Source organism: Tasmannia lanceolata, unplaced genomic scaffold (assembly GCF_043159265.1).
Source record: "Tasmannia lanceolata isolate RefF3 unplaced genomic scaffold, GAP_Taslan_0.1 ptg000006l, whole genome shotgun sequence".
NCBI classification, from domain to species: domain Eukaryota; kingdom Viridiplantae; phylum Streptophyta; class Magnoliopsida; order Canellales; family Winteraceae; genus Tasmannia; species Tasmannia lanceolata.
In genome coordinates this window covers 31,683,255-31,755,343 of record NW_027518683.1, presented here as the reverse complement: position 1 = coordinate 31,755,343, position 72,089 = coordinate 31,683,255, and the positions used below count along the sequence as shown (strand labels likewise).

Below are 72,089 nucleotides of genomic sequence, written 5' to 3'. Positions count from 1 at the left end.
GTGTACTATGATTATGATGAACGCACACCCATCTACCAACTCAGAAAAACTGTAAGAGGACAAGCTCAGTCATATTGGAGATACTTGGAGGCGAAGCGCCGTCACTTAGGCGAACCTCCATTTTGTCGATGGGAGGAGGTTCATGAGGAGTTTCTCTACGCTTATGCGAAAGTAGCTCTTTATCAGTACGAGCAGATGGTAGTACGCAAAGAGGCAACTCGTCGTAAATAGGAAATCGCAGCCCTCCGTGAGAGAAAAGCTGCAGCCCATCGTGCACAAAAAGCCGAAATTGTAGCAACCACCAGATATCAAGAGCGTCGCATGCACGAGTCATATTTGCAGAGCCGCTTCACTACTTCATCCATCCCACCGAACGTTGCTGCTATTCTTCCAGAGCACGATGCTAGTATTGATGAGATCATCGACGTTGAGCCTTTGATTCCATCAGATTCAGATTCAGGCTCTGAGATGGACGATCCAGAGTTAGAGACTCAGTTGATTGCCGATATCGACATCGTTGCACATGATGCTAATGAGATTTCTGCCGCATCGATTGCCGAGCATCTAGAGAGAGATTCTGCCACTTCTACAGTCGAGACAGATATTTTGGCAGAGCCGCATGAGGTTGATCCATTGGCAGAGTCGACCGAGCACCACCATGAGTCAGAGGCGAGTGCCTTGCTTGACGAGCCATTACTTGAGACAGATGATCGAGAATATATTACGGATGATTGCACTATTTTTGAGCCAGTTGAGCAGATTGTCGAGATTTGTGCTGACACAGAGGTACTTGTTATGCAGATTGATCAAGAGTACTACCCATTTGATATCACTATACCAGATACGATTCTAGCAGATGATTTTGTTGTTGATTCCATTGCGCCCGATGTGATACCAGTAGATGATGACCTTGTTGAGGCTAGTTATGGATTGGTATTGCCCATTGCTGTTATGCCTATCCCACCGATCCAGGAGGAGTACGTTGCGATCTTCCCAGCTAGTTTACTTTTCCAGCGCAGATTCTGTTCGCATGAGTCTACATGGGCCCTTTCTTTCCTCTTCTTCCGCCGACTTTGCAGATGCTTCTCTCGATTGTCTCGAGCGTTATACATGATGATTTCTCCCGCCGGCTTACGTGTTCTATTACTTCAGCGGATTGTATACATCTTTGACCCAGGTGGACTAGAACTCGAGGGCGAGTTCTTTTTCAAGCAGGGGAGAATGATGCAGATATTAGGATTTATTTTTGTATTATTTAGTTTCTAGTATTTTATTTCCATGTTATTAGTTTCTAGGATTTTATTTTCCATGTTATTTAGAATTAGGAAGTTTAGTCTTTTAGGGAATTCTTATTTTAGAAGGTTTCTATTTCTTAGGTTGCTTATTTGCCTATATATAGGCATCTTTAGAGCTTTATTGAAAACTTTGATTGATTGATTAATAAAGATTGATTCTCCCCTCTGCTGTTTTCTTCTTCTTCTCCTCTTCTCATATTCTTCTCTTCTCCCTTAATTTCATCTCTTCTTCTCTTCTTATTCTTCTTCTATTCTTCTTCTTCTACCTCTATTCTTCTTCTATTCTTCTCCTTCTATTCTCTTGGTCTATTTTTCTCCCCTTTCTTCTATTTCCCTTCACGGTGCTGCATCAATTGGTCAATTAAAGATTTTAGGCTTAATTAAGAGAAGATTAAAAATTAATCCATTTAATTAAGAACTAATTAGTCTAACCCTTATTCAAATAGGTATATCAATAAAAGCTAGGATTTAGACTTTCTATCATGCACATTTAACTAACCCTTGTTCAAATAAATATTATAAATGCAATTAGGGTTTATACATTTAATTCAAGTACATTTACTAACCCTTGTTCCATTAAAACAATAAAAAAGTTAGGGTTAGAGATTACCAATCACCACGCGTGCAAGAGAAGGAAAGGAAGAGAGAGAGAGAGATAATGAACACAAGATTTATAGTGGTTCGGTCTATCACAAGACCTACTCCACTCTTCACGTCCACGCGTGAGTTCCACTATCTCGATCCTCCTTCAAGGCCGGATCAATGAGCCATTACATGACCAAGCTTTTCCATTCTCACGGGCCAAAGCAAAGCCTATCTGCATGAAGCCTTGTGAGGGACAATGTAAGCCCAAGGGCTCATCCTCTTACCTTGTTTTGATGATTCTCAAACTAAATTGATTATATTTTTGAATACTAATCAATTTTCCTTGAAGTGTTGTGTTAAGACAGGATAATCATGAACGAAACCAACACACTAAATTGGTCTTGCTTGAAGATGTACCACATAGGAGTCAAAGGACTAGAGATCATATGGGCCAACTTACCTTGGAAGAACATTCAATGTGAAGCTTACCTCAAACACACTCAAGCAAAGCAAGCATATAAATGGAAGATCTATGAAGACCAAGACCAAAGAGAAGTGTAGCTATACTTAGACTTGTTGTACATCCTTTCTCTTTAGATTTTTAAGTCAAGGCAAGCTTTTCAAAATATGTTTTCAAAAAAGACTAACACGTATTAAACTTAATTGGTTAAGTGAATGTTTGTGCGGTGGACCAACATGTTGGGACCCTCATAACATTCCAAATTATCACAAAAATAGCGTTTCAAAAGCCCAAAAGAAAATCAGCTCAAACAACTTGAAAAACTGCTGTTATGGGCTTCTCAGAACTCCGAGATTTTTCTCGGAGCTCCGAGCTCGGAACTTCGAGATTTGTCTCGGAACTCCGAGAAATGGTCCAGGGATTAAATCCATTCTCTGGTCATTTTCTCGGAACTCCGAGAATTTTCTCAGAGCTACGAGAATGATTCTCGAAACTTTGAGAACGTTGCGACAGCAAAAAAAAGCTGTTGTGTTTCAAACGGATAATTAATTTTTGGGGTGTTTTTGTTACCTCCACCCCCAAACCGTCATATATTGATGTGGGCTTATAAATACACATTCAAGAGGTTCATTCAACTCTCTTGAATGATTCACTAACTATCCTAGGCATTCAAAAACACTTGCAAACCCTTTTCGCTTAAGATTTTTCCTTCTCCACCAAACTTGCCTTACACTTGCAAATATTTTGAGTTTGGACTTAGGTTTTCAACTTGTTATCTTGGAGAGCATTCAATGGGACTTCATTGTGCATCAAGCCTTAGAGGAAGGCATAACAATCTTCTTTCTATTCATTGTAAAGGTGGCTAGGGCATCCTATTCTTAATTCCTTAAGGAGAAGCACTTAGAACTCGGCGAAGAAGGAGAGTCGGTGCAAAGGTTGCAAGGGGATCCTCATTTAATACCCTTGAGATTGTAATCGCCTCAGAGCCGGGCATCGTGGAGGTCTCAAATAGTGGAAATCCTTGAGGACGATCTCAAGAAGAGTGGAGTAGGGCTTTGCCCGAACCATTATACATCGGTGTGTTCTTTTCTCTTCTTTGCACTTTCTTTGTTCTGAGTTTTGGTTCTGCATTGTGTATTTTGATACTTCTTGAGCTAACCAATAACTAAGCAAGAAAAGATAATTTGAATTAGGTTTGATATTTGAATTTAAAATGGGATAAAATTTTGAGAAAACCAATTCACTCCCATCTTGGTTCCCTAGACCTTAATTTCAGACAATCCCTCTTACATGTCTTCACCTTTCTTAACGGGCCGAAGAGGAGACCCTCGTCTTCACCTTTCTTAACGGGCCAAAGAAAAGACCCTCTTCTTCACAATTCTTACAGGGCCGAAGAGAAGACCCTCAATGAAGAACAAATAAAAATAAAAACTCTCATGCCTCTTGAAGGCGGATTACAACTTTGAAAGCTCACAATCACTCCAAGAAAATACAAATGTAAAGCCCTATGGAGTGCCTCTTGATAAGATGTAGAAATGGAAGATCAAAGAGGTTTCTACTTTTGAAATAAAATGTTGAAGCTCAAACAGAAATGGAATTTGATCTTTCTCAAATGTTCAAAAGCTTGTAGAGATAGGTTTTAATCATGTATATATAGTGTATTTGAAAATATGACCGTTTGAGGTAAAACTGTAAATAACTGGCTTGAAAAAGTCAAGCAGAAAATGCCCCAACGGCTAGTTTGCTCGACAGCGGCGGTCGATCGGGCTACAGCGGTCACCCGCCCCTATCGGACGCCCTTTTATATTTTCAAATTCCTTACCGTCGCAGTTGACCGGCTCATGGCGGTCGTCCGGCGAGGGCTACCTATTCGCTCAAAAATTCGGCTCAAAAACCTATTTCAGTCGACCGACCCACAGCGTTCGCCCGCCCAAACCATACTGAAAATTTCTGTTTCAAACAGAACTATTTCCGCGGTCGAACGGCTTTCCCCGGTTGACCGGCCCGATAAATTTCGAGATTTCCTGGAATTCCAGGTATCATCCAGTGGTCGCCCGGAATATCCTGGTCGACCGGCCCTGTGTAAAATTCCATTTTTAACTTTAAAGTTCAGGGGCTTTTGGGCCATGGTCTTTGGGTTAAAGTCTTGGTTTTCAAACACATTTTTGGGTGTGTTAATGGTTTTCAAAGATGTCAAAATTTAAGTATGAAAACCTTTTAAAAATGCAGTTAAACATAAAATCAAAAGGACTCTAAATACATTCTAAAAATAAGAACCTTGAGTCTTCTTCGAATGTCTTGGCTCCTTTGCACTTTCTTGGACTTCTTCGGCTTGAGGTGAACATCTTCAACCTGTCTTGCTCTTGTGACATCCTCCAATCTTCACTGCATGTTGTGAGGTGCATGAGGTGTCACCATGGCATGTTCAACTCCAAGCTCCTTCTTGACACTTGCTTAGGGAACTTGTGGGATCTTCATGTTGAGCTTCTTGACTTGCATATCTTCAAATGAGGATGTCTCCAATGTAGGTGTAAGCTCTTGGTTCCTTTTCTCCTTGATCTACTAGCCATGTATTGTGAAGAGTTGTGTAATGGCGATTCTGGCATGAAATTCCTGTATACAACACAACACCTCAAAGCAACACATCAGTCCATAAATGCTAATCAATTTAGTTTGCTGGTATGAAAACAAGAAGGTAAGGTGAATGTTTAACCCATGGGAACCCTTGGGCTTACACTGCTCAAATGCTCAAACGTCCATATGAGGAAGAGCAGATCGACATGATGCAACAGAACCTGACCCTGTCTTTTCAGCATCCTATGGCTATCCATAGCTTCTCTAGCCTCAAGCATTTCATTAACACTGGGAAAAAGATTGAGGACTCCATTGTCCGTGGCTGGGTCACCCAGACTTCTACGGAATCAAAGACTTCTGTGCCCCGAAAGCCATCACCCTTCAAAGAGGTTAACACGATGAAAGCTATTGCAGAACCACCAGTGCTTTGGGAGCAAGGTAATGCACCCGTCGGACTCCCAGTCATAACCAAAACCCACAAAGACTTCACTCCTTTGCCGGCCAGTCTCTCCGACATTTTTAACTCCTTATAAAAAACAAAAAGCTTTTTCCACTGACACCGCGCCCACTGCCAAACCCACTACCATCCACCTGGGAAAACTGGGTGTACTGTTAATTCCATCAAGGAAATGGACACCTAACTGATAAGTATTTGTAGACACCCCCATTTTGCTACGCTTTAAAAAGCAAAAGATTCGGTAGTATCATCGAGTTTTGAATCCGCATTCAGCATTAGATTAGGCATCCATGCATTTTAGCGTAGATTTTATTTCATTATGGGAGTTTTGAAGTTGATTCGCGATCCTGAAGGTCTCTAGGGGGTTCCTTTGGCCTCTGGAAGATGAAAGTTCAAGTTTCCAAGCAAATGAAAAAACTAGCTATTTTTAGAATTTTCAGGGTTTCCCTCATTTTTGCCTATTTTGCACTGCAGGAGTATTTTGGTCATTCCCGATGTGTCTCGTTTGACCCCCGAGTTATATTTGAGAAATTTTGAGTGATTTTACAAATTTTGAAAAAGCTGTTATTTTTAGAAACTCATGGGGCTTCCACATTTTCATCATCTTATGGATATTTCAATCATTTCTCATATGTCCAAAACCATCTCGAGGGTACGGCTGATGGATTAGGAGTAATTTCATAAGATTTGGGAAACCTGCTAAATTTAGATCTCTCAAGATTTTCTCTTAGTCTTGCACTTCAGGGGTATTTTAGACATTTCCAAACATATCATATTTGGTCCCTAAGTTGTGTCTAAGAAATCTTGAGTCCGTTCATAAATTTTTGAAAATCTGCTATTTTTACAATTTCTCAGGGTTTTCCCTAGTCTCGCCAAATTCTAGCACCTAGGGGTAATTTGGTCTTTTCCTGTGTAATTTTTTTGATCCCCGAAATTTGTCTGAGAAATTATGAATGCTTTTCTGAATTTTGAAAAACTTGCTAAATTTAGAATTTCTCAGGAGTTTCGCTTAATTTGGAAATTCTAAGTGTTGTGGGCATTTTGGGTATTTTCAGGAGATACCAAATGATCCTATTTAATATTGCTCACCGAAAGGACCCAATTTTAAAAGTTTCTATTTTTGAAGTTTGACCACAAAGACTTTCCATTTTTAATTTTTCCCTTTAGGGGTGAATCAATCTGAGGGTATTTTGGTCGCATTTGGATATCTAACAGTCAAATATGGCCATTTTGGTCCGAAAAGTTATTTTCCAAAAAAGATGGTCAGATCATGTGTGAGGGATGCACCATAAATGTCAAATGGGTTGGGTCCATATATAGAATGTTGAATTTAGAAAGATTTTATTGATTTTTTTACGGAAAAACCCGAAACCCGTGTGAAATGGCCCATTGGGCTAAAGCCTGCAAAGATGGAGCTCATGTGGGTTCACCCATATGGGTCAACCACCATGGTGGGCGGCCCACATGGTTGACCCACATGAGTTGAGCACCCAACCTTGATGATGTCACAATAGTGACATCATATTTGTTAAAAGAAAAATAAAAAGAATAAAAAATGAAAAGAAGGAAAAGAAGGAAAAGAAGAATGATTGCTTAAAAAGGTTTTCTTCCAAAGAAACAATGTGGAATAAGAATAGCATGTCTTGATTGACAAGAAATTAAGATTGGAATCAAATCCAATTTGGAAACAAGAAAGAAAGAACGCAAGAGGGGAAATTTGGAAACAAGCCAAAAAGGGAGCTCTCACATTGGAAATTACTATTTCTCTCTTAACCCTAGCCTTTTTTGTATAAAAATCAAAGTAAACAATCCTAGAAAAGATTGAAAAAATCCAAATTCGTCATTTTTCTCTCTCCTCCCAAGAAAAAAAAAAACCTCTTCTCTCTTGAAGTGTGTTCATATCTCTCAAAGGTTCTTCATAAAAGGGATTCTTAAACAAATCACACATCAAGGATCTTCGGGGTGTCCTTTGGGTCTTCTTCATCATATAAAAGGGTGCGACAAAGCGTATACATCGGATCTACGCACCCTAGAGACAAGGAGTGCGATCAACGGTAGGATCTTTATCTTTGTAATATCAAAAGTAGAAAAGCATGTTAGGGTTTTACTTTTGATAGATCAAATCAATCAATTTTTCCTTGAAATTCCAATATGTTATAATATAGATTATAAGTTTTCAAAATTCAAAATTTCACCAAAAAATTAAATTTCCTCCATTTAATAATGATTTTCTTTCGTTTTTTATTCAATATGGATTTAAATCGGATTATCAAAGCAAGTGTTAGAAAACGTGGGTTTCTTTAAAAACTGAAATTTTTTGGGATTTGTATAAAATAAAATACTACTGGAAACTTAATTTCCAATCGCGGTTTGGCCGTTTTAATTTACATTCTATTTTTCAAACAATAACCCCGAAAGGGGTTATTTCTTGTTTCCAAATTTGTGAAATCTTGTTTCCAAACTAATGTTTTGATTTCTAGAACACCCAAAAATTTTTGGATTTTTTTGAATTTGTTTAATCTGGTTTTAAATTATTTTAAATTTCGTCCATTTTTAATAAATATCAGAATGTTTTACAAATTGATGAAACTCTCAAGAATTAATTTTCAATAATAAATTAAATTTCGCATGAAATTTTTTTTTCGAAAAAAGGTTTTTTATTTGTTTTCTTATCGCTTCTTCGTTTTACGTGCCGTAATTCGGTTTTGTATTAAATTAGTAAATTTTTGAAATTTTTCTTTACAAACCAGTAACTTTGGTTACTGGAATGTTAGATAAAAAATTTCAATTGGTTTTGCAAAGTTATAATATGGTTTTGTAATTTATTTTAATAAATGGGTTTCAATTCCTAGGAAACAAATTCCCCTTTTCTATTTAAAAATCGATTTTATGGAGGAGATTTAATTTTTAAGTTTTGAAATTTTGATAGAAAATTTTATAATCTATTATATATCTACTGGAATTTTTTATTTGATTTTAGGATACTATTAGGTTTACTTTTTAAGTAATTCTTTGGTTTCATCCGATTTTTGTGTGAATTTCAATTGACATCAAATCATAATAAAAGTCCATGAAACTCATACCGTAGTCTAATCTTATGATTATCTTTATTCTGTGAAAGTTTGGATTAATTTGAAATTGATATGCTATAAGTTACTGTATTAATCTATGAACTGATTTGAATTTTGAGAAATTGGAAATTGATATCAAACTTAACGAAAATTCATATAAGTTTTTCAATAAGCTATAATAATCTAGATCTCTATTCTGTAAAAGTTTGGATTAATTTGAAATTGATATACTATAAGTTACTGTGTTAATGTATAATCTGATTTAAATTTTGAAAAATTGGAAATTGATATCAAATCTTAATGATAATTCATGAAATATTTCCAGCAAGCCACAATCATCCATATCTTGTTACTGAAAACGTTTCAGCTGGTTTGGGGTTTGATTGCTTAGGGTTTCTGTGTAATCCTAGCAATCTAGTCTTAATGTTAATAAATCATAATTTAATGGCAAATCAACACAAAAGTCAGTAAAAACCTCAAACAAATCTTAACTTTACATCATGAATTTAATCCTAACTTGTTTAAAATAGAAACCTTAGGGTTCATAGATCTCCATTGTAAATTCGCTATACCGCGATAGTCTAACTGCCGAGATCGTAACCGTAATCGTATACTAATTGCGATTAATCCTGCATAATTGGAGTGCGTAAATTATAGTATGATATTGGCTCCGAGGTCCACTGTCCACGAAAATCCTGAGAAATATGCCAGGCAATAAGATACTATAATTTACGTGCTAGATTATACAAGTGTTGAGAGCACGATTCCCTTCCATGGTTGCGATTCGAGGCCGAAACTTGCGAACCATAGAGCCTTTGGTATTCCTTAGATGTTTAGGAATCGAAAATCCTCAAAAATAAAAAATCATTAAGTTTAACAAATCGAATTAACTCGATTCGCGTCTTAGGAGCCGTTGGATTACAGTCTCCTATCGTAGGAACCTTTAGGGCCCCTTAGGAACACTTACGTCTCGTTGTGTCCTAGGTTTTAGGGAGTCCTAGAGTTAGGAGTCCAGCCTCATCACGGTCGTTTGCTATGGATAGCAACCGTGCCAATAGATCTAGTTACACTAGTCACCCCTTTTTCCCATAGGACAAGCCTAGTTACCTAGGATGTAGGTTCACCTGCATTAGTCAAAGGGATGTCTTGCACTTAGATAGGACCACATAGCACCTTAGATGGAGTCCTAGGATAATAAAATCTACTCAACTTGAACTAAATAATTTCTCTTAAACTGTAAAACAGTCAATCCAGTCTAGATCGGTGTCTTAGATGAGTTAGGCATAAGTAGTTTAGTTCAGGTGCACCGAACTACGATCAACTCTGATTCCAGTGAGGCTGGGATACGTAGGCAACTTGGATACTTGAGTGGCATACCAAGCCCGAGTCGGCTGCACACGTAAGTGGTGGGGTTTTGTATAATAATCCTTAAATTAAAAGTAATTAAATCACTTAAAACTTTCCATGAAATTAGAATTTTAGGAGAACTTTCACTTAGATTGAATTCAAACAAATTAAGAAAATCAAGATACACATTTAGGAATTACACTGAAATTAGATCTTAGGATGCATGTCATGTAGTTCGCACATTAATATAGAGTTATATGAGCCATTTAAAAGAAATTCAAAAGAGTTAACTTTTGGAATTGAAGACCGATTATCGGGCAGGAATGGTGCATGTGGTGGTAACTCCCCATACCTTCCATTCTCGTAACCAGGTAACGAGTCTAGATTTCTGGTCAATTATGGGTCCTAGATCCCTCACCTAGGTGGCGACTCTGTCACTCTCTTTTGTGTGGAATTCAAATTGCCTTAGTGATCCCAAGTTCACGGAAAAGATGAATTAAATCACCTTGCTAGGCTCGGCGGCTTACCCCTGCCCTTATGGGTACTGGGTTGCACGTTTGTTTGTACCCTATGGCTTGGTTGCTGCCTGCTTGGTTGGGTAATTAAAATCAATAATAAAAAGCACACGCCATTTGCGTGGGTACGAGAGACCAAGAGAGAGCGGGCGCCTCGCGCGCTCGCGACCCTCTCGCGGGATCGGGTCCCATAGTATTTCACCTTGAAACATGCAATACATGACCTCCTTGAGAAGAAGCAGTTCATCCTTCCATCTGGTCCAAATATCACCACCAACCCTCTTCCCAATCACAACCCATCCTCATCCACTTCAAATGCCATTTTCACCAAGCCTCCAACAATAGACCTCGCATCCGTAATTTGCGTTATCGAACGCTATTCCTAGGAACCAATAACAATAATTACAAGCACGATGTCAATGAAGTAGGGGGCATTCCCTCTTCCCCTTATACGGACTCCGATGATGAGCTGTACATCCTTGACTTAACAGAAGTCAAAACAGAGGAAACTCCCTTCGTCCTATCACTGGACGACTTCAGAACCACTGGTGGGTCCTCTAAATCGGAAAGCTCAGAGGTAAGTCACCTTACCCGAGGCGGCAGAAACTACAAACCCGCTGAACTTCGTACATAAGAGCAAGCCGAATTTGGAAAGAGGAAAGCTGCTAGTACTGGGTTTGATCAAGAAGATCTGAACATCATCAAGCAGCTAAGCAAAACTCAAGCTGACATTTCACTGTGGGGATTATTGATGGTATCCCTCAAACACTGTGAAGTACTCCAAAGGAGTCTGTAAACTTCCCAAGTCTCAATGGATACCACTCTAGAGCAGCTTCCAGATCTAGTAGCAGCAGTCAAAGCCACCATGGCCTTCTCATTCTCAGATCAAGACTTAACCTATGAGCATAGAAACCACTCTAGGCATCTCCTAGTCAATGTGCTGTGTAACAAGGAGAAGGTACCAGCTGTTCTCATAGACAATGGTTCAGCACCAAACATCTGCCCTTTGAGCACTGCTACTGCCGTCGGGTTTGGTCCAGATGACTTCTCCTCATCCGATCAAGGCATCATGACCTATGACAACTCTCGTCGGGACATAGTTAGAACTCTGTATATGACTGTCCATCTTGGAGGGAGAGCTTCAAGGTCGCGTTCCAAGTACTTGACATCAAGTCATCCTTCAATCTACTGCTAGGACGACCTTGGCTCCACAAGTCCGGGGCCGTACCTTCTTCCCTTCATCAAAAGCTCAAGTTCATGAAAGGAAACAAAGTCGTCACTGTCAAAGGCGACATTGGTTTAGAGGTTGGTGCTATCCTGTCAGATCCAAATGGAAAATTAGTGGAAGGTGATGTCTATCTTAATGGCTTCCACCTCGACGTCACCATGATCAGCTGGGACAAAGCCAAGGGGGAGATAGTATAACTCCATTACGACATCAACTCTATTGCAGCTACAATGCTAAAAATAAATGACTACTTCCTTAGAATGGGTATGGGTCGATATCAGAAAGGGGTAACCCAGTTCGACGATCTACACTTTCCAGCTAACCTCGGTACCACTAGGTTAAGCTACCACAATAATTGGTATGAGATTGATGAGATGAATCGAACCATCAAGCGCAGAAGGCTGTTCACATGATCAGGAATGACCATACCCATGTCCAATATCAGGCCAACCGTCGACGGCTATTTGTCAAAGAAGGAGAAGACTCCCCCTACTTTGTCTTTTCAGAATGGTACGTACACCCGATCACCGGAAAGAGAGTTCCGGGCTTTCAGATCTTCTTTGCTATCGGCTGGCCAAGTGAAGAGGAAGATTTGTGGTGGAAGAAACAACATAGGAGCGGAGAACTCCTGAAGTTTGACTGGACCGACAAATTAGCCCCTAGGCTGCTAGAAACCTTGTTCCTGGAAGGTCTCTCAACCGTCGATATGATAGAGGATTCAGTTCCACCCTTTGCCCCGCAGAGTATGATTACCGATGCTGGCACTGCAGAATTGTCCAACTCGTCTGAAACCCACATTCCCATGCTAACTTCAACTATCCCTTCAGAAACGGACTTCTCGTCCTCTGAGTCTGAATACGAGTCCGATTCTGACTCCTCTGTCGAGACATTGTCCAATGTCAGTGAACCCGATGAGGGTGCGTCAGTCAGTTCTTCTTCTTATGATGTATCAATCGCTATCAAATCAATGTAAGATCTTTCTCTATACTCGCTTGAGTCTCTTAATTCTACTGAAACAAATGCACTAAATAACAACGAACAGCCCTCCTCGGATGAGGATACAGATGAAACTCCCCTCGACATTAAGAAATTAATCAAACAAGAGGAGGAGTGCCAAGCAAAACCTTTGGAAAATGAGGTTGAAACTATTAACATCGGCAATGAATCCCTGCTTCAGGAGATAGAGATTGGCAAAACCTTATCTCCCGAAGAGCGTGAGCAATTAATCAAATTGTTAAAAGAATTCAATGAGGTCTTTGCCTTGTCATACGAAGATATGCCAGGATTAAGCAAAGAAATTGTTCAACATCATATCCCTCTCTTCCTAGAAGTCAAGCCGAAAAAGAAGAAACTCAGGAGAATGAATCCTGAGTGCGTACTCAAAATCAAAGAAGAGGTAGCTAAGCAGCTAGACGATGGTTTCCTAGAGGTTTTCAGATACCTCGAATGGTTAGCAAACAGCGTTCTAGTCCCCAAGAAAGACAGAAAAGTTTGATGCTGTGTCGATTTCAGAGATATGAACAAAGCCAGTCCAAAGGAGGATTTCCCTTTGCCATAAATCAACATCTTGGTCGACAACACAACCGGTCATGCCTTGCTCTCCTTCATGGGTGGATTCTCTGGGTACAATCAGATAAAGATGGCCCCGGAAGACAAAATCAAAATATCTTTTACCACACAGTTAGGAACATACTACTACAGGGTGATGCCATTCGATCTCAAGAACGTCGGTGCCACTTATCAAAGGGCTGTGATTACCCTCTTACACGACTTGATCCACAAGGAGGTAGAGGTGTACGTAGATGACATGATTGTCAAAGCTAAAACTTGAGGAGAGCATGTCATAGCCTTAAGAAAGTTCTTTGAGAGAATCGTGAAGTATAAGCTTCGCTTAAACCCTAATAAATGTGTTTTTGGAGTAACCTCCGGAAAGCTATTGGGTTTCCTTGTCAGCCATAGAGGGAGAGAAGTAGATCCTAGCAAAATCAAAGCGATCTAAGAGATGTAGTCTCCAAAAACAGAAAAAGAGATAAGAGGCTTATTAGGAAGAGTTCAATACCTGAGCCATTTCATAACACAGCTTACCAATACCTGCAAAATCATTTTTAAACTTCTGAAGAAAAATGTGTCAAAACAGTGGAACACAGAATGTCAAAAACCCTTCGAAAAGATCAAGGATTGTTTGTCATCTCCACCAGTGCTAGCACCTGCAGTCGCCGGATGGCCATTTCTCCTTTACCTCTCGACAACCGAGATAACCCTCGGATGTATGTTGGCCCAAGAAAACCCTGAAACAAGGAATGAAGTGCCAGTATACTACCTCAGCAAGAAGATGTTGGATTATGAGATGAACTACACTCACTTGGAGAAAACATGTCTAGCATTAGTATGGGCCACTCAAAGACTCAGGCACTATTTGCTATCATAATAAATCCTTTTCATATTCTGAATGAACCCACTGAAGTATCTCTTAGAAAAACCGACTCTTGTCAGAATTTTGTCCTTTGACCTGAGGGGTCATATTGGTTTGTTGGCGAGTCTCTCATTTTTGGCCTATCTAACCAGTTCTTATTGGAGTCACCAGAGGGTAGTACTGGAGTCTTGGACAAATCTTTGAGGCCAATAGTGATACCCGACATGAAATTCTTTGCCTATTCAATAGGATAACATCTACGGTTTTGGTCAGAGCAGTAGGCCTAGAAAAATACCTGGCCAGGTGGATTTGATAAAATGTTTATCAAAAAGGTTTTCACAAAATAAGTTTTCTTTTAAAATGGTTTTAGCAAATGCATTTGCAGGCCGACATTGCTTGACTGAAAGGTATACCATGAGTGAGCACAGGGGGTAGTTAGTGTCCACCCCTCGTAGGACTCAACTCGGTAGATGTGGAGTTGGAGGAAGGACTTGCACATTTGATGTGATTAGGGGTATGATGATTTCACAGTTATCTTCCGAGTTACGTCTCGATGGAGACCACTGATTCAATGCGATTGTAGCGTTAGCAACGGAGCAATAATCGCAGTGGGGCCCACTTGTGGGTTCTGCAGGATCTACCGTTAAATCCTTGTTACGATCCCACTCACTACTCGATTGACCTATTATAATCTATTGGATAGAGGTCCCGTATTTATTTAGTTTCTGACACGAACTAGTTTCATGGCATTGGATGTATTGAAAGGATATACACAATGCATATAGTGTATATACAGTATGGGATACATTGTGAATACCAAAATGGTTAAGTATTAGCCATAAGGGTATTTTTGGAATGACATAAATTATGTTGGAGCTTTAATCCTCTTGGATAGGATTGGATTGCATTGATTTAATTGGGAACTAAATGAAAAATGCAAAGGAATTTAAATTGGATAAGTGGGACCCACATGGGACAAATTTGGGTGGGACCCATGCCCTCACGCCACATGTGGTGTGCCCCTATCAATTTTAAATTCAAATATTTATTTGAAATATTATTGCTTCATTTGTTTTCCCAAATTAAAGCAACACGTGTGATGAAAATGGAAGAGAGAAAGAAGGAAACATTGACTAAACAAAATTGGAAACAAGGAAACCACATAAGGCAACCCAAAGTTGCTTGGGTAGCAAGCCATGCCCCCTTTGGGCGCCACATGTGGGTTTCCAAAGTTGGTTGGGTTGTTTTCCAATTGAAGCTTTCAATTTTGACTATTTTCCTTAATTTTTGGCGATTTCTCTAGAAACTTTGGATTTTGCTAAAGCCAATTGAAAATTATATAATTATAAGAAAAGTGCTAAAGTTTTGTATAGCTCTCCCATAATTCCATGTGTTGGAAATTTGTAGAGACAGCCCAAATTGATTCTCTTGTTCTTCTCTCTCAATCCATCAACTAGTTTTGGCTTTTAGAGCTTGAAGACAATCATCCAACTTGTAAGCCCAAGGGTCTACTCTCCTATCTTGTTTTGATGATTCTTAACATAATTGATTGTGTTATTGAATACTAATCAATTTGCCTTGAAGTGTTGTGTTTAAGATAGGATTGATCATTGAATAAACCAACACACTACATGGTCATGCTTGGAGATGTCCCATACAAGAGTCAAAGGAGCTAAGTGAAGCTCACCTCATCTCTCAAGCAAGCATACACAAGGTGGAAGATCAATTGAAGACTAAGACTAAAGAGAAATTGAAACCTACATAGGTATCGTTGTACATCCCTTCTCTTTAGCTTTTCAAGTCAAGGCAAAGTGTTTTAAAAATAGTTTTCAAAAATACTTAAAGGACTTTAAAGGTTTAGTGAATGGTTATGTGGTGGACCAACATGTTGCGACCTTCATAAACATTTCAAAATTATCATAGGAGTTGAGTTCCAAAAGCCAAAAATCAAACAAGCAATAAAAACTCAAAATATGCTGATTTTTAGGCTTCTCGGAACTCCGAGATTTTTCTCGGAGCTCCGAGCTCGGAACTCCGAGAGTTCTCTCGGAACTCCGAGAAATGATCCAGTAGCTTCTGGCCATTTTCTCGGAACTCCGAGAAATGGTCCAGTAGAATATTTTCTTCTTCTGGCCATTCTCTCAGAACTCCGAGAATATTTCTCGGAACTCCGAGAATGGTTCTCGGAACTCCGAGAACCTCGCGACAGACCAAAATATAGCCGTTGGGATTTGAATTAATTCTTGGTTTTTGTTATCTACACCCCCAAACGGTCATATTTTGATGAGGGACTATATATATAACATCAAGAGGATTATTTCCTCTCTCTTGATCATTTGAAAAACTTCCTTAAGCATTCAAGCAAACTTGCAACCCTTTCAAGCTTAAGATTTTGATTTTTCCAAACTTGCCTTGCACTTGCAAATCTATTGAGTTTGGATTTAGAGCTATCATTTGCAACCATCATTGAAGAGCAATCAAGGAACTACAAAGAGCATCAAGCTTTCAAGAAGAAGCCAAGCTATCTCTCTTCTAATTCTTGTAAATGTGTAAGGGCATCCTATCTTAATTCCCTAGAGAGCAATCGCTTAGAACTCGGCGAAGAAGGAGAGTCATTGTAAAGGTGTAAGGGCATCCTCATTTAATATCCCTTGGAAGTGTAACCGCCTCGGAGCCGGGCATCGTGGAGGTCTCGCATAGTGGAAATCCTTAAGGACGATCTTAAGAAGAGTGGAGTAGGGCTTTGCCCGAACCACTATACATCGGTGTGTCTCTTCCATTATCTTGCACTTTCATTCTTTTTGGTTTAACATTTCACTTTGTCTTTCAATCTTATTTGCACTAACCAAAAATTCAATCAAGAGAAGAAAATTCAAATTAGGGTTTATAATTAATTTTCAAAAGGGCTAATTAAGTGTTAAAATCAATTCACCCCCCCTCTTGTTTATTTCACAACTACGCTCCATTGTTCTGAGAAAATATTCCCGTATTATAATCTGATTTAGATCAGATTAGAAAGTGAACAAATAGTTGTACACAAGCTCCTTTGTGCTACAAAAGGAATCCATCTATTCAACTTGTGGTTTCGCGTCGATTAGATCGTCGACGGATTTTCGAGGAATAGATTACGCGGACATTTTTTTCTCTACAACAACTAAGGTAATTGAGTTATATTTATGTTTATTAAATCACCATAAGATCAATTAGTCCCTAGGAATTCTGGGTTAGAGCAAAAAATTTGTTCTACACGGTTTATTCTTTTGCTACGCGTAGCGATTTTGCTCGGGGATTTTTCAACCTTTCTAACAATACTGCAAAGTCGGGTTGAAGAGCTTTGCAGTACCGGCTTTGTTGACTCCTAAGAAGGATGAGAGGTGGCGGATGTGCATCGACAATCTGGCCATTAATAAGATCACTTTGAAGTACAAGTTCCCTATACCACGGTTGGATGACATGCTAGATATGTTACAAGGGTTGATCGTGTTTTCCAAGTTGCATTTGAGAAGCGGGTATCACTAGATAGGGATCAGACCCGTGACGAGTGGAAGCCTGCTTTCAAAACGAAGGAGGGCTTGTACGAGTGGTTAGTGATGTTGTTCGACCTTTCTAATGCACCCATACTTTCATGAGGCTGATGAACTAGATTCTTAAAATGTTTATTGGCCAGTTCATGGTAGTATATTTGGATGATATTTGGATCTACAGTCACAATGAAGAAGACTATGTCGATCATCTCAGACAAGTACTTCTCACCCTCAATGCAAATCAACTTTACATAAATCTTAAGGTGAAGCTTTATGACAGAAAAGCTATTATTATTGGGTTATGTGTTGAGTTCTATGGGCATCCACATAGATGAGGATAAGGTAAGAGCCATCCGGTAGGCCCAGACCCAAGACTGTTAATGAAGTTTGGAGTTTTCATGGATTGGTGACTGTATATCGTTGGTTCGTGAGGAATTTTAGGGCCATCGTAGCACCTATCATTGATTGCATGAAGAAAGGAAAAATCCAATGGACCGAAAAAGTCGAACGAAGCTTTGCGTTGATCAAAGAAAAGTTATCTTCTGCCCTTGTCCTAGCTGAAAAGTTGATCGAGGTGGAGTGTGATGCATAATATGTTAGTATTATGGCTCAACTTTCTCAGGAATGAAGACCTGTATCTTTCTACAATGAGAAGTTAAGTGATGCGAGCAAAAAGTGGTCGACATATGAGTTAGAGCTTTATGCAATAATCTAAATTCTACGATATTGGAAGCACTTTCCCATGCAGCACGAGTTCACTCTTTATACGGATCATCAGGCTTTGAAGTTTATTAATAGCTAAAACAATATGAATTGTGTGCATCCCGATGTATATTGTATCTGTAGGAGTTCACCTTTGTATTGAAGCACAAATCCAGTCAATAGAATAAAGTAGTCGATGCGCTTAGTAGGGGAGCTTCCTTACTAGTCACCATGAGCAATGAAGTTGTGGGGTTTGAGTACCTCAAACAGCTATATGCTGAAGATGATGATTTTAAAGATACATGGGCTCGATGTTTGATTTCAACAACTGTAGATATCCACATGCATGATGGTTTTCTCTTCAAGGGACATCAATTATGTATTCCCGGTGTTCACTACGTGTTCGCATCATTCTGGAGTTGAATGGAGGCAGACTGGCTGGACACTTAGGACGTGACAAAAATATCTCTCTTATAGAAGAGAGATACTATTGGCATCAATTGAAAAGATATGTTGGGAGAGCAATACGGATATCATACTTACCAGACATCAAAGGGTCAATCTCAAAATACTAGTCCCATTACTAGTACCAGAGGCACCTTGGGAGGTCTTGTGCGACTCAGTTAGATATGGATTCAATGTTTGTAATTATATATTGACAGGTTCTCTAAGATGGCACACTTTGTTCCGTGCAAGAAGACGATGGATGCAACAAATGTAGCTAATCACTTATTCAAGGAGGTTGCACATTTGCATGGTGTATCCAAGACAATCACCTCAGATCATGATACGAAGTTCTTAAGCCATTTCTGGAGGAAATTTTGGAGACGATTTGACACTTCCTTGAAGTACAACAGTGTGTACCATCCCCAAACGGATGGTCAAATAGAGGTAGTGAATCGTACTTTGGGAAACATCATCTGATGCCTATCTGGAGATAAGCCCAAGTAGTGAGATTTTTCTCTTGCTCAAGCTGAGTTTGCTTTCAACAAGATGACAAACCGATCTACGGTTAAATCCCCTTTTGAGATCGTTTATCGGCATGTACCAAAAATATATTAGATCCTGTGTCGTTATCAATGCTTCTAGGAATGAGTATTGCTACTGACAAAATGGCGGAGAGGATCGTGACTGTGCATGCCGATGTCCAAAAGAAATTGCAAGAAGTTAATGCCAAATACAAGAAAGACGCTGATTAGCACAGGCATTTGAAAGTTTTCAAAGAAGGTGACAAAGTGATAGTTCATCTAAGGAAAGAACGTTTCCCGGTTGGAACATATTGTTAGAGTATATGCCCTGAAAAGCCAGTAGAATGACATTTATTAATTAATAAAAGTTTATTTCATGACATGAATGGGTGATTATATTAATGAATGTGTGTGATGTGCTTGATTATTGACACATGTTTGTCCTTACGTAGCATTGCAGAAATTCCAAGCGCAAAGGATTCATAGATCCAAGGGAGCAACGAGATATGGCATCTCGGTTCTGTGCAAACCGTAATAGTTCCTAGTTGGGAAAGAGACTAGACATCTCTTTTTGTATACAACTAGCACTGGTCTTGCCTACATGCACGTTTCGTGAGGTGACTTATCTCGATCATATGAGTAGTAGACCCTAAGGTAGAAGAGTGGGTGCTACGACTGGATTGCGCAACCGAACCGGATCAAATAAAGAACAACTTGTGGACAAGAAAGTATGAAATCCCAATAGGCAACCCAAGAGGGGGGTGAATTGGGTGTCTTCAAAAATTTATCCTCTCTAAAAACTTTTGTTAGATTAGTTTCAAAAGCTTAAATGAATAATCTCTCTTAGACCTATTAACAAGCACTTGTCAGGTGACTTTTGAAAACCCTAGTTGATTATTTCCTTTTTAGTCTATTTATCAAAATACTTGGTGGGTGATTAAAGATTACAAATATAATGTAAATCCCACAACAAGATGAAGGAATAAGATGAATGGTTTCTTTTAGGCCTTTTATCAAACACTTAGTGGAACCCTAGTTCATCTACTCTCTTTTTAGTTCCTTTGAGAAACACTTTGTGATGGTTCATACAAGTAAAACAAAATTAAGAATAATGTTCAACCACAAGAGTTAAGCACTTACCACAAGAGTAGAGAGGAAGAGACAAGAGGCTTTGACACAAGGGCTTTTATAGTGGTTCGGTCTTAAACCCAAGACCTACTCCACTCTTCTCAAGTTTGCTCTCCTTGAGGTATCCACTATCTTCCAAGAAACTTAAATACGGCGTTCCTTTTCGCCTTGTACAATCCGAGCTTCCAAGCTCCAAGGGTTTTAAATACGGCGCCCTTTGTTGCCAAATATAATGAAGAGAAGAAGGATGTTACTCACTTGCCTCTAGATAGGCTAATACAATGTAAAGCTCACAATACAATCTCAACGATGATTACAAGTAATGCCTAATCCAATCTCAAAAGAATTTTTCCTAATCAAAGCATAAGTGAGATGGAGAGAGATTTTACTCAAAAATAATGGCCAAATGATTTTCAAGGGTTTACTTGAGTTGGTGTGTATTCATTAAGTATTTTGGACCCTTTGAATGGGTATATATGAAGTCCCAACTCAATATAACCGTTTCAGGGGCAAAACAGTTATTTTCGGGTCAAACATTCAACTAGCTGTTGGGCCACAACGGCTATATTTTTTATTTTCCAGTTGTTTTCTCGGAGCTCCGAGAAATGTCTCGGAGTTCTGAGAATAATTCTCGGAATTCCGAGACTGGTTTTCCAGCAATCTGTGTCCGACTTGAAAAATTCATATCTCCTTCGTTTCTTGTTGGATTTTGACGTTCTTATACTCTACGGATATGAAATAAATGAGAGCTATTTGTTAAAAATATTTTAAACAAGTTTTGGTAGGATTTAGTTGCTGGTCCAGGTTGTTTCTTCGGAATTGTGTTTTGTTTAATGTTGTGTTGAATGCCATATGGGTCCCAACATGTTGGTATACCATCATGGCCATTCACTTATCCATTTAAGTCCTTAAAGGGTGTGTTAGTCTCTTTGAAAAATATATTTTTAAGGGGTTTTAAGATGTGCCTTGATCAAGAGAAAATGCAAGAGAGAAAGAAGATACGTACTACCATTCTAAGTACTCTCTTGAACTTCTCTTGAGCCAATCTTCATTTGATTTTCAATGTGGTGCTTGGCTTGCTTTGGGATCTTCAAAGTTGAGCTTCTTTCTTTGACAACTTCCAAGGATGATGCCACCATTTGGTTCAAGCTCCTTTGCAAGTTGTTGATCCATAGGCTTTGACCTTCATAATCTTCCTTTGGGTGTTCAATGCTTTGAGATGATTGTGATGAGCTTCTCCTTGGTTGATCCTCCAAGGTATGGTTTGTCCATGTATGCTCTAGCTCATTTGTCCTTTGTTGGGTTCAGCTTCAAGCATAGGCCATCTGTGTGTGTTGGTGCTATCATGGATTAACCTGTGAATTTCTTTTCCATAGCACAACACTCAAGGCAAACAATTAGTCCATAAAAGACTAATCAATTTGTGTTTGCTAATCATCAAAACAAGGTGATTGAATGAACCCATGGGGAACCATTGGGCTAACAATCTCCCCCTTTTTTATGATGACAAACCAAATTGATTAGAGAGGTGGGAGGATTCTCTTATGAGGATTAATAAATAATATAATCATAACAACTCCCCCTCAACATATGCATAAGATAAATTTAACAAGTTTTAGCGTACATGCATATGGATTGTGGACAATCTAATTAATCTCATACTTCTCCCCCTTTTGGCATAAGCAAAAAGGAAGGATACACAATTAAGCACAATATCAATGCATCAAAGATTTTTAATCAAACTAGATGCTCCCCTAGCTTCTTATCATGATTTAGCAATTAAAATTAAAGTATGTCTGGCATGATAAAAGACAAACAACATAGGAAATGAATACACACAAGACAAATCAAGCCTATGTTGAGAAAACAAAGAGACATTGCAATTTTAGCATAAATTTTTAGGGTATATCTTAGTATATGTATAAATCAAACATAAATCTACCCTATGACCGATAATACAATAATAGATTAGCAAGTTAAAGCTTCTATTCTACTTATCATGAAAGAAATTAAGCAAATTTTAGACTTAGCATGATAAGCCCCCAATTATTTGAATTCCTTTTAGAATCTTATCATGAGGTCATGTGTAGTTATAGACTCATTATGATAAGCAACAACAGATATAATGAAAGTTAAGAACTCCCCCTTTTGAATTGTCATGCATATGGTTAACTTTTAGCACATTTTATGACATGACAGTGAGGTATATCATGGGTACATGAGTGAAAAGGTAAAAGCACACATGATAACATCTCAACTTCATAGAAATTAGGATGATCAAGTGTAAAGATATGCAAGTTAAAGCACAAATATGTGAAAAATATTAAAATGGACAATGCACACAAGTCATTATGGTCCATATGATTCTAAATATAACACTCGTGAGCTCTCCCCCTTTGTCTTTGTCATTGGCCTTAGGTGAAACCTATATGGCAAGGCATGACATGACACAATAGGCCAAATGTATGAAAGTGAATACATGGCCAACAAAGAAACTTATCATGATTATATATACTAAATAACTTTAGAAACACATGATAATGATGTCTAATCATATGAAAGAGATTCTAGGAAATACACAAGGTAAACCACTAGAATGGAAACTTATCCTTGGAATGAAAATTACCACATATTAATACCAAAATGATACCAAATGAAATCAAATAGAGGATCCAAGGTAAGTATGAAGCCTTATAGGATATGACCTTAAAATCTAGGCTATGGGCATACTTGTCTTAAACTCAAAATACACATACAAGTACAAGACAATGCCAAAACAACCCATATGGAGCAACCATGCTCCAAATGAGTGTACTTATCATATGAGGAATGATATACACATTTAGAATCATATGATAGGACATAGAGGACAAGATTAACTTTAAAGCTCTCCCTTTGAAAAAGAATCATGCAATGCATGAATCCAAAGGGTTGTCCTCACATAGACACCAATGATTTTTGGATATATTTTTCAAAAGATACCAAGTTAGACTCAACCCTTGGGCTACAATGACACTTACTCTCTAAGTGTCAGTTTATCATGATCAAAATGATAGCCATAGTCTAGCTCATCATGATAAACAAGCATAACACAAAAGATTTATAATTTTTGGCTCATGCTCCCCCTAACTGTGATATCATTTTCTACAATTTTAAATTTTCTTCCCTAAGTATATAGCATACAAACAAGCTAGGGAGATCACACAAATACATATACCTATTTATGATTGAGATGGTGGCACAAGGCCAATTGATTAAGTATTTTAATTATTGTGAAGGTACCGACTCCCCCTTTGGTCAAAGTGGGCTACGGGCACCAATTGAGTAGCTTTTAAGGTTAAGGTTTGACATCTCAATTATGTAGATACTACCAACCAGGGGTGATAACTATAGATTATTTAAATATACTAATTTGGCTCAATTCTATAGGACTTAGACATAGAAGAATGGACAATAAAGTACCATGTCTAAGAGAGACATCCATGGCTCATGAGTGAGAGTACACCACTATGGGTAATCATGAGGAAGATATAATTTATATCAAAACATCCATGGATAGTCTATCATGTTTGGACATAAAGAACATGACATATAAGGTGCATGGTCCAAATATTTGCATTTACATCCACAAACCACCAATATAAAGACAAGGCATTAGGCACAAAGTGCATAAGCCCATAGAAAAACCAAAATGTGTGGAAGACACATGTTCCCATCACAAGGTATAAAGTATCAACCATCAAGGTGAAATATGCCCAAATAAGATACTAGATTCACAAGATGTTTTCAATTTTACTTAAATACATTGAATCTAAACCATTTTTAATTTTTCCTACAAAATATATTCTATAAGAATCTAGGGATGGATCCAAAGACTCTAAGGATAAATATCAAGTGAACACCTTGGACATATGTATTCCAAAGAAGAACTACCATGACTAAATACATATCATCTAAGTTTATAATTCCATACTAGTCATGAGAGGATATTCATTATAAGCTTTTAGGGATACAAATACACATGACTCATCAAAGACTTCATATTATATATAGTGAGGACACTTTAGTACATAATAGAAAAGTCTTGTGAGTGGGTAAAGGACAACTAGGTGCATAGGGACTTGGAACCATATTTGCTCACCTAGGACAAGAAAGATGTCTAAGGAAGGATATTCATTGATTTTTCTAGACATGGCATATAGATCCATAGATTTGCTAGAAGTAATATCATAAATACATTAAATACTAAATAATCTAGCACATGCCAATTTTGTCCAAAACTAGAGTTCAAATATGACGGATATGACTTGTGAGTTTATCATAAACTCATGGGCAAAGAGGGGTTGAAAATATGAAGGACCAACTATGGTTTTCACATTAAGTTCTAGAGTGGCATGTCATGTGGATAGCTACTAAGTGCAAAATGATCTAAGTCTTAGTGTGTGCACTTAGAGTAGTATATATAGATACACAAGAATCAAACAGTATAAGTCTATTGTATCTATAAGTTGCTTCTTTTAAAAAAGTTGTGATATTTAAAACACATATGAGTCTAGATGCAAGAAAATAAGAATGTTACATCTAGCACCCAAATAAACACAAATGATATGGCATTTAAGCTCAAGACTAACTAGATACACGGGAATCAAGCATATCGTGTCTAGAAGCATACATTTCATATGATTTGACAATTTTAGCTCAAACATAAACTAGACATCAAGTGAGATACCTAGGGAATCTTTTCCAATAGATATAACAATTTAGTGCAATGTGTCAAAGTCTAATACAAATCAAGTTTTAAGCATATAGACTTTGGATTTTTAAAAAGATAAATTTTTAAGCACACAACATTGATACATGGCATTCAAGCAAGATAGATAATTTGGTATCCAAATAATCATTTTCATATGATATAAACATTGAAGCACATCCCTACATCTACTAAGTCATAAATAGATCAAGTAGGGAGTTTTGGAACCCAAACCATCTTGGGTTCCTGCAAGTTTGTTCTATGAAATAGATCATCTTTTCTAATCCACACATACTTGCAAGATTTCACAAACCTAAGTCTACACATAGATTTGTGATGACATAATCTACCACAATAATCACATGAATCATAAGAATAGGTAGATGAGGATCTAGATGAACAATTACAAGAATGCATAGGCACACAAACATGATTAGCATTCATTTCATGTAGGGATTTCTTTTCCAACTCAAGATTTTTATTTTTCAATCTCATTTCTTCAATTTTCATTTTCAAGTGATTTATTCCATGAGATGGGGATGTTTTTACTTCATCTTCTTTTTCCATCAAGATTTTGGGTTCCTCCATTAATTCAAAATTTTTTCTTTTCAAGAATATTGTTATCTTCAATCAACTTATTTTCTTCATTTAGCAAATTTTGATACTCATTTTCAAGGTTTTCAAATTCCTTAGAAATTGAGTTGAGAGAGTTTTTAAGTTTTTGATTCTTGGAGACTTCAAGATTTAAGGTGTTATTTAGTTTCTCACATCCATCAAGAAGTTCATCAATTGTAAGAGGCTCACACATATCAAAATCATTATTTTCTTCATTGTTGTTTTCTAATGCCATAAAACTTTTAACATTAAAAATATTTTCAAGTGAGGTCCATATTTCTTTGGCATTTTTACAATTAGCTATTTTATCAAACATATGAGAAGATAAGGCACAACATATGGATTTCATAGCTTTTGAGTTCAAGCAATATAATCTTTTATCATGTTCACTAATTCTCTTAGATTTGGAGTTTAAGACAAAATAATTTTCAATCACTTTCAATAATTCACTATCTAGACTCTTGAGATAAGACCTCATATGGATCGACCAAGAACCATAGTCGGTTCCATCAAAACATGGAAGTCTAAAAGCCATTATGTTGCCAATATAGATCTTTTCTCTTGAAGAAATTTAAAAGTTCAAAAATCTATAAAGGAGTCTTTAGCTCTGATACCAAGTGAAATCCCAATAGGCAACTCAAGAGGGGGGTGAATTGGGTGTCTTTAAAAATTTATCCTCTTTAAAACTTTTGTTAGATTAGTTTCAAAAGCTTAAATGAATATTCTCTCTTAGACCTATTAGCAAGCACTTGTTATGTGACTTTTGAAAATCCTAGTTGATTATTTCCTTTTTAGTCTTTTTATCAAAATACTTGGTGGGTGATTAAATATTACAAATATAATGTAAATCCTACAACAAGATGAATGGTTTCTTTTAGGCCTTTTATCAAACACTTGGTGGAACCCTAGTTCATCTACTCTCTTTTTAGTTCCTTTGACAAACACTTTGTGGATGGTTCATACAAGTAAAACAAAATTAAGAATAATGTTCAACTACAAGAGTTAAGCACTTACCACAAGAGTAGAGAGGAAGAGACAAGAGGCTTTGACACAAGGGCTTTTATAGTGGTTCGGTCTTAAACCCAAGACCTGCTCCACTCTTCTCAAGTTTGCTCTCCTTGAGGTATCCACTATCTTCTAAGAAAGTTAAATATGGCGTTCCTTTCACCTTGTACAATCCGAGCGTCCAAGCTCCAAGGGTCTTAAATATAGCGCACTTTGCTGCTAAATATAATGAAGAGAAGAAGGATGTTGCTCACGTGCCTCTAGATAGGCTAATACAATGTAAAGCTCACAATACATTCTCAACGATCATTACAAGTAATGCCTAATCCAATCTCAAAAGAATTTTCCCTAATCAAAGCATAAGTGAGATGGAGAGAGATTTTACCCAAAAATAATGGCCAAATGATTTTCAAGGGTTTACTTGAGTTGGTGTATTTTCATTAAGTATTTTAGACCCTTTGAATGGGTATATATGAAGTCCCAACTCAATATGACCGTTTCAGGGGCAAAACAGTCATTTTCGGGTCAAACAGTCAACTAGCTGTTGGTCCACAACTATACTTTTTTGTTTTCCAGGTTGTTTTCTCGGAGCTCTGAGAAATGTCTCAGAGTTCCGAGAATAATTCTCTGAATTCCGAGACTTGTTTTCCAGCAATCTGTGTCCGACTTGAAACATTCATATCTCCTTCGTTTCTTGTCGGATTTCGACGTTTTATACTCTACGGATATGAGAAAAATGAGAGCCATCTGTTAAAAATATTTTCAAAAATATTTTCAAATATTTTAAACAAATTTTGGTAGGATTTAGTTGCTGGTCCAGGTTATTTCTTCAGAACTCTATTTTGTTCAATGTTGTGTTGAATGCCATATGGGTCCCAACATGTTGGTACACCACCATGGCCATTCACTTATTCATTTAAGTCCTTAAAGGGTGTGTTAGTTTCTTTGAAAAATATATTTTAAAGAGTTTTAAGATGTGCCTTGATCAAGAGAAAATGCAAGAGAGAAAAGAGATACATACTACCATTCTATGTACTCGCTTGAACTTCTCTTAAGCCAATCTTCATTTGATCTTCAATGTGGTGCTTGGCTCAAAGTTGAGCTTCTTTCTTTGACACCTTCCAAGGATGATGCCACCATTTGGTTCAAGCTCCTTTGCAAGTTGTTGATCCACAGGCTTTGGCCTTCATGATCTTTCTTTGTGTGTTCAATGCTTTGAGATGATTGTGATGAGCTTCTCCTTGGTTGATCCTCCAAGGTATGGTTTGTCCAAGTATGCTCTAGCTCCTTTGTCCTTTGTTGGGTTCATCTTCAAGCATAGGCAATCTATGTGTGTTGGTGCTATCATGGATTAGCCTGTGAATTTCTTTTCCATAGCACAACACTCAAGGCAAACAATTAGTCCATAAAAGACTAATCAATTTGTGTTTGTTAATCATCAAAACAAGGTGATTGAAAGAACCCATGGGGAATCGTTGGGCTAAGAAAGTATAAAGTTGTTGTTCCAGACAGGACCCTTCACATGTTCTTAGACCTGAGGGATCTTATTGGTCTGTCGGCCCGTTCTAGGGTCTTAGTCTATCTTATAGTGATTCTACTTTAGAGTCACATTCGGATAGAGCTATATCCTAGAGCAAACCCTCGAGACCAATAGTGTTACTCAACAAGGGATTCATCGCCCTAAAATTTAGGGATTGACATCTACAATTTTGTTAGAGCGGTAGACCTATTAAATAGCATGGCCAGGCGGATTTGATAAAACATTTATCGGAAAGTTTTATGAAACATTGAATTAATTTCAAAGGATTTTACAAATGTATTTGGGGGCCGAACACCACTTAACCAAAATGGTATAGAAAGAGTGGGCCAAGGGGATAGATGGTGTCCAGCTTCAGTATGACTCAACTCAATAGATGTAGTTACGAAGAAAAGACTTGCACATACATGATGTGATTAGGGGTATGATGATCTGACGGTCATCTTCAGGGTTACATCTCGATGGAGGCCACTGACCTAATGCGAGTGTAGTTTAACTGCAGAGCGAGATCGCAGTTGGGCCCACCATAGAGTTCTACAGGATCGATCGTCGGATACCTTCGAGGATCCCACTCATAACTCGAACCCAGTAAAATCCAAATGGATCAGGGTTCCGCATTTTATGTGATTGCACTAACAGATATGATCTGTTAGATTAATGTGGATATTAATTTTATATATATATATATATATATATATACATACATGTCTTTGTTAAGTAAGTAACAACAGATAGTAAGAGAATTGTTTGAAGACAAATTGGAGTCGAAATAACTCCCAATGGATGTGAGTTATTAATTAATTAAATTATTAATTAATTATTTAATTATTATAAATTATTATGTATTATTTATTTGATTAATAATAAGCATAATAATGTGTAATACAAATGAGGATAGTTATTTCCAAACCGGTTTTGCAAAAGTTGCAGAATTGGAACGGAATTGTGAATTGGGATATGACTACACATTTGGATAAGGTTTGTGGGGCCCACAACACTCTTAAATCAGTTGGAGAGCTGGGGAAAAGAGTCCCAATTGCTTAAGGACTTTGAGTTGCACTGAAACTCCTTATTGGATAAGAATTGCTAAATTGTAGGATCTACAAAGCAAGCAATTTATTTCCAACACCAACTCTTATGAGATAAGGCAATAAGGGCTAGAGAGAGGCATCCATACACGTTCTCCCATGTATCTTAAGTATCCCCACACAGCCTTGGATGTTTGGGAGAGTCCCATTCACTCGGGGAGTCTCAATTCAAGTTGGTTTCTCAATTGGATAGGAATTGGGAGAGAAATAAGGATTTATCAAGGAGAGAGGGCTGAAGGAAATTTGGAGTGTGGAATACTCAAAAATTCGTTCTCCCTTGCTTCTCCCTTCGGAAAAATCATTTTCCATCTCTCTCTCTCTCTCTCTCCAATTGAGATAGTTTCAAAGAGAAAGGTTTCCAATCAATTTCTCTATTCTCTATAATAAAGGTACTGATTAGATCAGACCTTAAAGAGGTGAATAAGAGTTATTCACATCCACAATAGTCGGAGCAAAGAAAAAGAATCCATCAGTTCAACTTGCGGGGTTCGCGGCGTTTAGAATGATTGCAACCGTTCGAGGAGTAGATCAAGCAGCGTGATTTCTAGATTTCTTCTTCAAAGAGGTATTTATTTATGTTTGATTAACATAATTAACTAATCTAGACTCTAGGATCTTGGGCAATTGCAAGATCAAAAAGAAAATTTTAAAGTTTTATGCGAATTTTATTCCGTTGCGCATAGTGATCTTGCCGAAAGAGGGTAACCTTCCTTCACATATAACAAGTTAAAGAATAAGAAGATATTCCCATACCAAATAATCAAGAAAATAAATGACAACGCAAATATTGTTGAATCTTCCTGAAGACATGGAAATATCAAAGACGTTCAACGTGTCAGATCTATTTGAATACCATGAATCGGGGCAGTTGATAACTCGAGGGCGAGTTTCTCCCATGTGGAGGGCATATGATGTAGGACGACCTTACTTTTAGGTCTCAATTAGTTGGATAGTTTTGAACAATGTTTATCCTAATATGTTTATCCTCATCTCCCTTTTTATTAGTTGGTTTAACACTAATCTATTTATCCTCATCTCTCTTTTTATTAGTTGGGTTAACACTAAACTATTTATCCTCATCTCTCTTTTTATTAGTTGGTTAAAGATAGAATTTATCCTAAAGATATGACTTAGCGTAATCCTAAAGATAAGGGTTAGACATAAGAGCTAGAGAAGTAGTTCTCAGTCTATATAAAGAGGAACACATGTATGTTTCAGAAGCAGTTTTGGCATTGAATAAAATTTCTTTATTTTCTGTAGGACAAATGACCGATGGGGGACAAACTTTCACTAGAATTTCCTACGGGTCCCAGGTTTTCAAAACCTATCCAATGGGTGACAAAGTACAGATTCTGACATGGACCATGACCAAAATGCCCTTTCACATATGCTACACGCCTCTTCTTCTACTTTTTCCAACTATTTTCACCATCTTCCTCCCGCCACTCCCCTCGCTGGCATGTTGGAGTTCTAGGGAAGTCATCCCTTCGAAATGTTGCCTTCTTGCTCCTGCGAAATGTGAAAAGTAGGGTTTTGCTGTATTTAGATTAGGTTTTTCAAGACATTTCACTGTTATTTGAGGTTTGTTTTAGAGTTTTACAGTTTTTAGATTAGGTTTTTTACCTTTCTATCATCTGTATATGGAAATCTGTATTTTCATATTATTTAGGGTTTCTTTGTTATATGTGGGAGGAAGAAGAAGAAAAAAAATAGATATATTGTTAGGTTATTTTTTCCAGTTTATTTCTCTTTCATCTGATAATGGAAATATGTTTTTGCATATTATTTAGGGTTTATGTGTTGTCTATTGGAGGAAGAAGAAGAAGGAAAAAAATGGATGTATTGTTAGTTATTTCTGCTGATGACCCTGTTGAGAGACTTAATAACCCCCTCTCAAAAACCCCTGGATACTGGACTTTCGATACATAGTGCATTGTCCAGGTATTTTTAAAAAACTGACAAGCTCCTGGATATTGGACTATTGATCAATAGTGCACCGTCCAGGTTTTTAAAAAATGATTAAAAACTCCTGGATAGTGGACTATCGATGCATAGTGCACTGTCCCGATTTTTAAAAAAAAACCAAACTCATGGATAGTGGACTATCAGTACATAGTGAATTGTCCAGGTATTTAAAAAAAAAAAACTCCTGGATAGTGTGCTATTGATCCATAGTGCACTGTCCAGTTCGTCGACCCAAAACACAGTAGGGTAAAATGGGGGTTGTCAATTCTATATTTTGGGTTATCAAATTACCTTAAAGGATTCATTATTTTGGGATTATCAGTTATCTTAATGGGGGTTATAATGGGATTTGTAACTGTGTGAATGGGGTTATTAATTTCTAAAAAAAGGTCATTAATTATCCAAAAGGGTTAAGAATGTACTTTTCTAAATATGGGGTTTCTACTTTGTAAAATGGGTTTATCAAATGAATTATTAGGGGTTATCAAGTATAAAATGGGGTTTTCAACCCTCCAGAAGGGGTTTTCGGATTATCTTCATGAGGTTATCAAATACAAATTATTGCAAATACTCTGTCTACAAATTGCTTGCCATTGTGCTTACCTACATAGTGGGTTTCAACTATGTAAGATGGGGTTATCAAATAAATCAATGGGCCGGGGTTTTCAAGTATGTCAATGGGGTTATTAAGCAGGGCTTACTAGGTATGTTAATGGGGTTTTCAAGTATGTTAATGGGGTTATCTAACTTCAGGCCGTGATAAAATGTCAGATAATAAGCGGTTAGAAATGTGGAAGAAGGTGAAAGCGCTCCTGTATGGTAGACTTAAAGATATACCATGTGAAGCTATTAAGATGGTCCTATTAGCATTATGTCAAGACTTCCACTAGGTTCTTCTAATTGTTGACATAGTATTTTAGGCAAAATTTATGCTGGAGTTTTATGTAGAGTTTTTATGGAGTTGATTTGGACTTTTTGTAAATTTGTATTTATGTGCATCAATTTGTAAACAGTGTATTTGCATCAATTTGTATTTGATAACCACATTCAGATATTTGAAAACCCCTTCTTGAGGGTTCAAAACTCCATTTTAGGACTGGATAACCCCATGCAGATACCTAGTAAGCCAAGCTAAGGCGATTAATAACCCCACTCACATACTTGAAACCCCCCATTAATTCATTTGATTACCCCATTTTACATAGTTGAAACCCCCTATTTAGATAAGCACATTGTTAAGCAATTTGTAAACAGAGTATTTGCACTTCATAACCCCATGAAGATATTTGAAAACCCCTTCTGGATGGATGAAAACCCCATTTTAGGACTTGATAACCCCATGAAGATGCCTAGTAATGTGCTTATATAGGTATCTGCATGGGTTGATGACCCCATTCACATACTTGATAATCCCCATTAATTAATTTGATAACCCCATTTTACATAGTTGAATTCCCATCTTAGATAAGTACATTGTTAACCCATTTAGATAATTGATAACCCTATTTTAGGAATTAATAACCTCATTCACATACTTGATAACCCCATCATAACCCTCTTTTAGATAACTGATAACCCTAAATTTATGATCCCTTTTAGGTAATTTGATAACCCCAAATTTCAACTTGACAATCCCCCATTTTGCCCTAATGTGTTTCGGGTCGAATAGCTGGATAGTGCACTATGATTAATAGTCCACTGTCCAGGAGTTTATGCTTGCTTTAAAATTCTTGGACAGTGCACTGTCAATTGATAGTCCACTATTCAGGAGTTTGTTTAATTTTTTAAATACCTTGACAGTGCACTGTCCCCAAACCCTAATCTTGTCTTCCCTCTTCCCCAAACCCCCAAACCCTAATGGCCAAACCCTCATCCCACCATCTTCCCCAAACCCTAATGGCCAAACCCTCATCCCACCCTCTTCCCCAATCCTAATCTCGGCCTCCCTCTAAGAAACTCTAAAAAACTTTAAAAAAAAAACTAAAAAAGGCACTCAAAAAGAGAGAGGAAAACTCTTAAAAACTAAAAAAGAAGCTCACATAATAGAGTTCCTGTGAGGAGGACGGTAACCTTTCGACTGGAGAACTTCCTGGGAGGTAGCACACGGAGGAGAGAAGGCAAAAGTCATAGTCCCGGATGGAAGAAGGTGAAAAAGCAAGGAAGAATGGTGAAATGGGAAGAGAAAAAGGGGCGGGAACATGTATAACATGTTTCTTTTGCAAAAGGGCAATGTGGTCATTTTTTCTGTCAGAAACAGTAAATTGTCCCCAATCACTCCATTAGTAAGCTTTTCAATTGAATGGACCCGTTGAAAATTCAGCAAAACGTAAGCCCCCCATCCGTCATTTTCCCTTTTCTTTATGGCTTTCTTTCTCTTGTGGATTCAAGAGTTCTACTTTCACCGTTGGTTTTACCTTACCCGGCATTTCCGCCACGCCAATAGTGACGATGCTAGAGTTGGTCGCTTTACCTTACCCGGCATTTCCGCTACGCCAATAGTGACGATGCTAGAGTTGGTCGCTGGCGAGATTTGTTGCAGGTGGTTGCAGGTGATGGCAGTAGATATGGTACGGCCCTTAAGCAGCGCTACCATCCAACTAGCTTTAGGAGTCTATTGGTTAAAGCTCTCCCAGAGACGAGCAGTGGGCCCAGGTGCTCCCCGGTCCCTCACCATGTGTCATAAACCAACGAAGCGTCAGATTTACCCCCATCACATTCAATGAAAAGAGGGTTAGGAACTCATTTCAAAACAATCCTGTTTAGAGTTGTAAAGGATCACAGAAATGTGATTTACCTTGTTTGTTATTGTTCCATTAAGTGCAAGCATATTGATTCAATATGAACTTGGAGTGCAGTCCTTGATTGTCAGTTGTGGGCATTGTCTCTCCCTAGGACTTGATTTCCATGTGGCCACCACCTGCTTATATGAGGAAATAAAAATCTTTAAGATAAAGGCTTAATGGGCCTGCCTTGCCCAATTTTCTTATATTATATCTTGATTTTTCTTCTTCCATTTTTATCCGGCCGGTACTATTGTGTCCTGCTAGTCATTTATATCTCCCTAGTTTGACATTCACCGTACTTAGTAATTTACCGACAAATTAGTCCCAACAGTCATTGACCAAGCCTCAGTGCAAAGTGACAGTATTAGGATTGGGAGGGGTGCTAGAAGGTCAGCGAGAAAGGACGTGGGGTGTCAAAAATGGAGGTCGCCAGTATGGTCCAATCTCCTAGTGACTACTAGGAAACAGGGGATCGGTTTATGTTTTGAGGGTGATTGATGGTTTGGTATTGGATGAGATGCAGAGAAAATTGCTTTCCATGGGCGCCTTTGCTTTGCAATATTGAAATTCTATGCTTTGTTGCACCGTAGACCTCTCCAAATGAAAGCAATGGATGATTGTGTGGGAGGATATAGTCTCAATCACATACTCTAGCATCATTATTATTTAATCATTCTCAAGACTAACAAGAATATGTGATTCAAACGAGGTGGAGGCCAAAGCTCTCCTTTGTGGTCTCAAGTGGTTTGAAAATATGGTCCAGGGCCTTTGATTATTGAAGGTGATTCTTCAAATGCTCTTCCATGGGCTGCTTGTAAGGCGACGGGGTCCGTGAAATCTGAACAGCATTATCTCGGATATTTATGATCTTTTTCGGATAATGCGTCCAAAATTTAATCATATGAAATGGACCGCAAACTCTAAGGTAGATAGATCTGCTACTGAATGAAGATTTATGGTTTTTAAGGACGTAGTGATGTATTTGGTGGCACCTTGTGCAGGGTTATTAGCTGCTATTCTACATTATGGGGGACATCTTGTCCCCTTATTCTATGTTATCAGTTTGTTTTTCTAATAAAATAGTCATGGGCTACTTTTCAAAAAAAAAATTACAGTTCAAAGAAAGCAAAAGTTTACCTACTAAAATGGTTTTAATTAGAAACAAAATAAATAATTACATATATCTTACTGTTAAAATATAAAAGATTAAATAACGCCTTCTCCAATGGCTTAAACTCTTGGAGTAATTGGTTGTTTCACATGGTATCAGAGTAATTGGTTGTTTTTCAAAACTCCTTGATATTAAAAATCCACATCTAATTGCAAACCCAAAAGAGGGGTCACATGTGCCACGTGTAGGCCAACCCTGAAAAGAGGTGTCACATGTGAGGGGGAGTGTTAAAGTATAAAAGATTAAATAACACCTTCTCCAACGGCTTAAGCTTTTGGAGTAATTGGTTGTTTCACACTTGCAACTAGTTGTTTTGATGTCAGGCTCCTAGAGGAAAATTTTCTACAGATCTACCTTACATTTAAACTGCTGCAACCTTCTCGTCCACCCCATCACTGATCTCTTTCTTATAGTTATACTTGCATGAAACCCAAATGAAGGCAGCTAAGTTAATTATAGTGATGACCATTAGAAAGCCATAGTAGTAATCCAGGTGCGAATCATTTAAGTTGTTTCCTATCCAGCTCTTTCCTCCACCTCTGCTGCTTATTTTATCCACCACTGTCACCAGGAAGCAATTTAGGAAATTCCCAACGCCAATTCCACTAGTGAAAAATGCAGTTCCCAAGCTCTGCATCTCTTGGGGAGCTTGATCGTAGAAAAACTCAAGTAAACCGACGGTAAAGACATCGGCAATCCCTAACAGGACATATTGTGGCATTAGCCAGAAGATGCTCATGGGTACAGTTTCCATACCTCCAACAATCCCATTTTCCTTAATGACATGCATCCTTCTCAATTCAACAATGTACGCAAACATGGTAACCAAGATTTGGATCCCGAACCCAATTCCGAGCCTCTGAAGTAGTGTGATTCCCCGGGGGTTCCCTGTCTTCTTTCGCATGAACGGAGCAAAACAACGGTCATATATGGGCACGGACAAGAGCATTGAGAGTGTAACAAAGCTTCCAAGCGAGGCGGCGGGGATGTGGAACCCGTTCGCAAGGGTCCTATCCATGGTTGTTCCTTGTTTAACAAATAGAGTGTTGACTTGGGCAACTATGGTGTGAGGGATTAGGGTTACTAGCCATACTATTATCATTCCAAGAATGATCTTGGTCTCTTCAACTTGTGTCACAGTGCATTCTTTCAGCGCTGCCTTGTCTAGTAACCTAGAAACAAAAAAGCAAGTAACGATTGTGGAGGCATTTAATTTTTCAAATTCTACTAGAAGGTAAGTAAACAGATATTTGTGATAAGAGACTGGATATTTCCACCAAAACTACCCCCAACAGCTCTGTCAAAATTTCTCAAATCAACCAATTATCTCACAGTGTTCTATATGTACAATTGTTATAGAACATCAAAATGACCAACTGCCAGTTTTGGAGATGGGCATAAGTTATGGGTGGCAATACCAGAAGCAAGAACATCAAAATGAGTACTAATTTGGCCAAAAGGCTATACTATGTATAGCAGAGTAACAGTAACAGTAACAGTGGTAGAAGGGAGCTCACCTGAAGGCTGAGGTGTGAAGGACTCGCCGTTTCCCTGAAACAATATAGTGTTGTGGTTCGAGCTCGAGAAGCTCCGACGGGTCACTAGGGAGCTCCAACCGATGGTTCGCAAAGGCTGAACCTAGGACTTGAATCAGACCCTTTGTGGGGTTCTTGCTCTTCCGGACCTTGTGCCTGTAATTTGGTGTTCCTATATAGAAGATGGCTAGTGAGAGGAGAAGGCCTGTTGTAGGGATTCCATACCCCAATCCCCAACCCAAGTTCTCTTGGATGTATACAAGTCCAAGGGTGGCAACCAATGATCCTAGGGCGGCGCTGAACATCCACCAATTGAAAAAGGAGAGCTTGAGCTCCTTCTCATGGGCATTAAAATCATCAAACTGGTCTGCACCAAAGGTGGAGATATTGGACTTTGTTCCACCTGCTCCAACTGCTATAATGTAGAGAGATGAATAGAAGAAAGAAATCTGGGATGATGTGGCCTTATTGCATACACCATCAATGCATTTTGGTTTTAAGGCTGGAAGAGAGACAGTCAATGTCAAAAGCAACATACCCTGTCGAAGAAATTTTAGAAAATTGGTGATTAAGGAAAGTTTATTGTAGCAAAACAGCAAGGGAAGTGATATCAGCACTGAAATACCCAAATTTGTGATTTTGAAATTTCTTAGGGGTATTTTGGTCAATAGGCCAAAATCTGGATTAGTGCTTCTAATCACACTATAAATACAAATGCTTTGATTTTCTTTTCCAAAGAAAACCCTAGATCTGAGAGGAGTTAGTGTTGTGGGAACCTTAGAGCCACCGGAGAGGATTTTGGGCGCCCGATAAGTCAATCCACGGTAAGAAATCCATTTAAGTTAGAGCTCTGACATTAATGTCTTTGATTATGTTCATAAAGATTATGGTTCAAAAGTGCCATTTCTCCTTTATTTTGTCTTCCTGAAAAGTTATAGCAGGATTCTGGAGAGATAGTCGGCCTCTTTGGAAGCTCTTCGCTCATAGCTTTCCAACGAGCTCTGCTACGCCCAATTCTGATGTAGAACGAGTGAGCTAGAACCTGTACTGTGCCAAAATTGGTGGAAAATCGTGCCTAAGGTGAAAAATCCAGTCCTCGAGAGTCGAGGGGCTGACGTACAGAAAATTGAAGACGTCCATTGAACCAAACCTGAATCAGGCTGGTTATCAGACACGTCCGGCAAATTGCGTTCGCATGCTAGTTTTCCTGACAACAGCTCAAACTTCTGAAAATCTTAACTTGCTCGTTTCTCCTCCTCTTTCGGCGTTTTTATACTCCACGGCTATGCTGCAAATGACCATTTTCAGTTAAAAATGATTCCAAGAATATTTGATGACTCTCTAATGTTGTTCATTTCCACATACTAAGAGGGGCTCTATGATGACCTACCATTCTTTTCCTAGTTAAACACCAAAGGGTGTTTCGTGCCTCTATGATGCTCCATATTATTGAATGATTATTTGATAATAGGTGACTGAAGATTCAGAGTTCAAAAAGGGTTGGGTCTTCGTTCGAGGTACATGATTTACATATCCCCCATGTATGTGAACTTTTTGAACAACCACCGGCACCTAAATTGGGTCTAGCATGTATCTTTGATTGTTTGGACCTCGTATGGACCTTGCTTAAGCATAATTCTCTCAAACATCTGTAAATTCTTTTGCTTTGCTTTGACATGGACACTTCTTGTGGAGGCTTAGGTCATATGGGCCCTACCAATTGCGGCTAGTACATTGGTTATATGGGCCCTACCAATTGCGGCTAGTACATTGGTTATGTGGGCCCTCCCAATGTGGCTAGTACATTGGTTATGTGGGCCCTCCCAATGTGGCTAGTACATCAGTTATATGGATCCAGGTAGTGCGCCCTTTGTATGACTAAGTTACGATTGAGATTCCATGTTGACAATACTATTCCTTTGTCCAACCATTCTATGATAAATGTTTTCATTGAGTCTTGATATTTGTATGATGTGTATTATCTGCACTCTGTCTCGTTCCCATGATACTTTTTTGATTGGCATCGTATACCTTGACATGCTTATGTACTGGGCTTTAGCTTGGTGTGAATTTTACATTTTCAGTTTTTATCCTCGTGGAAACGTCGAGGGAGAAGAATCTTGATTCTCATCATTTGATTATTGGACTTTTGATTTACTTAGAATAGTTAGTATTTAACTTGAGCAGTTGATGAGAGACATTAACTTTAAATATGATTGGGTGAGAGTGAGAGTGAGAGTCGAAATCCTTATCTTAAATTTATGTACGACTTGTGATATTTTGGATAATGCCATCAATGGATCTGAAATTATTGTGCTTAGCCTTGCATGCTTTGCATATATGCGGCGCTATCATGTGATGGGCCGTGATAATGGTTCGGGGAGTGACAAGCACATTCCCCATTTTTATAATGGCACTCCTCTTTTTTTTTTAAACACTTTTCTAATTAGTTCATAAAGGCTCTTATAATTTCCCAAAAAGTTAAGCTAAACTTTAAATTCTTTTTATATAGATTAGAAAATTGATAAGGATAAACCCCTTGATGTTTAGGCATCAATGTCATTTTTATGAATTAAGCAAATAAAACTAAAAAAGAAGAACCTTTTATGTCCATGTGGTGATGTAATAAAACGTTAAAGAAATTTGGTTCTTTTATATTCTTCACAAGTTAACTAAACATCAGGTGTTAATGTACGAATAGAAGAATATGTTAACATGACATGATAAAGAACAAAAAAAGAAAATAAAAATCATAAGCACAAATTGGTTATCTGATTATCAAGAGGAAAAGAAAACTTATTCACCAAGCTAAGTATAAAAAACTTAAAGAAAATACACAAGAAAAAGAAAATGAGGGACACTATATGTAAGCTTTCACTAAATTCGAGTCGCATTCCAAAAATGCAGCTTCTCTGCTGCCACTTGAGGAATGAAACAGAGGAATTTTGTCCATTTCTATTGAAAGAAGAAAACATCATGGGACCACTACCAAGGTACCAAATAGATTAAACATCTGATGCTGGTGGCACGGCCCACCTATGGAATCTGATTATGTGATTGACATCTCAGATTATTGTATGTAAAAATTCGATGCAATTGATCACGCTGTGTATCCTTTGTTAGTCTTTTAAGTGAGATGAGAGAAAGTGGAAGTGGCAAGAAGATAAAACACTCTAATTTTCTACTAAGTTTTGTTACCATGACATAAATGAGAGCTGAAATGGTGAAGGTCCAAAATCGACCCATGAAAGCATCGGCAACGTAGGCACCGATGATTGGAGTTATCCACACCGATCCAGACCAGTTATTTACGTTCCTCACTGATGAGACTGTATTTTCGTGAAGTTGCATTGTCAAATAAACCACCAAATTCGAAGCAACTCCGTAAAAAGACATTCTCTCAAATACTTCGTAACCTGCAAATTGATCAAAAGGTAACATAAAAATGGGAAAATCACTTCATTTGAGAAATTTTATTCATTTATTTGTATAGAGCTGTTATGTTTTGCTTATAAAAATTGAATTCAAAAAGTACAGAGATTTCAGATTCTATGAATCTCATAATAGGTTGATAAGAATTCTTTATAAGAACTCTTAATTATTTTGATACGAAACTGAGAACATATAAATCTCGAAGAAAATTTATATGGAGTTTGAAAATAACAAATGGGGAATGAAATTTCCCCCCCCTTTGACGCATAAAATCCTACCCCGCCCCCCCGCCCTTTAACGTTTTCCGTGACACTGGTTCACTACTTGAGGATAAATTCACACCCTTTAACTTTTTTCCTTACCTTCGAAAGTTAACTGATAAGGTTAAAGGGGAGGATTTTATCCATCGAAGGGGGGGAAATATCATTTCCCTTAAAAATAAGGTTTTCTAATTTCAACCTATTTGCAGTTTCATAATTATGTGCAAAAGGTATTTTTTACAGCATCATTTCTTTGTATAAATTATAATTATTTGAACAAATATAAAACAAAAGATTATGACTATTAGAAAGATGAATCATTCGCTTTATTAAAATTAAGCTGTACTGAGTTTCCCTATGAAAAGATTTCTTTTTATCTCAATATAAGCTTGGACTTATAAGTGAACTCGTCCAAGTTAAGAAATTTCTATTGCAAAATCCTAGTCGACTTTGGTGACTCTGTTGATTGATCCCGGGACTTTACAAAACAGTGACTTTTCTTTTCCAATACGTGAGCAATTTCATTATCTTCATCGCAGAAAACCGATAAATTTTCTCTTAGTATGATAATCATGTTTTATGTAATGAATCCATAGGAGGAAAATTCATACCAATGATGACCTGCGAACTTACCAAAACAAAGACTTAAAAAAAAATTCAAACTCCTTTTCTCGTTCCTTTAAAAGAAAAATGTAGTAAATAAATTACCAACAAGAAAAGCACATGCCCTCCACTTCCCTGTATGAGCAGCACGAACAGGACGCCCCTTGAGATCAACAGAGCCATCTTGTGTGTAGCCATTGCCTTCCATTACAGAAGCTCTTTAGCTAGTCTGTTTCAGCTTCAAGTGTTAGCTATAAGTAAGCAGAAGGGAGTGTCTAGTTAATTGAGAATGCCAGCTTTTTAACTTCAGAAATTTCTTGTCTCTCCTGTTTGAATATAATTTTCATGGCTTTTCCCCTTGGAGTTTGGATTGGTTTGATTTCCCTAAGACATCAGCTTGGCTAATATCTAATAGGTTATAAAACTGAGTGTACAATGAATTTTGTGTATATATGCCTGAAAGATCTCTAACGTTTGAGAAGCTCCAAATATGTTGCAAGTATTTGGATGTTTCTAGCCCTTTTTATAATGAAATTTCAACTTTCGTAGGGAAAAAAAACAATGGATGTAGTCAAGAAAATGGTCAAAGAATGATGTTAGAAGCAGTTGATTGGTGCGGCCTTGCAAGATGTGCATATGAGGGCAGACGTACTTTAATTGTGTATCAGGTTCTACTTTATCATTTCTCTTTTAATTTGCTACTATGCCTAGTTCAAAAACCCAAAAAAAGTAAAGCGTTCCCAGTAGAGTTAACTCAACACTCGGAAAAAAAATGTAGCAGACAGCAATGATATATTCCCCCTTCTACCGGTTGTGAAGCCACAACCGGTACAACACTATACAAACCGCTCTCTCTCTCCAACATGAACGGCTGGTGGGCCCAACAATTAATTTATTTAAATCCTTGAGTAACATAGGCCCAATGATATTTTTCAAAATGAATTGTACGGCCTACACCATAGGTTGATCCAAGCCTTCCATTTGATGGGCCATATCATAAATAGGTTGTGTCCAAAAAAATTATTTCCATAGGATGATCCTAGCCCTCTAATGTAAAAAGAAACTGCATATTATGGAAACCTCTATAGATCACAGGGTTGTGATTATCCTATGGAAATAATTTTTATCCTAGGGTTGCCAAGTATCTTCGATATAGTTATTGATGTGTTAGATTACACAGACTTGCTTTACACTTAATAATTGCTCATGATATGTAGTATCGTATGTTCTGATTACGTAACTATCAGTTTGTTTGCTATATGCTAGTATGACTTAGAATAGTCACGGATATGCATTTGGACACAGTTTGTGTCCAAGTATGACGCAATAGTTGTGGTCCTTATGGGACAAGATTGGATCCGGATGGATTGACATAGCATGGGGTAGACTTTCAGTAGTCTATGAAGAGTCTCGGTTCGAACCGTAGTTATTGCATCTCCCAGTACCTTTGAGAACATGATCCCTCGCAGTTCCCTTGAGAGTGAATTCTTCCACGACTATATTGGGCATCCGGCTCCCCATAAGATTGTGGGCAGGTTCCTTGACTATGTAGATTAGCAAGCTAGCCTCACATGCCAGTCACAGTTACAGTTATTAGCATGTAATTCCAGTTTATTTTGTACCAGTTATATTTGGCCAGTTTGTTATGCCAATACACAGCGAATGCATGGAATGCCAGTTGATACAGTTAATATCGAACGTTTTATAAATACCATGTTATTACTCTTTATGTTATTTATACTTAGAACTTGTTTATTTCATTGGGCTTTAGCTCATTCTTATTTATATATTTGAAGATGGCTAACAGTAGGAGATCGTGTTTCGCGGGATCTGGGAGTGAGCAAGGTGGATCTTAGGATTTACAATTGACTATTTTTAGAGACAGTAGTAGTAGATTAAAAACATTTTAGTTGATTTATTTATCAATCATTGTAGTCTGTCGGACAATGCTCTTTAGCTTTTACTTTATTACGACAGTTAATCATTTATATTTATGAGATTAGTTAATATAGTTATGCTCTGTTTATTACCTGCTTTTGAGATGCCTTATATGTTCGTGACTTATGATCATGAATATGTGGGCTCTGTTACGGGCATGGGCAGGATCTCGGTTTGGGGCGTGACAACCACCACGACCACCGCCTTATTTCCTGACTTCTCTCTCAATCAGGTGGGTTGTATTGGCAGTGAATGTACTAGATTGTATTATTTCTCATGTATTTATTTTAAGGTGGTGTGTAGGCCGGCCAGTCTACCTAACAACAGTTTATGGACAAAAAAGCATCGTGTAAATAAAAAGTGAAAAGTTACTGTAATACCCGGTCCCAAGTATTTTGGTATAAAATTTATAATGGGTGTCATTATCAAAAATCAAGCCAAGATTAATTGCTAGAAATGGGTGTTAGTATCAAATAAAGCTTGTAAATTTTCTTTGAAATGGGTGTTAATATCAAATGGATTTAAGATGTATTTTATAAAATAAGATAGGGTGCTATTATCATCAATGAATTAAAGTTAAAGTTGGCATTGTATAAAATAAGATAAGAATCAAATAAGGTAGCAATAATTTTAATATTCTTCAATATTCAATCCTAACTTATTTTTATTAAAAATAGTAAAGGGTGCTATTAAATTTGACATTGTATAAAATAAGATAAGAATCAAATAAGGTAGCAATCATTTCAATATTCTTCAATATTCAATCATAAGGTAGCAATGATTTCAATATTGAAAAGATTAGGAATCTCTATCTTTTCAATATTCTTCAATATTAAATCATAAGGTAGCAATCATTTCAATATTAAAAAGAGAAAGAAATGTGTGGGATGTTGGGAACCTTGCGAGGCTTTTCTCTTCACTCTACAACCTTTTCTCTCCACTTTCTTCTCTACAACTTTTTCTCTCCAGAACCTTTTCTCTCCACTCTCTTCTCTACAATTGAAGAAGGTTAGTTGTTGTGAAAATTAGAAAGGGGTGGTGTTGATGAAGGTTAGTTGTTGTGGGCTTTAGAAAGAAGAAATATAAGTGTTGGATGTAGTTGTTGTGGGCTTTAGAAAGAAGGAATATAGGTGGTGTTTGAGGCCATTGGGATGCTTGTAACTCTCCTACATTGGGATGCTTATAACTCTCCTACAAGACCAAATTCCACACCACTTTAGAAGCCCTTGCAAAACAGTCCTAGAAGCCTTGCAAAACAGTCCTAGAAGCCTTGCAAAACAGTCCTAGAAACCTCTGCAAACTGCTATTGCGGCCGGTAAATAAACTACTTTCCACCATCTTGTTGCCATAACCTTGTGTCCAAGAATCAAGGCCTACAAGACCTCATATTCTTGAGATCAACTACGGTTGGGTGGATCTTCATCACGAACAATTGCCAAAATCTTAGGTGGATCTTCATCACGAACAATTGCCAAAATTCTGTAAGTTCATATTCTTACCCAGTTCCCTTCTAGTTTCAGCTTTGCAAATTCCCTTCCTTGCCAAGAACAAAAAGGAGGAAAAGAGTAGTCTTAATTAAATAAATTTGGTTGGGCAAATGGGATTGGAGTTTAGGTGCGATATGTTAGAAAGGAGTTTTTAGAGCCGTCCTAATTTCTTTTCTTTTTAGAGGCGTCCTAATTTCTTTTCTTTTCAGATCAACGTCGTCCTAGAGAAAACAAAACAAATTCAGAAATTCGTGCAAGAGGTAGGTGATCCTACCCTATGTCAGTGTATTATCAAATATTTACATTAGCTAAGTTGAAAGCTTTCTATTTCAATTTTTGCATATCTACTTTGACTTGGAACTTGTTTTGGAGAAGATTCTTACTGACCTTTTTTTTTAGTATGTCATTTTACATAGTTGAATATCATTATGCATGGTAATTTTTAGTCTTGAAATGTTTTCATTCCTATACATAAAAAGCTTTATGAAGAACATGATTTTGAAAACTAGAATTCATGAAGCAAGAATTTGAAAAGCACTTTGTTTACGATATGGATTTGATATGGTCATGAAGCAACAATTTGAAAAGCACTTTGTTTACGATATGGATTTGATATGGATTTCATAGATTTGAAATGGGGGAAGTCCCCTATGGCTTGAAGCGTTTACAAATTTATGGCATGGTATTGCAAACATTAAAATTGCTTCTCTCTATAAATGTATACTTGTATGCAGTCTTGGTATGGAATGGATTCCACCAGTAAGGTTGATCTCTGGTGGGGATCTAGTGCCCAACCTACCAGTGGGTGAGTACACTGGACGTGATCACGTAGACCGGTCAAATTTTATCTACCCGTAAGGTTGATCTCGGGCGGCCAGTAGGGAGTCCTCTGGCTATTGATAATATGACATTGCACTTTTGGACCTGTGAGTCCTGCGAACGAGTGTTCGCCTTGGGTTACGCTACTTGCCAATAAGGTTGGAAATTGGCCACAGAGAAGACTGTTATGTTTGAAAATATATTACTGTTAAGTATTTGATTTCCAAGTGGAAAAATGCAAAATCAAGTGTTTGAAAATATATATTCTTGTCATTGATTTCCAAGTGAAAAACTGCATAACCGAGTGGTTGGAACTGTTTTGTAAAAACATGTATTTTTCTTATACAGCTTATGTAGAAATGATCTTTTTAATTCTTATCAATTTCTGCATTGACTAAATTTTATGGCATGTTACTTCTTTTCCGCACAAGTTTGTTTTCGTTTTCCTATTAGCTGGCTTGGATTGGAAAACCGGCTGGGCTGTTAGCTCATTATGTGGTTTAACAAATTTCAGATACAGAAGAGCGGCAGTAGATTTGCTGAGATCAGGCACTTGGATTGGAGCCTAGGAGATTTGTTCTTTATTTCATTGTTCCAATTTAGAAACCTTTGATATTTTATTAAGGTGATTGTCTTGAAATAATTATTGTTGGATTTAGACTTATGGACCTAATCTATATTTGTATTTCATTATGAGACTAAAATTTCCGCATTTATTAGTTACTCTGATTGTTGAGAATAGTTGATCGAAAAAGGAGCCTTGCATGCTTGTGGGGGCGACCCTATGGGCGTGCGGCGGCTGTCACGTGTGCCGGACCCTAGATTCTGGGTTCGGGGCGTGACAGTAAAGTGGTATCAGAGCAATAGGTTTAAGAACCTGTAGTACCTTAGGCAAATTATATTTTTACTACCTTCCGATTATTATTATTATTATTATACAGGTATTTTATGATATCAGATCTTACTAGTGATTGCTCTGAAGCCTTACTAGTGTTTGCTATTGTTGGGATGGATTGGCTGGCTGCTAATCATGCCAACCTAGACTGTCACAGTAAGTTAGTGACTTTTCAGATGCCAGGACAGCGAGTGTTCAGTTTTATTGGTAGTCCTGTTGGTACGCCCACCCATATCATTTCGGCTTGCAAAGCTAGCAGATTGTTAAGGAAGGGTTGTGAGGGATTTCTTGCCTCTATATCAGAAGTCAGTCAGGAGACCCTCAGGCTAGAGGACATCACAGTTGTAAGAGACTTCCCTGATGTATTCCCTGAAGACTTGCCTGGGTTGCCTCCAGATAGAGAGATCGAGTTCTCCATTGATCTTGTACCTAGCACGGGTCCCATTTCTAAGGCTCCCTATCGAATGGCTCCAGTAGAGCTTAAGGAGTTGAGTGGGCAGTTGCAAGAACTTCTTGATAAGGGGTTGATCAGACCTAATGTTTCTCCTTGGGGTGCACCAGTGCTATTTGTGAAGAAGAAAGATGGGAGTATGCGGTTGTGCATCGATTATAGAGAGCTAAACAAGGTAACTGTGAGGAATAAGTATCCATTGCCGAGGATCGATGATCTATTTGATCAGTTACAGGGGTCTAAAGTATTCTCTAAGATCGATCTTCGTTCGGTTGAAGATCAAGCCAGAAGATGTGCCCAAGTCAGCTTTCAGGACTAGATATGGACACTACGAATTCTTAGTGTTGCCATTTGGTTTGACTAACGCACCTGCGGCATTTATGGATTTGATGAATAGGGTGTTCAAGCCATTCTTAGACAGATTTGTAGTAGTGTTCATAGATGACATCCTAATCTACTCAAAGAGCCATGAAGATCATGAAAAGCACTTGAGGCAGGTGTTGCAAGTATTGAGAGCAGAGCAGCTATATGCGAAATTCAAGAAGTGTGAGTTTTGGCTTGATAGAGTATCTTTTCTGGGGCATGTGATTTCTAAGGATGGAGTGTCTGTGGACCCCCAAAAGATTGAGGCCGTAGTGGATTGGAGCAGGCCGTCTAATGTCGCCGAAATTCGCAGTTTCTTAGGTCTGGCGGGATATTACAGGAAATTCGTAGAGGGATTTTCACGGATTGCCGTACCACTGACCCGTCTAACGCATAAGGGAACCAAGTTTGAATGGTCTGATAAGTGCGAGGAGAGCTTCCAAGAGTTGAAGCGAAGGTTAGTGTCGGCCCCAATCCTCACTATACCATCTGAGAGTGGAGGATTCACCATATATAGTGATGCCTCTAAGAGTGGTTTAGGTTGTGTGTTGATGCAACACGGAAAGGTAGTGGCCTATGCCTCTAGGCAGTTGAAGCCATATGAGCAGAACTATCCGACGCATGATCTAGAGTTAGCAGCAGTGGTGTTTGCATTGAAAATTTGGAGACACTACCTTTATGGGGAGCCATGTGAGGTCTTCACTGACCATAAAAGCCTAAAGTACTTGTTCACGCAAAAGGAGCTAAATATGCGTCAGAGGAGATGGCTTGAATTGCTACAGGACTATGACCTGACCATCAGCTATCATCCAGGGAAGGCTAATGTAGTAGCAGATGCTTTGAGCAGAAAGGCCCAGGGTAAGATGGCATCTTTGATAACTAATCAAAGGCAGATCATTGAGGACTTGAGGAGGTTGAGTATTGAGGTAAGACAGCACGAGCCTGGTTTGCAAATTGCGAACCTGAGAGTTCAGCCCACTTTGTTAGAGAGAATAAAGATTGCTCAGAGTACTGATGAGAGACTCCATAAGATCAGGGCAGAAGTTGAGGCAGGATCCCAATTAGATTTTAGAGTCCATGAGGATGAATCCTTAAGGTACGGAACTAGGTTGTGTGTGCCTGCTGATGCAGATCTCAAAAGGGAGATTATGGATGAGGCCCATAGTTCTAGTTATTCAGTGCACCCTGGAAGCACCAAAATGTACAGGGACCTCAGAGAAATTTTCTGGTGGAATAACATGAAGCGAGAGATTGCAGAGTTTGTGGCTCGTTGTATAATCTGCCAGCAGGTCAAGATAGAGCATCAGAGACCTGCCGGGAAGTTAGAGCCCCTCCCTATTCCAGAGTGGAAATGGGAGCACATCACTATGGATTTTGTGACCGGTTTGCCAAAGACATTGAAGAAAAATGATGCCATTTGGGTTATAGTCGACAGGTTGACTAAGTCGGCTCACTTCTTGGCTTATAGAGTGGGTTCGACATTGGATCAGATGGCAGAGTGGTACTTGGAGGAGATTGTCAGGCTACATGGAGTGCCAGTGTCGATTGTGTCTGACAGAGACCCGAGGTTCGTGTCTCAGTTCTGGAGGAGTTTCCATAAGGCTTTGGGAACTAGGTTGAACTTCAGTACAGCGTATCATCCACAAACCGATGGCCAGTCAGAGCGGACGATCCAGATATTGGAAGACATGCTGAGAGCATGTGCCTTGGATTTTAGAGGTTCTTGGGATCGGCAGTTACCTTTGGTGGAGTTCGCATACAACAATAGCTACCAATCCAGCATTCAGATGGCCCCTTATGAGGCCCTCTATGGTAGAAAGTGCAGGTCTCCCATCCATTGGGATGAGGTTGGTGAGAGGCAGATTTTGGGCCCGGAGCTAGTGCATCAGGCAGAAGAAAAGGTTCAATTGATCAGAGAGCGTCTCCGAGCAGCACAAAGTAGGCAGAAGAGCTACGCTGATGTCAGGAGGCGTGAGCTTGAATTTGAGGTTGGAGATCGTGTTTTCTTGAGGGTGTCTCCCACTAAAGGAGTGGTCAGATTTGGCATTAGAGGAAAGTTGAATCCCAAGTATGTTGGACCATACGAAATTCTTAAAAGGGTCGGAACAGTTGCCTATCGCCTTGCACTACCACCCAGTTTGGCTGGGGTGCATAATGTCTTCCATGTCTCTATGCTGAGGAAGTATGTTCCGGACCCGGACCGTGTAGTAGAATTGGCCCCTTTGCAACTCAGAGAGGATTTGTCATATGAGGAACACCCGGTGCGTATCGTTGATCGAAAGGACCAAGTTCTTAGAAGACGCACCATTCCCTATGTCAAGGTTCAGTGGAGAAATCACTCTGAGCGAGAAGCAACTTGGGAGCTTGAGGAGGAGATGCAGGAAAAGTACCCCCAGCTTTTTCAAGCACCAGGTATGTGAAATTCGAGGACGAAATTCTTTTTAGGGGGGTATGATGTAATACCCGGTCCCAAGTATTTTGGTATAAAATTTATAATGGGTGTCATTATCAAAAATCAAGCCAAGATTAATTGCTAGAAATGGGTGTTAGTATCAAATGGATTTAAGATGTATTTTATAAAATAAGATAGGGTGCTATTATCATCAATGAATTAAAGTTAAAGTTGGCATTGTATAAAATAAGATAAGAATCAAATAAGGTAGCAATAATTTTAATATTCTTCAATATTCAATCCTAACTTATTTTTATTAAAAATAGTAAAGGGTGCTATTAAATTTGACATTGTATAAAATAAGATAAGAATCAAATAAGGTAGCAATCATTTCAATATTCTTCAATATTCAATCATAAGGTAGCAATGATTTCAATATTGAAAAGATTAGGAATCTCTATCTTTTCAATATTCTTCAATATTAAATCATAAGGTAGCAATCATTTCAATATTAAAAAGAGAAAGAAATGTGTGGGATGTTGGGAACCTTGCGAGGCTTTTCTCTTCACTCTACAACCTTTTCTCTCCACTTTCTTCTCTACAACTTTTTCTCTCCAGAACCTTTTCTCTCCACTCTCTTCTCTACAATTGAAGAAGGTTAGTTGTTGTGAAAATTAGAAAGGGGTGGTGTTGATGAAGGTTAGTTGTTGTGGGCTTTAGAAAGAAGAAATATAAGTGTTGGATGTAGTTGTTGTGGGCTTTAGAAAGAAGGAATATAGGTGGTGTTTGAGGCCATTGGGATGCTTGTAACTCTCCTACATTGGGATGCTTATAACTCTCCTACAAGACCAAATTCCACACCACTTTAGAAGCCCTTGCAAAACAGTCCTAGAAGCCTTGCAAAACAGTCCTAGAAGCCTTGCAAAACAGTCCTAGAAACCTCTGCAAACTGCTATTGCGGCCGGTAAATAAACTACTTTCCACCATCTTGTTGCCATAACCTTGTGTCCAAGAATCAAGGCCTACAAGACCTCATATTCTTGAGATCAACTACGGTTGGGTGGATCTTCATCACGAACAATTGCCAAAATCTTAGGTGGATCTTCATCACGAACAATTGCCAAAATTCTGTAAGTTCATATTCTTACCCAGTTCCCTTCTAGTTTCAGCTTTGCAAATTCCCTTCCTTGCCAAGAACAAAAAGGAGGAAAAGAGTAGTCTTAATTAAATAAATTTGGTTGGGCAAATGGGATTGGAGTTTAGGTGCGATATGTTAGAAAGGAGTTTTTAGAGCCGTCCTAATTTCTTTTCTTTTTAGAGGCGTCCTAATTTCTTTTCTTTTCAGATCAACGTCGTCCTAGAGAAAACAAAACAAATTCAGAAATTCGTGCAAGAGGTAGGTGATCCTACCCTATGTCAGTGTATTATCAAATATTTACATTAGCTAAGTTGAAAGCTTTCTATTTCAATTTTTGCATATCTACTTTGACTTGGAACTTGTTTTGGAGAAGATTCTTACTGACCTTTTTTTTTAGTATGTCATTTTACATAGTTGAATATCATTATGCATGGTAATTTTTAGTCTTGAAATGTTTTCATTCCTATACATAAAAAGCTTTATGAAGAACATGATTTTGAAAACTAGAATTCATGAAGCAACAATTTGAAAAGCACTTTGTTTACGATATGGATTTGATATGGTCATGAAGCAACAATTTGAAAAGCACTTTGTTTACGATATGGATTTGATATGGATTTCATAGATTTGAAATGGGGGAAGTCCCCTATGGCTTGAAGCGTTTACAAATTTATGGCATGGTATTGCAAACATTAAAATTGCTTCTCTCTATAAATGTATACTTGTATGCAGTCTTGGTATGGAATGGATTCCACCAGTAAGGTTGATCTCTGGTGGGGATCTAGTGCCCAACCTACCAGTGGGTGAGTACACTGGACGTGATCACGTAGACCGGTCAAATTTTATCTACCCGTAAGGTTGATCTCGGGCGGCCAGTAGGGAGTCCTCTGGCTATTGATAATATGACATTGCACTTTTGGACCTGTGAGTCCTGCGAACGAGTGTTCGCCTTGGGTTACGCTACTTGCCAATAAGGTTGGAAATTGGCCACAGAGAAGACTGTTATGTTTGAAAATATATTACTGTTAAGTATTTGATTTCCAAGTGGAAAAATGCAAAATCAAGTGTTTGAAAATATATATTCTTGTCATTGATTTCCAAGTGAAAAACTGCATAACCGAGTGGTTGGAACTGTTTTGTAAAAACATGTATTTTTCTTATACAGCTTATGTAGAAATGATCTTTTTAATTCTTATCAATTTCTGCATTGACTAAATTTTATGGCATGTTACTTCTTTTCCGCACAAGTTTGTTTTCGTTTTCCTATTAGCTGGCTTGGATTGGAAAACCGGCTGGGCTGTTAGCTCATTATGTGGTTTAACAAATTTCAGATACAGAAGAGCGGCAGTAGATTTGCTGAGATCAGGCACTTGGATTGGAGCCTAGGAGATTTGTTCTTTATTTCATTGTTCCAATTTAGAAACCTTTGATATTTTATTAAGGTGATTGTCTTGAAATAATTATTGTTGGATTTAGACTTATGGACCTAATCTATATTTGTATTTCATTATGAGACTAAAATTTCCGCATTTATTAGTTACTCTGATTGTTGAGAATAGTTGATCGAAAAAGGAGCCTTGCATGCTTGTGGGGGCGACCCTATGGGCGTGCGGCGGCTGTCACGTGTGCCGGACCCTAGATTCTGGGTTCGGGGCGTGACAGTTACTATAACAGAGAGACTGGATTATAAGTCGTCGTGGAATCAATGATATAAGCAATTTTTGTCTTCCATGGATGGATTGAAATCAAGACGCTAATATATTAGAAGAGTCTCAGGCCACCCACATAGTCTTGGCATCATCTAAAGAGACATCTTATGGCTACAAAAAACAACAGTTTGGCTTTTATTAGCAGAACATAAAAGATGCTTGATAGGAAAGGGCCTGGATCATTCATTCAAGGTGTTCTCAACCGTATTGTCCTATATTTTTAGCATTTCCTATTGACGAAACACGGCATTCAAACATTTAAGAGTTTAAAGAAAGGTAGTATTCCAGGTCGGAGATTTGCTTTCATATGGTATCGAAGCTTTGAAGGCAAAGACTGCCACATACACACAGTCACGCTTCAAACGCCAAACAGTAGAAAGCAAAACGAGCTCTAAAATATGGACAGCTTTCATTGATTACAAGAGAGTAGTTGGTCGCACGGTGACGAGAGTCAGCAACAAACAGCTCGTAATGTATGTACTCCATTCAAGTGCTTCTAAAAAAAATAATTTAAAAAAGATGATTATTTAAAAGATTTGTTAGGTACTTCACTAATTCATAGTTACTTCAGTAACCTAGAAATATGATCGGCTAAAATGTTAAAATCATTAGGACGGTGATAAATATACTCCTTCTAGGATAAAGCCACCCCTTCTAGGATAAATCCACCTCTATACCGCTTGTAAATTCACAAACCGTACAACCACCTCTCTCTCTCTCTCTCTCTCAACCAGCACACACTCTACCGCTAAAACCAGCGCACAAACAGACTCTCTCCAAACATGAACCTTTGGTTGGGCCTCACAAATGAATTGTGATGGGGGGCAAAAATACCAGCACCTTATATCTCATCAGATCCGCCACCATGTGGCCACTCCCGCACAAGCCTAGGGGGACCCCTTGGCCAGTCGTTACCCTGGGTGCCTTGTAGAGTCGGGTGGCAACTAAACAAAGACTCCTCGAAGCCAAAGGCCCCAGCCCGTGAATGCCTCGTAAGCTTCACTCTTCCATAGGCGTGCTCTTCATGATGTCACTACCTTTGGAGGTGTGCCGGCACCCTAGGAGACCTTGCAATGTCTTGCCGCTCTCCAGTGATGTCATTTCCTAGGGCTGTAGAATGATCCAGCTTCCACCATACAATATTCTGTATTTGCCAAGCCACCAAATGGTCACCACCAGAGATGACACAAAGTTCATGCCTTGTCACATCACTCCCAAGACCCGTACACGCTGATGGCGTCTGAATCCGGGTCTGCGATCGCGCGGTTGGTAGAGGGCCTCCGCGGGGTCTGCAATCACAAACAAAGGAGGTCAGGAGGTCCGGGGTGGGTCCCGGACGACCACTTCGACACCCAAGTCAGATCCTTCGACCAAACAATATAAAGGACAGTAAGAAGGAGAGAGGGTTTTGGCCGGGTTTAGGTGGATGGGTCGGAGGGGACTAAACGGGAGAGTGGGATTAAGTTCCCAGCCTCCTCTATCGTAGTCCTGCCTCTTTTCTCCAGTTGTTTCTGTGAGGAGTAAGAAAAAAAGATCGATCCTCCTCTTCTTCCCTTCGCCTCCCTTTTAAAGGGTGGCGTGTGGGCCTCTTCATCATTATGGAGAGAAAATCTTCCTTAGTAGGATTGGGCGGTCCCTCTGTCCGGACGGCGCGCGTGGCTTTAGTAGGATAATCCCTTCCACAATTTGTGATGATGAGTTTTGGAAGACGAGAAGGTGACACGTGTCGTGGTTGAGCCGCCTTGCCGTTTCCCTATGCCTTTCTTCATGATGGCGGGACTCTGTTAGTGCATGGGAGACACATGTCGAGGTTTGGGGGTGGCGCCGTATTTGTGCCTTATCATAACACCCCCTTACTCCTTTGGTCCATTTAATGGGCCAAGGGAGTAATGTTGGCCAAGTGGTAGCATTTATGGGGGCTCCGGAGTATGAGGAGACATGCTGATTATTCCTGAGGAATATAATGCCACCATGGGTGGCCTTGTTTCGAGACTCAAGGTTTTCTTTCTTGAGTTTGCAAGGAAGGATCACCCAGCCGTCACGTGGTTGTTCCCTCATTCGGCATGTCTGGTTTGCCTTCGCGAGATAGGGGCAAGGCCCCTCTTTCCCAGGAATCATCGAGTGACCCTGACCTGTCTTCTGACTCGGGAGGGGACCTCACGGGTTGCTGGAAAAGGGCTAGGACAGATTTGAGCCCTCCCTCGGGTTTTCCTCCTCTTCGCCTCTCCTCCTTGCCTAGGAAAGACAGGTTGTCTCGCTTTCGCGCCGCCAGAGAGTGGTCTTTCTTCTCTAAGGTCTATCGGCGGGGGATGGAGTTGCGCGACAGGGTTTCGAAGATGGAGGAGGAGATTGAGGACTTGAGGCGGAAAAATGCGGATCTGCAAAGGAGGGTCCATGCCCTTAATGAGCAGCTGCAGGAGTATGAGGTGGACCCCATGTTGGAGAGCTCTTGGGAGGAGGAGGGGGATTCACCGGAGGAGGAGTCTTCTTCCAGTCGCTCGGGCGACTAGCTTTTGTGGGCCGGGCTTCCTTTGTTTCTGCGCCTCTCTCTTTTTTTGTACCGGGCCTGCGTGCCCGATTTTCGATTCTTCCCTTTTTTTTGTAGGCCCGTGGGCCAGAAGGGTGTGGCTATAAATGGATGGCTTATTTTTCATGAATTTATGGTGCGTTTCTTATGTTGCTTCTCCTGTCTTGTTTGGTTGCTTTTGCACTGTGTTTGGCGTGAGCTGCCCTTGTTGCGAGGGATTGTGGTGTTGTTGTTTTTTTTGTCTGAATCCGTGCGGAGTTCTGAGCCTTTATCTGGTGCGTTAGGCTTTTTTGTCCCTTGTGCTGGTGCGCCGAGCGCTCGTGTCGGGGCTCCGGGCCCGGACGTGCGTTCCTTCTTTGGCGGGATTACGGTCGGATCTTCTTGCTTGATTTCTTGTCTCCGGACCCTTCCTGATTAGTGGCGATGAGGGTCGGACAGTGGGTGACACGTGTCGCAATCGTGCGATCTTGCCACTTCCCAACGCCTTTCCCTGTGACGGCTGGGTTTTGCGAGTGTAGGGACGACGTGGCCGGGTGTGAGTGCGGCGCCGTTTTTTACGTCCCATCGTACCTCTGGTCCATTGGACGGCTCGAGGTAGAAGGTTTGCTTGCCTAGTCAAAGAATATCGTGATGAAGGCATTTATGAGAGCCTTGGAATGCGAGAAGGCGTGCTGCCTTGTCCGGCGGTTCCTTCTCGAGGAACCGTGGTGCCTTCGCGCCATGCTGATCGTTCGTCGAATAGGAGGCGGACACGTGCTGGGCAAGTCGCTTCGTTTTCTTGCCCACTGGCTTCTCAGTTGGCTTTATAAACGACGATTTTGTTTTTTTACGCAGATCGCTTTTTTTGCTCATTTTTCTTTCTTTGCTACTTTTCTGCCTTTCTTTGGGGCTCGTCTGAGATGTCGCTGTTTTTTTAGGGTCTCTCTATTGGTGACGAGGGGAGGGCTGCCTCTGAGGGGGTCCCCCTAGGAGCCTCGAGACAAACCCTGAGGGGCTGGAGCCTCGACAACCAGTTCCTGAGAGGAGCCTGCCTCAAAGGTTTCCCCCACGTTTTCATTCTCCTCCCCCCTACGAGAGGGAGTCTCATGAAGCTTTCGTTCACCGCAACCGTTCATTCTTTTCCTACGTTCATCGTAGGGAAATGGAGGTCTTTAGCCGGATGATCGACATGGATCGGGAGATTGTGGCCTTGCGTGAGGAGAACGATTTGCTGAGGAACCGGGTGAGGTCGTTGAACGACCAGAGGGCCTCCGGGACCCGGGCCTGGGCGCCCTATCTTTTTTATCTTTACTTTCCTTTCCTCTTTATGTAGGCCTGTGGGCTGGAGGAAGAATGGTTGTGAATGGATTCTTTTTGCATTTCTGACTTGTACTTCATGCTTCCTTTTTATTCGCGTAGTAGCTGAGCCTTCTGGATTTTTCCATCTGGTGGATTTTTTTTTGCCGGGGCCCTGTGACCGGTCCCGAGCCTTTCCGCATGCGCTTGGGTTTTGCCATCTAGTGGATTTGTTTGCCGGGCCCTTGTGACGGGCCCCGAGCCTTTCCTCATGCACTTGGGTTTTTTCATCTAGTGGATTTGTTTGCCGGGCCCTCGCGGTGGGTCCCGTCTTCGGGTACTCTTTTTTCGTTAGGCAGGGAGGACATGGCTTGCTGGGGAAGCCATTCAGCGGTAGGGGTAGTGACGTCTTTTCAGTTAGGGGAGAGTGGCGCTTTGATTTTTGGCAGTTCCCTCGAATTTCCCAATCGGCGCCACGTGTCCGCGTCCCATCGGATTAGACAGGAAGGGAGTCCAATCGACGCGTGTCGAAACCCTAGCTCCTTTTAAGCCCCCCCCCCCCCCCCCCCCCGTTTTTTTTTGGGATTTCATTCTTGCTTTTTTCTTTGTTTCTCTTGGGTGAAGTGGGCTCCCTTCTCCGTTGGTTCCTTCAGGCGTTGCTCTTCATCAACTCCTCTGGTTTTTTTTTTGTTCTTGCCTGCTCATCTGCCTCAGTGAGTTTCGTGCTTTTTTACTTCATCTGTTGTTTGGTCGTTTTACGATGTCCTCCGAGTCAGTAGAAGTAGTGGAGAGGGCTCCACCAAGGAAAAGGAGGCGGTTGGTAAAGGGCGGGGGCGGCGGCTCTCGGGATGAACAGCAGCCCAAGGAGTTGGAAGATAGCTCCGGGGCTTCTGGGTCGTCGTTGGGGGCCGCTCCCCTTGAATCTCCCTTTCGCACTTCTTATGCCCGCAAGGCGGAGATTAGGGACATTCGGTCTGGCTCCGTTATTCGTCCTGGTCCGGTGGCGGGTTATAAGAGTACTTTGGGAGAGGGGGCGGCGGAGAAGATTAGGAGGGAGTTTCATATTCCCGATGAATACGGGATTAGGGTTCCTTCTTCTAGGGAGGGGGTGTGTGAGGGTGCCACGGAGGAAGAGGTGGCCTTTTAGGTCGAGGCTTTTCGGCCAGGGGTCAGGTTTCCGCTCTTGGGTATCATAGTAGAGGCCCTCGAGTTTTATAGGGTGGCCCCCTCCCAACTAGCTCCCAATAGTTGGCTTACTCTTTTGGCCTTTGTGGCCAAGGTGGGCCTTCACAAGGTTCAGCGTACCCTTCCTCTGCTTCGGAGTTGCGTAGCTCTTAGTCCATTGGTGAAGGGGGAAAACGGCTGGTTGTACCTGACCCAGCGCCCCCAGGTGAAGATCGCGGCGAACTTGCCTTCTTCCATCAAGAAGTGGAAGGAGGAGTTTGTATTTATCATTCCACCGTCGGATGCGGATTGGGGCTTTCCCCGCTCTTGGAGGCGTTCTGTCGAGTGGTGGAGGAAAGTCCTCCCTAACGAGTCTGACTGTAATAGGTTCGATTTGGAGAAGCTTGCTTCCGGGGAGCCCGTTGACGTTTCAGAGTTCAAGTGGGAGAGAGGCCTGAGGAGGCTTGGCTTGGTGGGCATCGTAGAGGGGAGGGTCCGCTGTATGGGTGAGGGAGCGGGGGAGAGTTCTGCAACCCTTCGTAGTCAGCCTTCTTCCCCTGGTTGGTCTCCCCCCTGCCCCGCTTCCCCCTTTATTTTCTTTTATTTTAGCTGTCATTTGCTTCCAGCTGAGTTATTGTTGTGCTTCTGTTTTGGGCAGCGGATATGTCTTCTCCTGGCGGCGCAAGTAGGGGAAAGGGGGTCGCGGTGGCGGCGTCCGAGGGTCCGGTTGCTCGTAAGAGGATTCTTTCAGACTTTATGGCCGCAGCCCGGGTCGAACGGACGCAGACGAGGCTTCCCTCTTCCGCGCCGTCGAGCTCCTCCGGCCGGTCAGCCGGGGCTAAGGGTACGGTCAGGCCCCCTCCCAGGGAGTCGGAGCCCCCTGCCAAGAGGGTGGCTTCTTCCGGTGTTGATCAGGGAAAAGCTGGCCGGGGGGCCTATCCTTCTGCTCCTTTTGTGGAGGATATGGCGAGTCGGTTGGAGGGGTCGGTTATGACCAAGGTGCTTCTGGAGCGGATGGAGCTTTCTCCGGAATTTTATCGGGCGAGTGGAGAGCTTTTTAAGCCCGACTGGAAGGTCGGTGTAGAGGACAGCATCCTTGCAAATCCCCGGGTTGGGGTGGAGTTTGGGTTGATGGCCGCCCTTCCCAGTGACGAGGCCGAGTTGGAGAGCTTTGACCGTAGGGTCTTGGGGACTCGGTACCTTCATTCGATGTCCTGCGTAAGTACCAGATGGTGGCCTTTTTCCCCCTGCCCTTTTTGTTGTTTTTGCTGCAACTTACTAATGTTTTTGTTTATGGTGGGGGCTCTTGTAGGCCCAAATTTTTGCCAGGAAGATGCTGCAGTATTTGATCGAGGATGACTCCGAGATTGGCGCTTTTGAGGACCGAGTTCGTAAGTTGAGTGAGGACCAGGAGAAGGGCCAAGCTGAAAAGGCGGCGTTGGAGGACACCGTTACCCAACTTAGGGTGGAACTCAGGGTTTCCGAGGACGTGAGGAATCGCACGACGAATCAATTGGTCGTGGCCCAGGAGACCTTTACTGCGGAGCTGGCAAAAGCGCGGGAAGAGTGGCGCGACTCTGAGGAGTTTTTTAGGGCTGCCGCCGCGTTCAGCGTTGATATTGAAATAGACGCTTTTGGTGAGTGCCGGTGGCGTGTCCGCGAGGTTGACCCCTCCTTTCCCCTCGAGAAGCTGATGCATGAGGCTGAGGAGTTTACTCCGGGGGGTCCTCTGCCGGTGCCGGCGGATACCGCGAGGCCGGTCGAGGATATAGCGGTTGCCCCGGAAGCTCCTATAGTCACTGAGACTCCTGCGGGAGCTCGGTGAGGTTCGGGCGCCCTTTGGATTTCTCTCTTGCTTCTTTTGATGGTTTCTGTAATAACATTGTGAACTCTTTTTCTCTCCTTTTTCTTTGTGTATGCCATGTTCCGAGGGCTATTCGAGCCTTTTGGTGTTTGAATTGCAATTTGTTCAGCGAGAGCGTATTTGGTGCACCCCAGTGGGGCGTCTTATTTATGGAAGGACTATCTTCCCCTCGAGTGATCAGATCGGGGTTAATGGGTCCCGCCTCCCCTTCAAGGGGAGGTCTTTTTTTTCATGAGGAGCGTTTTAGGGTATTCTCTGGGGGATCGGCCTCGATGCTACCTCTGTCTCACTCCCTGTCTTTTTTTTCCGGTCCTTTATTCATCGTGGATCGGAAAATGGAGATACACGCTGCTTTGGTAGAAATTCTTTCAATTTGCAAAGGGAGAACATGTCTCTGTCTCTGGAAATGTCAAAAAGAAAACAACCAAAACATTCGTCATATTTTAAAAGTAAAATACGGACATTACCCTACCTTTCTATTGGTAAAATTCTCGGAGGTTGTCCATGTTCCAACTTCGCGGGACTGGAGTCCCGTCGAGGCGCTCCAGTTGGTAGGCCCTGGGGCGGAGCGCACGAACGACCCTGTAGGGTCCCTCCCATTTAGGTGCGAGTTTTCCGGTATTTCGGGGGTCGGACGCCTCCGCCCGTCGTAGGACTAGGTCTCCGGGCTTTACTGTGCGTTTCTTTACTCGGGCGTTGTAGTATCGCGCCACCCTTTGCTGGTAGGAGGCGGCCCGGAGGAGGGCTTGCTCTCTTTTCTCGAGCACGAGGTCGAGATTGTGCCGGAGGAGCTCCGAATTTCCCTGCTCGTCGTAGTTCTCTGTGCGAAAGTTGGGGAGGCCGATTTCCAATGGAATGACTGCCTTGGCCCCGAAAGTCAGACTAAAAGGGGACTCCCCGGTCGCCGCCCGTGGCGTAGTTCGATAGGCCCAGAGTACGCTAGGGAGTGCTTCTACCCAGCTCTTCCCAACTGGAGTAAGATTCTGTTAGTTACCTCTACCTGCCCGTTGGCCTGTGGGTGAGCCACAGATGCGAAACGGTGCTCGATGCTTAGGTTATCGCAGAATCTGCCAAACTCCGCGCTTACGAACTGGGGTCCGTTGTCCGTCACGAGTATTCTTGGAATGCCGAAGCCGCAGACCACATCATGATAGAAAAACTTCTCTGTTGCTTTTGAGTTAGGTTTTGCCACTGCTTTGACTTCGACCCATTTGGTGAAGTAGTCGATGGCGACGTACAGCATCGTGTGTCCTCCAGGGGCTTTTGGGAATGGCCCGAGCAGGTCCATTCCCCACATGGCGAAAGGCAGGGGCCCTGCCATCACGGTGTATGGGGTGGCCGGTTGGCGGGGAGTTGTGGTGAACCTTTGGCACGGGCTGCACTTTTTGACGAACTCCTTGGCATCCCTGAGGATCGTGGGCCAGAAGTAGCCGTGCCTTACGATTTTCTGAGCCAGGGTTCGGCCGCCTCCGTGGTCTCCACAGATTCCTTCATGCACCTCCCTTAGGGCGTAATCTGATTCGGAGGGCACAAGGCATCGGAGGTACGGCCATGTGTACGACCGTTTGTACAGCCTGGGCCCGTGGACCACGTAGTGGGCAGCTCTTGGGATTAGGCGTCGGGCTTCCAGCTTATCCTCAGGCAGTATCCCGTCTTTCAAGTATCGCATGATGGGGTCCATCCAGTTGGGTCCTGGGGGAATCTCTAAGACTTGTACCTCATCGATACTGGGGTGGGACAGTATCTCTGTGAGCACGGTACCGAAGTCATGGGTTTCTTCCGAGGCCATTTTTGACAGAGCATCCGCTCAGTTATTCATGTCTCGTGGTACCTGGAGAACCTCAACTTCCCCCATTCTCTGTAGTTTTTCTTTTACCTTCTGGAGGTATTTTTTCATTCTGGGGTCTTTTGGCCTCATATGCCCCGTTTACTTGGTTGACGACTAGCTGGGAATCGCTATAAACTTTCAATTTTTCTGCACCGAGTTCTGAGGCTAGGCTTAGCCCAGCCAATAAGGCCTCGTATTCAGCCTCGTTATTGGAGGCTGTGAAATCTAGCCGGAGAGCGTACTCCACTATGAACCCATCGGGGCCGTGGAGGACTACTCCTGCCCCACGTCCTATTTTACCTGCTGAGCCGTCAACGTGTAGGGTCCAGTCGCTCTCTTCCTTGTCTTCGCGAGTCGTGTGCTCGGTGGGGCCCCTGGTTTCTCCTATGGCTGCTGGTTCTGTGGCGGGGGCTGTGGATTCTACTATGAAGTCGGCAAGGGCCTGGGACTTGACGGCCGGTCTCGGTCGGATCTGGATGTCGAATTCTCCAAACTCGACAGCCCAGCTTACCATTCTGCCCGAGGTCTCCGGTTTTTGGAGAATCTTTCTGAGGGGCTGGTCGGTCAAGAGTATTATGGGATGAGCCTGTAAGTAGGGGCGGAGTTTCCGGGCGGCGCTGACGACCGCGAGGGCGAATTTCTCTATTTTCAAGTATCAGGTCTCCGCCCCGTGCAGGGTCTTGCTCACATAGTACACCGGGTGCTCCTTTTTGTCGCTCTTTTTGGCCAGTACCGAGCTCACCGCCGTAGGACTTACGGCCAGGTACAAGAATAGTTCCTCTCCTGGCTCTGGCTTGGCCAGTACGGGCGGTGTTTGGAGGTATTGTTTCAGGGCGTCGAAGGCTTCTTGGCAGGCCGGCGTCCACTCAAATTCTTGTATGTTCTTCAGCTGTTTGAAGAAGGACTGACATTTCTCGGCCAATTTGGGCATGAAACGGCCGAGGGCGGTGATTCGTCCCGCGAGCCGCTGTACCTCGACCACCGTTGCCGGGGGTTCCATGTCCAGGATGGCCTGGATTTTCTCGGGGTTGGCTTCGATGCCTCTCTGGCTGACCATGAATCCCAAGAACTTTCCGGAGGTTACCCCGAATGCGCACTTTGCAGGGTTTAGTTTCATCCGGGCTCGCCGCAAGGTGTCGAAGGTTTCCTGAAGGTCGGAGATGTGCTTGGAGGCTTCCAAGCTCTTCACCAACATATCATTAACATATACTTCGACGTTTCTCCTGATCTGTTCTCGGAACAGTTTGTTTACCAGCCGCTGGTATGTGGCTCTTGTATTTTTTAGACCGAAGGGCATGACGGTGTAACAGTAAACGCCCTGGTCAGTGATGAATGCGGTCTTCGGGATGTCTGATTCGTGCATCTTTACCTGGTTGTAGCCGGAGAAGGCGTCTAGGAAGGTGAGGAGTTCATGTCCGGACATGGCGTCGATGAGCTGGTCTATACGCGGCAGAGGGTAGGGATCTTTTGGGCAGGCTCGGTTTAGGTCTGTAAAGTCTATACAGGCCCGCCAGCCCCCGCCAGCCTTCTTGACCATGACCACGTTGGACAGCCATTCGGGGTACCAGATTTCTCTGATGAATCCGGCTTGTAGTAGTTTTTCTACTTCGGCCTTTATGTGGGCTTGGCGCTCCGCTGTGAAATTCCTTTTTTTTTCTGCCGGATGGGTTTGAGGGTCGGGTTCACGTTCAGCTTGTGAACAGCCAATTCCCTGGGTATCCCCGGCATGTCCTGAGCGGACCACACGAATACGTCTTTGTTGGCTCTGAGGAGATTGATCATCTGGTCTCGTAAGGTGCCTCTTAACAAGGAGCTGATACGGACCGGCTTCTCAAGTTGATCCTCGGCTATGGGAATGGAGTCTAGCTCCTCGGTGGGCTCTCCTCTGATAATCCGAGCCCGCTCCCGGGGGTCCTCACCCCCGATTGTGAAGTTTTCGGCCGGGGCGTTGCTTCCTTTCAGGCTTGCCGCGTAGCATTGGCGTGCTATCATCTGCTGCCCTCGGACTTCCCCTATCCCGGTTGGAGTGGGGAACTTCATTTTGAGGTGGGGGATGGAGACTACTGCTCCCAAGTCTCTCAAGGCAGGGCGTCCTATGATGGCGCTGTAGGTGAATGGTATGTCTACGACCATGAAGGTGGTCAAGATGGTCTTCTAGAGGGGGTACGTTCCGAAAGTTACGGGTAGGTCTATTTTGCCCTTGACCCGCACCGAAGCTCCGGAGAACCCGTAGATGGAGTATTCCGTAGGTTCTAGTCTCTCTTCGCCTAGTTTCATTTCTTTGAAGGTTTCGAGGTGCAACACATTGACGGAGCTCCCTGTGTCGACCAGGATTTTTCCTACGTCGAAGTTGGCGACGACCAGTGCGTCGTCGTGCCTTTTTGGAAGGCATCTCCATGGAGAACACCCGTTCTGTGTACGCTCGTCGGCCGGCTGTCGTCGGTCCTCCTGCTGCGAGTTCGCCCGCGATGACGTTGATTTTGCCGATGACGGTGGGTGGCTCTTCCCGGGCCTGCGGGCGTTCGGCTGGCTCCTCTCTCTTGGGGCGCTGGTGGCAGCGCGAGTCATGCCGGCTGCGCGATTGGTGTCTGCTACGGGAGCGACACCTGCTGGGGGAGCGGTGTCGGCTATCAGATCGGCGTCGGCTACCAGACCGGTGCCGGTTCCCTGACCGACGCCTGCTACGCGTCGGGCGCTTATCTCTGGGCTCGTCGTCGTGACAGGGGGCCTCGCGCGAGTTCTCAATAGGGCTCCAGAGATACTGGTTTAGGTGCCCCTCTTCTGCCAGTTTTTCTACTGGAGCCGGAGGTGGAAACAATGGTTGGTCTCGTGGCCGTGGTCTCCGTGAAACTCGCAGAACTTTTTGATGGATCGCTTCTTTGGGTCTGTGGCTATTCTTTTAGGGGGGGGGGGTCAGGAGACCCTGATCTCTGATGGCGAGTAGGACATGGGAGAGGGGAGCCTTTAGGGGGGGCGCTTCCGAGCCTTTCGAAGAAGGGAATGGCCTTCCGGTTGGTTGGCCCTTCCCCGGCCCGTGGCCTTGGTACTTTTCGTCCATCGTCGCCTTTTCTTTCCTCGGGGCCGGGTCGGCTCCGCTCCCGTGCGCAGGCCTTCTCTGCTCGTACGAACTTATCAGCTTTGGATTCTAGTTCCTGCAGATCCTGGGGTGGCTTGAGGATGAGGTGTAGCTTGAGATTTGGGTCGGTGGTTGCATGTTTCAGTGTTGCGACCGCTATTTGGAAGTCCATGTTGGAGAGTTGGGCCAGTTCGGCGTTAAATTTCAACATGAAGTCTCTTAGGGTCTCGTTTTTCCCTTGCATTGAACTTTCTTCCGAATTCGTGGAAGGACGCAATGGAGTCAGGCTCCAGCCTCATGTACCAATTGTTGGCGGTCTTTCTTAATAGGGATGCAAAGGCTCTGCACATGAATTCGTCCGACGCGTCGCGGAGCGTCATTACCCTTTTGAATGTTTGGAGGAATTCGAAAGGGTCTGTGCTCCCGTCATATAGTCCGAAACGGGAAAGATCTATTTCTGCTTCCACCGGGGTCTTTAAGACCTCAGAGGTGAATGGAGATGTTGTTTCTTTTTCCCATTCGTCGAGGATGCCGTGGGCGTAGGATTTTTTCATTTCCAGTCTTACTTCTCGGAGTTGCCTTTGTAGGTCCGCTATCGGGTCTGGCCTTGCGGGTTGTGCTGAGGTTGCTACCTCTTCTGTCCGGGCCGGGGGTGGTTCTTGATGGCGAGCTGGCCGGGAGGGGGGAGCGCGGCTGATCGTCGCTTGCTTTCCGTCGCTTCACTGGTGCCCCCTGGTTGCGGGAGGCAAGGGACTGTTGGCCGATGGAGAGGGCGTTCGGCGGGCTGGTGCTTGTCTTCGCCGGGGATGATGCTCTCCTGGCTGTTCCTCGTCACCTTCGCCGTAGGCCTCCGTCTGGTCGTACGCTGTGGGGGGCCTCCCCAGGGCCGGAGGCTCCGGCGGGGGCAGGCATTGGAGTAGCTCTTGGCGGAGTTCGTTGAACATTTCCATGGTGGGGACCATTTGTGGTGTGCTGGAGGAGGGGTTGCGCCGGCCCGAGAGCTAGGAATTTGGTTCCCGGGAACTTGAGGCGTGAGTCTTCTCGTGTTGGGCCTGGCTTCTGGTCATCACCCCTATTTCTTGCTGTTGGGTGTGGTTTCTCATCGCCATACGGCGTTCAGTACTCGACGGGTCCCACGGATGGCGCCAATATGATGGCGTCTAAATTCGGGTCTGCGATCGCGCGGTTGGTAGAGGGCCTCCGCGGGGTCTGCAATCATAAACAAAAGGGGTCAGGGGGTCCGGGGTGGGTCCCGGACGACCACTTCGACACCCAAGTCAGATCCTTCGACCAAACAATATAAAGGACAGCAAGAAGGAGAGAGGGTTTTGGTCGGGTTTACCAGGACCAAGGCGTAGATTCTTTTCTGGGCACGTGGGTGGATGGGTCGGAGGGGACTAAACGAGAGAGTGGGATAAAGTTCCCAGCCTCCTCTATCGTAGTCCTGCCTCTTTTTTTCAGTTGTTTCTGTGAGGAGTAAGAAAAAAAGATCGATCCTCCTCTTCTTCCCTTCGCCTCCCTTTTAAAGGGTGGCGTGTGGGCCTCTTCATCATTATGGAGAGAAAATCTTCCTTAGTAGGATTGGGCCGTCCCTCTGTCCGGACGGCGTGGCTTTGGTAGGATAATCCCTTCCATAATTTGTGATGATGAGTTTTGGAAGACGAGAAGGTGACACGTGTCGTGGTTGAGCCACCTTGCCGTTTCCCTATGCCTTTCTTCATGATGGCGGGACTCTGTTAGTGCATGGGAGACACGTGTCGAGGTTTGGGGGTGGTGCCGTATTTGTGCCTTATCACACGCTAAACATGTGTCTCCAATGATTGTCACAGTGGAACGTCACTGTCAGATCATGCCCAGGAATACTATCACAGTGGCACGTCATTATCAGATCATGCCGAGGAATACAGAACTCTACCTATAAAAGGGAACCATCCACTCCACGTCTGGGGTTTTTGGCATCTAAAATGCTTCAAAGGGCTTTTTAGGCTCTTAGGCCTCCTCTGGGAACCTCCCCCTCTAGATCTTCATGATCAGATCATGACCCACCTTAACTCCAGCCCTCCAGGAGTGTGTATCGACCTGACCCTCCTAGCGGTTATGGCTCCATCTCTTTCCCAATGGTGTTTTGCTCTCATTCTTCGTGCAAACCTCACAAACCTGCGATTGAAAACCGTACTTTCCTTGTCCATCGGATAGCAAAAACAGTAGAGCTATATCATCCCAAATTGGACACCTAGTCCCATCTCCAGCACGGGTATTATCATAAGCCTCAAGTTACCTCTCCTGGGACCATATATTGGTTCCACGGATCGAAGAGAAAATCTAGATGCCTTCAAGACCACGATGGCCATAGATTGAACAAAAGACAGCATCATGTGTCGAACCTTCCCCGTCACCCTTGAGGAAGCGGCGTACACCCGGTATGCCTCCGAAGGCCCTGCCTTAAGTAGATCTATTAGACAGTTATACACACTATTCGTGGATCATTTCATTACCAACTCGGAGTACCAAGGGACCTCGTCTTCCCTGACAACCCTCATGAAGAAAAGAAGTGAGGCTCTGAAAAGCTTTGTTACTGGTACAACATCAGAGCCATGGAGATAAAAAATCTAACCTAGGAAGCAGCTTGTAGACACCCCATTTTGACCTTACCCCTAGTTCATAGAATCAAATAAAAATCCCAAAATCGAGTAAAGTTCCCGAACCCCTAGATCCTGAAGCCAATTTTAGAATCCGAAAACCAAAGCGCAACTTTGAATATCCAAAAACCAAACCTCGGTAATTCCCGAAACCCCATTTGCACCCTCTGTTTGAGAGCCATAACACCCTTTCATATTGTCTCAGAAACCTGAAAATTTGCAAAAATCCCTAATAATTCAGGAAAATCATGCTAGTGCGACCCTTCTTTAATGTTTTCTCTAACCTACCTTGTCTATTAGGGAAATTCACCCGAAACTTGTTACTACACCTAAGAATGTCCTCACAAATTTTCAGGAAAATTGGACTAGAAACGATAGAAAAGACGACCTGAGTTAGTGCGATCATCAAAGTATGGTTGTGTTGATACCATTTTTCCTTGTTGCAGAAGGGGGGTGAGTTATCTGAATGGGAGTGCCCATCATGTAAGGCTGGAAGAAGGTTTATTACTATTTTTTTTCTTTCCCTTATTCTTTCCCAAGACACCCCTTTGTATGAGAAAATAGTCTCAAATACACTGAATGGGGCTGTCCCGAGAGAAAAGGGGGGTGCAAAATTAGCATTTCCTATATATACCCCATAAATGGAGTTCATGGGGGACTCTCAATTTTCGATCTGAAAATCAGAAGAGAGAGAGAGAGAGAGAGAGAGAGAGAGAGAGAGAGAGAGAGAGAGAGAGAGAGAGAGAGCTTCTTCTCCGACGCTGCCGGAGCTATGACTGACATCTTCCTCCATGTTCATCATCACCACCATCTCTTCACTCCATAGATCTTAGAAACTTTCTCTTATCTTTAGAAACCCTAGATTTTACCCTCTTTTAACCGATCCAAATCCAACCTCATCTCCATCATCTTCGGCAAGATTTTTCGGAATCCAACATCATTTTCTTCTTCTCAAACCCTCACCATCATCTTCTTCCATTTCTATTCCTAGATATGTCGTTTCTTCCTCTTTTAACACCACCAACCCTAGATTTGGTCTAATAATCCAAAAGCCTTGGTATTACCATCATTTCCTTCACTAATTCAATCTCAAACATTAATTCCAACAACCGCTTCTCTAGCATTCCTAGATTTGAGATTTGGAGAATTTGATGAAAGAAGAGGGAAGGCCTAGATTCACATCTCAATTTTACTAATTCCGATCTTGTGAAGAATACAACTTCGTAGCCGTGGTAATTCCAAATTTCAGAAAAGGAGAGAAGAAGGTAATATGTTCATGTCTTCTTTTTATTTTGGATTAGAACTGGATATTGGTATTTCCTCTTCATGATGCTTCTTCAATGGTTTATGATTTGTTAAGTTTTAGCTTGGAATATGAGTGCATCTAGCTAGAATAGAGTGTTTTGTTCGATCATGTTTGTTTTTCTTGCCGTAATCCTTTCACAGAAATTTGATTTCAAAATTCGAGTTAGTTTAAAGCGATTTTATAGCTTCATGTATCTTAATTTTGCTTAGATGGATGGATCTTTGGTGCATGATTAGGTTGCAAGTTGATTTGTGGTTGCTAAATGATGTTAATCTCTGAGTATTTAAGCTTGAAAACCATTGAATTTGGTCATGATTTCCTGTGTTTGTTTTCTTGATTTCCTGTTGATTCTGAAACGTGGCTCTTCCAATTTTTTTCCCTTCTCTAGTATGCTTTTTGATTCATGGTTGTGTGTTCAGAAATTTCTTGAAGGCATGAGTTGATCTAATTTTGTTCGCATGTTAGATGAATTCCCAAAATGTTAGCAGTAATTAAGCGTCATTTACAGAAAGATTCGCTTGTATTTTGAATATATGCGTTCAAGCACTATTCGAATGGGATCAAGGTCAGTAGAATGGCAAATAACATCATTGGTCAGATGAGTAGATGAGGGTTGAATACATCTGACCCATTGTGTTCAATTCATTGCATGTTTGGTATGAATTTAAACTATATACAATACTCTTGGATACTAAACCAAATCTTCTTAGCTCATGATAACTCATTTGTCAATATTACTTAAAGATGTTTATACTGCCTTCATGAGTTCTTTTAACCGAAGGAAAAGTCATAATTCCAGCCTTTGGATTTTACTTAGGAATTTGGCCTCTTATCGTATGAGATCCTTAGGCAAGGATGTCAGTCCAGATGTGTTCCATTATTCACATAATCCTAATAAGTTTTTCATCATTTCCTTGCCTCTAAATAAGTTCATTTCTTTTAGAACTGATTCCATTATGTTTGATAATAACATTATTCCATACATTCGAGAAATTGTGAAAGTCATAATGAGGCTACTCGGAGCCCCTTTTTCTCATCTCTTTCCTTCTGCCCTTCATGTTGATTATCAATACTTAGGTTTCATTTGAAATTTCTGGACTCTCCTCTTTGTGTCTAGAATATTTCATTAAAGAGAGGTCATCATTAGGGTTTGACATTTTCTTTAGGTTTTAGAAATCTACCATTGGGTTTCGGCGATGACAGAATGTTTCTTGAGCCAACCCTTTACTCTTCCTATCCTCCTCCTTATCTTAGGATTCTCACAAGGCATAGGGTTTCCATTTCTCTTCGGGACTACATGCTACATGTTTCTCGGGATCCTTTTCGAGTTTTAGGATTTCATCAATTTTGGGAACACATCCTCAAGTCTAGGCGATGACGGACGGAAACCTCTTGAGCCAAAACCCTTTTTACGATCAAACGGGTTAAAAAATACATAAAAACATAAAAACAACAAAAACCCAAAAACAACAAAAATATTTTCCAAAACCATCGGGTTAAGGTGATGACAGACAGCAACCTCTTGAGCCAAAAACCCTCTTTTCAAACAAAGGAGATAAAAAAACATAAAAAATAATACAAAAAAATAGAAAAAAACAAAATCCTAAAAACGAAGGTAATAGTTTCGAGTTTGGTGTCAATTCCATAGATCTATAGCTGTCCTTAGATCTATAGGGAACCCTAGGCATTAGAGAGTCTTAGGTCTTAGCGAGTTTTGGGTCATAGGGGAGTCCTAGAAGTTAGAAGTCACACAAGCTTCAATCAGGGTCAGTTGTATACAACGTCAACTGAACCCTACAGTAGGTTTCACTAGATAGCACATCTTCTTCTTTAGGACAAGCCTAGTCACAATTAGGAATAGGGCCCACGTACATTAGTCTAGGATTATACTTGCATTTAGTTTAAGAGCATAAAGGAATAGCATACTAGACGGATTCTTAGAATTAACAATTAATTTCAATCTAATCTAATCATCTCCAATAAACTTTAATCACTAGCCTAGTCCAGTCGATCGAGTCTAGATCAGTGGCCCTAGGAACATTAGGCATATGTAGATTAGATTTGCGCCACCGAACTACATCGATCTTGATGCCAAAGAGGCTTGGGTACATAGGCAGCTTGGATGGCCTTCCGCGTTCAGATCGACCCTACACACACTCCAGTAGGGTTTTAAGGTTTTATTTTATTCTTTTTGCTTTAATCATTTCAAACCCCAATCAACATAATTCATTCAAAAGATACACTCGAAGTATAAATCAAATGGATCAAAAGATGAATGCTAGTGTGTGTACTTTACTGTTTTGACTATCTACTACTTAGCTATATTCCTTGTGTAGTCTCGCATGCTTGTATGTTTACTTATTTGATTAGCTATATCTCTTGCATAGTCTCACATGCTTGTGTGTTTACTTACTTGCTTAGCTATATCTCTTATGTAGTCTTGCATGCTGGTGTGTTTACTTACTCGCTTTCATTGCTTACTTCTTAGTATTGTTTCTTGCATAATTTTGCATGTTAGTGAGTTATTTTCTTACTTTGATTGATCATTGCTTATCATTATCTCTTGCATAGTTACATGCATGCTTTGTATCTACTTTTGCTTTGATTGATAGTATGTGTTTGGTTACTGCTTTTTCTAGCGTTATACTTGCTTAGGTATTGGAGACATGTACTAGGGTCATGCAACCTTGGAGTTGCACTAGTCTCCCGCCTCCCCATCAGCTTGAGAGATTGTGAGGATCATCGATGTATTTGTATTGTTTGTATTATTTGAGCGATATATTTTTATAAAGGGGAGTAGGGAGATTCTAGTGCTCCATTCAGGGTTGCACGATGCTAATATCTACCCTCATTTAGATTGTGGTTGTGATTGGATGTTTTTATCTTATGCTTGTGATTGTGATCGCATCCCCGCGCCATCATCAGCTAAAGGAGAATGAGAATATGGCTTTCTCACTACTATCCTCGATCCAGAGAGTTCAAGGGAGGTATCCCTAGAATTCTGTAGATATGTCATGGAAGGTGAGGAGAGATCCTTATTCCCATTCTTCTTACGTAGGTCCAATGGCAGATGGGCTTACTTTGATTAGATCCCTTTGATTGGCTAAACATGTGTGTTTGATTGCTTGATATTAGATAGTTGAGCCAATCAGAGCAAGTTGATAAAAAAGGGACCACTTTTGTATATAGATTGTTCGTTTGGGGAGATTGTTCCTATTTTACGCCTTTTCACCCAAAATTCTTTAAAACTAATATAAATGGCATTACAGACCGAGTTCCTCGGGCGAGTGGGGTGCCTAACACCTTCCTCATTCCTAACCAGGCACGGACCCTTCACTTTTGGACGTTTATTTAGCACAGAGTTTTTATGGGTTGTAGGCCTTAATCCTAGATGGCAACTCTATTCTTCATTCCCATCGGATCTTTGATCTGTGTGGGAACATTCGTCGGTACGACTTGATTTTGGGTTTCATAACCCCAAATCTAGTGGTATCTCACGCCATGACTCATACTTTGAGAGCAATGACATCGAGAGCCACACGGAGCTCTCCATGTTGTGGAGATCGAGGGGTATCATTTCCCTCGAGGGTCCCACAGACTTGTGACTCTGCTGGGGATCTTTATGCCTAAATCTGTAAGAATGCCAATTTGTTAGTTTTAAGAAATTTGGGTGAAAAAGCTTAAAATGGGAACATTATCGCTTTAGGTTAGATTACCAGGGGTACCTAGATGCGCGCAAAACTAAATGCACACATAAAACTCACTTGCATCCACTGCATTGTTATTATTATGTTGTGCATATCGTATGAGACCACCCATTTCCCCCAGGTACTATTAGCAGGAGCCACGTGGACTATACCCATCCCATTCAGGCATACCGCACCGGTAGTACACTCAATTCTTAGACCTTGTGTGTAAAACGGACATAGTCCCATACATCGGAGGATACTCACGGTGTACACTGAACTATGCACCCGGCTAAGAGGACCTTGGGCTTACCTTTGCATTACCTCAGCATTTATCCTATAGGGCAAACATGTGTACATCACACATGTGAGCCTAGGTTAGGGAACCTTGTCCCATTTTTTTTAGAATAGGGTACTTCACCATGTGTGGCTACAAGCGCAGTCCTAGTACATGAACAAGTCATGAGTCGGGACCTCCTCGACTTCACTAGATTTTGCTCATGATCAGATCATTGGATTTT

At 41.2% G+C, this 72,089-nt stretch overlaps 1 long non-coding RNA gene and 1 pseudogene across 2 annotated transcripts; one reads left to right on the top strand and one right to left on the bottom strand.

Annotated features, from left to right (window-relative positions):
* Positions 1 to 35,165: 35,165 nt before the first annotated feature.
* On the bottom strand, positions 35,166 to 37,252 carry LOC143878554 (protein NRT1/ PTR FAMILY 5.1 pseudogene; annotated as a pseudogene). Its single transcript, XR_013251013.1, has 2 exons — positions 36,699 to 37,252; positions 35,166 to 36,353 (listed from the first exon to the last, which is right to left on the bottom strand). The product of XR_013251013.1 is annotated as a protein NRT1/ PTR FAMILY 5.1 pseudogene (transcript).
* A 206-nt stretch (positions 37,253 to 37,458) lies between these two features.
* Positions 37,459 to 38,674, top strand: LOC143878553 (uncharacterized). Its single transcript, XR_013251012.1, has 2 exons — positions 37,459 to 37,540; positions 37,649 to 38,674. It is a non-coding gene; the product is annotated as an uncharacterized LOC143878553 (long non-coding RNA).
* The last annotated feature ends 33,415 nt before the right edge of the window (positions 38,675 to 72,089 follow it).